This window comes from Panicum virgatum, chromosome 9K, assembly GCF_016808335.1.
Source record: "Panicum virgatum strain AP13 chromosome 9K, P.virgatum_v5, whole genome shotgun sequence".
In the NCBI taxonomy this organism is placed as follows: Eukaryota; Viridiplantae; Streptophyta; class Magnoliopsida; order Poales; family Poaceae; genus Panicum; species Panicum virgatum.
Genome location: NC_053144.1, coordinates 32023296 through 32092459, shown reverse-complemented (window position 1 = coordinate 32092459; position 69164 = coordinate 32023296). Strand labels below are relative to the sequence as shown.

At 46.7% G+C, this 69164-nt stretch overlaps 5 protein-coding genes and 1 long non-coding RNA gene across 29 annotated transcripts; 4 read left to right on the top strand and 2 right to left on the bottom strand.

Annotated features, from left to right (window-relative positions):
* The first annotated feature begins 19035 nt into the window (after positions 1–19035).
* On the top strand, positions 19036–19644 carry LOC120648674. Its single transcript, XR_005665032.1, has 2 exons — positions 19036–19223; positions 19301–19644. It is a non-coding gene; the product is annotated as an uncharacterized LOC120648674 (long non-coding RNA).
* Positions 19645–37609: 17965 nt separating this feature from the next.
* LOC120651263 lies at positions 37610–41335 on the bottom strand. Its single transcript, XM_039928717.1, has 2 exons — positions 41052–41335; positions 37610–40949 (listed from the first exon to the last, which is right to left on the bottom strand). Exons 1-2 carry the CDS (start codon positions 41147–41149, stop codon positions 40115–40117), a joined length of 933 nt encoding a protein of 310 aa, XP_039784651.1. The 5' UTR covers positions 41150–41335; the 3' UTR covers positions 37610–40114.
* Positions 41336–41789: 454 nt separating this feature from the next.
* Positions 41790–47029, top strand: LOC120651262 (mitochondrial outer membrane protein porin 5-like). 3 transcript variants are annotated; one of them, XM_039928716.1, is made up of 7 exons: positions 41790–41983; positions 42131–42198; positions 45421–45545; positions 45671–45755; positions 45842–45925; positions 45990–46198; positions 46300–46936. In XM_039928716.1, exons 1-7 carry the CDS (start codon positions 41869–41871, stop codon positions 46601–46603), a joined length of 990 nt encoding a protein of 329 aa, XP_039784650.1. In that variant the 5' UTR covers positions 41790–41868; the 3' UTR covers positions 46604–46936. The 3 variants fall into 3 exon arrangements, 1 of the variants encoding a protein (XP_039784650.1); XR_005666014.1 differs by lacking the exon at positions 42131–42198 and having other exon boundaries at positions 41794–41983; positions 45421–45755; positions 46300–47029; XR_005666015.1 differs by lacking the exons at positions 41790–41983; positions 42131–42198 and adding an exon at positions 42210–44779 and having other exon boundaries at positions 45421–45755.
* Positions 47030–47113: 84 nt separating this feature from the next.
* Positions 47114–49487, bottom strand: LOC120651260. 11 transcript variants are annotated; one of them, XR_005666013.1, is made up of 5 exons: positions 48992–49485; positions 48258–48351; positions 48112–48139; positions 47959–48042; positions 47114–47574 (listed from the first exon to the last, which is right to left on the bottom strand). XR_005666013.1 is itself a non-coding variant. In XM_039928709.1 (4 exons), the coding sequence occupies exons 1-3, from the start codon at positions 49382–49384 to the stop codon at positions 47960–47962; spliced, it is 570 nt and encodes a 189-aa protein (XP_039784643.1). In that variant the 5' UTR covers positions 49385–49487; the 3' UTR covers positions 47114–47574; position 47959. The 11 variants fall into 11 exon arrangements, 7 of the variants coding, with proteins under 7 accessions (XP_039784643.1, XP_039784646.1, XP_039784645.1 ...); XR_005666011.1 differs by having other exon boundaries at positions 48112–48351; positions 48992–49473; XM_039928709.1 differs by lacking the exon at positions 48112–48139 and having other exon boundaries at positions 48992–49487.
* A 1659-nt stretch (positions 49488–51146) lies between these two features.
* Positions 51147–56483, top strand: LOC120651257 (glutamic acid-rich protein-like). 12 transcript variants are annotated; one of them, XM_039928700.1, is made up of 13 exons: positions 51150–51768; positions 52704–52829; positions 52950–53045; positions 53118–53318; positions 53488–53595; positions 53749–53856; positions 54147–54287; positions 54399–54476; positions 54550–54612; positions 54854–55678; positions 55776–55847; positions 55948–56010; positions 56098–56483. In XM_039928700.1, the coding sequence occupies exons 3-10, from the start codon at positions 53021–53023 to the stop codon at positions 55249–55251; spliced, it is 1122 nt and encodes a 373-aa protein (XP_039784634.1). In that variant the 5' UTR covers positions 51150–51768; positions 52704–52829; positions 52950–53020; the 3' UTR covers positions 55252–55678; positions 55776–55847; positions 55948–56010; positions 56098–56483. The 12 variants fall into 12 exon arrangements, with proteins under 12 accessions (XP_039784642.1, XP_039784641.1, XP_039784640.1 ...); XM_039928703.1 differs by lacking the exon at positions 52704–52829 and adding an exon at positions 52600–52662; XM_039928699.1 differs by having other exon boundaries at positions 51150–52649; positions 52736–52829.
* Positions 56484–58840: 2357 nt separating this feature from the next.
* On the top strand, positions 58841–60684 carry LOC120647951 (ATP-dependent DNA helicase PIF1-like). Its single transcript, XM_039924747.1, has 3 exons — positions 58841–60099; positions 60262–60550; positions 60670–60684. Exons 1-3 carry the CDS (start codon positions 58841–58843, stop codon positions 60682–60684), a joined length of 1563 nt encoding a protein of 520 aa, XP_039780681.1.
* The last annotated feature ends 8480 nt before the right edge of the window (positions 60685–69164 follow it).

Below are 69164 nucleotides of genomic sequence, written 5' to 3'. Positions count from 1 at the left end.
TTGACGATGAAGAACGATGTTGGCACAGTCTTGCGACCCACTTTCAGCTCCACGTTTAGGACCCCCATCGCCTCTGATGGCTATCCATTGAAGTCATTAAGCATCACATTGGTCTTGATCAGATTGGCAGAAGAACGACTCAATCGGCGCAGCACAGAGTGGCATCAGGTTGACTGCGGCACCAGTGTCGACCAACATCATGTTCACAGGCTTGCCATTGATGAAGCCCTTGAGATACAATCCCTTCAGGTGATTGTAGCTCTTCTCCTTGGGCTTCTCGAAGATGATCGGCTGCGGACCCAAATCCAGCTGTGCGATGGTCGATTCTTTCGGTTGGGGTGCCCGAAACTCCGATGGGAGCACGAATACCATGTTCACATCAGCCGATGGCCTCTCATCGGCTTTTGTCTGCTTGGGGCGCCACTCTTTTCTGGGAGGGCGCCTTTCCTCTCTTCGCGGTCACTTGACTTGCTCCGCGAGATCCGGACGCGCCTTCCTTAGCACGTCGAGGTACTTTGCTTCTGCCTCTTCCAGATTACGCAAGCACTGCACTCTGCGCTTCTGTGACCGATTAAGCCCGTCAGGACACCACCGTGGGCGATGGTACCTGTCTTCTTCTTCTTCTTGCTCGGAATCGCCCCTGGTTGGCCTCTTCATACGGTCATCATGACGTGTTCCGGGCCCTAGGCGCCGGAACACAGATGTCTTGTCCTGCTGGTGTCCTCGAGGCCTGCACTCCAAGCAATCATCTATAGTAGACAATCGGCTCATGCCGGAATTCCAACAGTACCTGAAGAACGGGCAATGCCAGTGGTCGCGTACAGCCTGGCGTCTCCCCAGTGTCCTTCCTGAGCAGTGCTCATATTCGTCTTCTTCCGATTCATATCGGCGCCGCAACTTGTACTGGTACTGGTACTTTTCCAGAAGCCGATTAGAAGCTGGAAGCTGATTACGGATGTGACGCACTTGTTCTTCAGTGACATGTTGCTGCCCTGGCTTGTCTTCATCCTGCGGCCACTTGCCAGAAGCGGCCTCTCTCTTCTGCTGGTCATGGCGGCGCACGGGTCCCACCATGTTGATCTGGAACGCCAAATCCTGGCCCTTGGATCCGAAATCTGACAGCTCAACCACGTTAGCTTGCGGGAAGGGCTTGGTGTCAACCTTCATCGTGTGTTGAGCTAGGATTAATCGGCCTTGCTTGATAGCCGATTGTATCTGACGACGTAGCTCCTTGCACTCACCCGTGGAATGAGTGAATGAGTGGTGCCATTTGCAGTACAGTCTTCCCTGCAGCTCTTGGGCCGTCGGCAACTTGTGATTCTCTGGGAGCTTCAGCTGTTTTTCTTTGAGGAGCAGATCAAATATCTGCTCTGCCTTGGTCAAGTCGAAGTCGAAGCCCTTCAGAAGCCCCTGCTGTTTGACCCACTTGCACGGGACAGGGTTTGCCCACCGAGTCCACTCTGCCATGACTACTTCTTGCTCCTCGCTAGAGTCATCAGATTCTTCCGCCTGTGCCATGTTTACATGGCGCTTGAACTTGTCCTGGTACAGCTCAGGATGATAATGCTCGTATGCTGTAAGCTTCTGCACCAGGTGCGCCAGAGATGTGAACTCCAATTGAAAAGCCGCATCCTTGATCGGCTTAGCGAGTCCAAGGACAGCCAGATCGACTGCCTCCTTCTCTGTGATGCGCGACGAGTAGCATCGATTCTTGACCTCCCTGAAGCGCTGTATGTATTCTAACACAGTCTCTCGCTTCTGCCTGACTTGGCCGAGGTCGGCAATTCCAGCTTCAGCAGCCTCCGAATGGTACTGGGTATGGAATTGATCTTCAAGCTGCCTCCAAGTTCGAATTGAATCCGGAGCCAGCGATGCATACCATCCAAAAGCTGGGCCTGTAAGGGATTGGCCGAAGAACCGGACCCTCAACGGATCTGATACTGAGATCATCCCAAGCTGCGTTAAGTATCGGCTCACGTGCTCTATGGAGCTGGCTCCTTCTGACCCGTTGAATTTGGTGAACTCAGGGAGCCGATACTTGGGTGGCAGTGGGATCAAGTCATAGTCGCTGGGATACGGCTTGGAATAGCCGATCGCTTTCCTCTTGGGCAGGATGCCAAACTGGTCTCTCAGTATTGCGATGACCTGCTCCACACTAAGGACTCCTGGGGCCGATGGCTCAGCACTCGGCCCAGTAGCGTACTTTGCTAGCCACGCTTGTTTCTCTATGTCTGCTCCAGAAGCTCCTGGGTTTACCATCTGCACCGAGCATGCTGGATTGACGTTGTCAGGGATGTAGGTGCACGTGTAGCCGTGCGGAATCTCCTTGGGTGGCTCAGTGAGGAACTGGCCTTCTCCAGGATCACTGCCGATCTTGTGGACGACGTAGATCGGCAAGCTCTGTGGTCTGGGAGCCGCAAATGAGAATGGCAGTTGCGGCCTAGAATGTAGTGCAGCTTCCTCTGTGTGACTCCCTAGGGTTGGCCCCGATGGAGAATACTGGTTCTTGATTATCTCCTGAATGACGCGATGCGCCATGCGCTCGAGTTCGTTCATCAGGCTCTGAGAGTGCCGATGAAGCGCATGGGCCACCATGTAGTTCATCTCCTGACGCAGGGCTCTGGTGCGCTCTTCTGATGGTACAGACAGATCTACATTGTCAAGAGCGCCTTCTGGTGAGAACCCCTTCCACCTGATGCCATGGTTGCGGGTCTTCTCAAAAGAGCCGATGAGATCGATCGGCTTCTAGCAGAGCTTTGATCTCATCATACTTCTTCTTGTGTTCAGGAGGAAGCTCTTCATACGTGACGGGCTTGGGAGCGGGTTCTTGATCTTGAGTTCCAGTCATCATTGCAGTGGACGTTGTTGCCGAGAAGTGTCCCACCGGGCGTGCCAGAATGTGTTGTCGGTCGAAACCCATCGGCGAGTAGCGACGGGCAACACGAAGAGCCGGGAGGTCGCCGGGGCGCTGGCAGGCACTGCTCCCTCGTCGACGGCCCGCAATTCAGTCACGCGCCCGGAGAATGTATGGAAAGCCGGGCGTGCCACCTGACCTATACCCGATCAGGAGGGTGCGAACGTGCTCCAAACAGTTTCCTGCATACAAAGACACATGTAAATGTAAGTCCGAGACGTGGTCAGCTCCCCGGGATGACTCTTGCATCGGCTTTAAAGAGCCAATCAAGTCCCAGTGTCAGATTGGATCTGTGTCTATCCGGATATTGATGAATAAAGCAAATAACTATAAAAACTACTTCAATTAAATCTAATTGATCTAATCCACGATGGTAACAGCTTCACTGCTAGATCGGAACATCCTACACGTGACTAGGCCTAATGAACATAACAGACAACTAAACCATAACCCAAAACAGAGGCCTAAGAACTAGCAAGAGCCGATTCCCGGAACAATCCCTATCAAGGCTAAGATAAAGCATCTATTACACCACCGGATCATCCAATCCGTTTGCAAGGCCTAACCTAGCAGATATTACGCCAACTCTTAAGATAAGAGCAAACCATAACAGATTAGATCTACTAGACATAAAAGAAGCAGGGTGTTGCCTCTATGCAACTAATTCTATGCGACAAGAACTAGCATGAGATTGAAACGTGACTGCACAGAGACAACATGATATTCGTAGATGATAAGCAACGAAGCACAACAGATCTACTAAAAGCCATGCTAAGAACATCAGGATAACTAGTACTACTCGCCATAAAAAACGCTTCAGTACGAGTAATACCAAGGTAAAAGCAAGAACAATACTGCCCAAATCGCAAGAAGCGATCAGGGCAGCATGGCACTTACTTGGATGAAACCCTAGGATTAGGGGTGGCGATGCGCTGAGAGTTGTTGTTTGCGAGACGTGATGATGCTCTCCTTTACGAATAAGAAAGGATACATATTTATAGTCCGGAGACTTGGGAAACAATCTAAACTAATCTTGTCCCGATCGGACTCTATCTCTAATCCTAAACTAAATCTAAGGATACATGGCCCATGTGGCCCAGATGCTCACGCAGGAGCCGATTTACAAGTCTTCTTAGTCTTCTGCTTTAAGCCCATCTTGCTTTCGGCCCATAAATTAATCCTGTTAATTTATGGCGATAACAGAACCCTAGAGCGATCTATCTAGTTTTTGGACTAACCCCAATTTTATTATTGCATATATCCTGTGTTTCTTGTTTGTGTCCATGAATGTAGGTGAAACCCTAGACACAAAGTGATTGAGAAGTTCTCAACATCTGTACTTTGACAAGTCCAATCTCACTCAAGCAAGTTGATGGCTACGTGAAGACCCGCTCTTTAGTGGTAGGCGCTAACTTTTGTTAGTGGCCCAGCATCCGCTATCGAGTCCCCACTCCCCAAAGCAAAAGATGATAAATAAGGTACGCCGCCATGTCAATTGATTTTAAAGACTAATGTTTTTGGAAAAAAATTATTTGTTCAAGCAATAGGTATGAAGCATGCCCACGAAGAAAATCGTGCGATCGGATCATCATCATCTCCAAAGTGTTACTGTTGTAATGAGTTTTTCGTCCAAGATCAGAGAAGTACCATGAGCAAATAATAGATTATTTTGAAGCTCCATCAAGTCTACTTTCCAACGCATCAAGAATCATGAATTTTGGAGATCGGTGTGAAGAGTTATGGTAAAATCTTTCAACGCTGCGCGTTCTGAAATGCCTCGGGACAGAACGTAGTGCCGGAGTAAAACGACCATAACTTCTTCATCCGGAGTCCGTTTGGGATCAATGACCACTCGTTGAAAAGGTAATTTCATAAGGGTTTCCATGAAGTAGAATTTTGGTACATGTTCTGTGCAGGATGATCAAGGAATTCAACGAAGAAGAGGAAGCAACAAACAATGGAGAAAGTGATGACGATGTCGCAAGATGTTTGGAGAACCTTGTGCACAAAAGTTGATGATTTGAAGTTGACCAACGCTATAGGCAACAAGATTAGAGGAACCATGATGCCACCCATCTTCTCCATGGGATGCTCAAGAAGCTTCTAGTCGAGTGCAATCAAAGAAAGAGACCGCTCTGATCATGGACACAAAGCATGGGAGCCTCCTTCGATCCCGACACCTTAGGCAAAGCAAAAACCATGGAGACAGACCATTGGAGCCATGCTACTCTCTGGTGAATCAATGGTAATGACCTTGAAGCCAAGGATGCACAACAAGACGCTCCGAAGACCACAAGATCAAGATCAATCTCATCTTCGGATCGATTCGTAAGAAGTCATTGTTATCATCAATATTCTGCTCAACCTCAGAAGCAAATAGAAGAATATTTTTGGATATTCAAAAGCTCCACGAAGTTTCCGTCCCAACAAATCAAGAACCAAGTCAATCGGAGATTCCTACAAGCGGGTATGGCCAAAACATTGAAGGTTGTGCACTCTGAAAATTTCTGGACAGCACGCAGCGCCAAGAGTGAAACGGTCATAACTCTCTCGTTTGGACTCCGTTTAAAGCGAATGACCACTCGTTGGAAAGGTAATTTCATAAACTTTTCAATAGAGCTATATTTTGGTATATGTTCTGTTGAGTATACAGGAGAGATTCCACGAAGAAAAGGCAGGAGCAACGCGATGAGAACAAGATAGAAAAGATGACGATGACAACAATGAAGAGGAGCTTGGGCGATGTTTTCATCAAGCGTACATGATAAAATTCAGAAGCTTGGAGCAGAGGAAGAACCCCAATGACATTGGAAAAAGAAGGCACAAGTGGTCGACCTTCGACAAACGAGGATGTTGCAAACAAACCACGACGGATTACAAGAGCGCAACATTCAACACATGGAGACGTGAGAAGCAAATCACGATGGACCACGAGGAGTGCATCAAGATGACATCTCGCACAAAGCACCATGACTCCAATGAGTATGAAAAAGCTCCGAGGCTTAGGTATACAGTGAATTCTCAAGCTTCTATTGGTTTTGTTGATAATCGTTAAAAAATCTCATGCTCGAACCAATAGTCGGAATGAAAGTTTAAATTCTATGCCTTGTTCTTTTCGTGATGATAGGCTAGAGTTTCTTGAGAAGGTTGATTTCATGCTTAAAGAACCTCTGCCTAATAATGAGCTCTGTGCTATGCAAGAAACACATGCTGCATTTAATTACACCATGCCTCGTGGATGAAATTTAATTGAGGATGTGATTATGTTGCATATGTTTACAAATAATTGCAAATCTCGATCTTGCTTTGCGCTTGGTCAAGCTCATGACCCTAAAAGAGCACATGTCGGGAGAAGCCCCGAATTTCACTAACCATGCAGGACATGAAACTCAAATGATGAGGAGGGAAACTGTGCCCAAAATTTTGAACACCATCATCAACATCTTCATGTTTCAAGAACGGATGTCGCTAAGCCTCATCAATTTTGTGCACAAGTCCAGAAATTTACAATGCAAGAAAGTTGAATATTCAGGATCTCCATCAAGCCCTCGGTTCAACGCATCCATGATCGATACAATTGAAGACTCACGGGAGGAGCTATGTCTCAAACATTAGACATGCACGTGCTGAAATCAGCACGGGGCAGATTGCAGTGATGGGAAAAAGGAGCATAACTCTCTCAATTGGAATGTGTTTTGGGCAAATGAAGACTTGTTGGAAAGAAGATTTCGTGCACCTTGCATTGAATCAGTTGTTTGGAGCAATTCCCTATCTAGACAGAGAGGAAAATCCGTGAAAAGAAAGGTAGCGACGAAGGACAACAAAGAAGGAGGTGACCATGATGTGAGAGACGATTGGGCAAGTTTTCCATTAAGCGTGATTGATCATGTCCAACATGGGAAGTGAAATAAGAGCTGCATGGAACACCTTCACCTCTTACATGAAGGACCATGGCTTCGCATCAATGAGAAGGTATGTAAGAAAGTCGAGCTCTATGACTCTAAATGAAGCGCTTTGCGGGAGACAACCCGATCTTTTATTTTATATATATATTAATATGACCGTCTACATTGCACTCTTTAATCGGAATATCAAGTAACATTGTACCATTGCTATAACAAAAACCACAACTTTATGTTGTTCATTCTAAATGTTATTGAGGGAGCACTTTGTTATTTGATCTTGGGAAACTTGTAGACCTTTTTGTGTGCCTATTAGTGTTTAGAGTCTTTTTCTTTGTGTCCTTTTAGAGGGAATTATGAAGTGTTGCACCACCCTTTGATTCTAAACTTGTGGCTAGTTAACTTAGACTAACTTTTTGTTTTGTTTTAGACCACCTCATCATGTCATATCATTTTATTCACGCACCCCGTGTTGCATTGCATACCATGTTGTTCGTCTCACCCTTGCATTGCATTGCATGTTGCATTTTAAAATAAACTTTTCTAAAAACATTGACTAGCCTCGCTTTTGAGATCCTAAAACCCTTAGGAAAACCACTCATAGAGCAATCCCAAAACCATAGGGTATGTTTTTCATTCAAAAAAAAAATCTAACTTTTGTTTCTCTCTAGTTTTTTTAAAACGAAACCACCTTAGATAGAATTTCTATACCCAACACTCTCTCTTCAAATTTTTTGTTTTAAGCCAAAAATATAGGAAACCCACAAACCTACTTCTAAAACCTTGTTAGCTCGGTCGCTTGGTCCTTTTTCGATAAATAACCTTTTCATTGACAAAAGCCTCACTTCTTATGAAGTGTCGCGAAGGCTTTTTGTCACTCTTAGCAATTGTTTTTGAATAAACTAGTTGTGGAACAACATCGAAAGTTCCCTTTAACCTTGCTAACACTTGTTTTTGCTAACTTTGCATTTGCACTTTGCATCCATTCCATTGTTCATGCACTCATTTTGCTAGCTTGGTCTCAACTTTATTGATGAAAGCTTTCATATCCATGTTAATGCTTCACGTGAGCATTTTCCTTTTTGCAATCTTGTGTAAACATGGTATTTAGACATGATTGAAGACCATCATCATTCAGTTTTATAAACCAAGCTATGAGGTTGCATTTGGTTGGTTTATAAGCTTTGCAATGCGCTTTATTTTTTTCTTGTGCTATGAAGGCCTATTGATCTTGGGATAGACATGGTGTTTTGACCTTGGTTAAATAAGTCTTTGTGGCTATGGAGAAGTTCGGCAACCTAGTTGTAAACAAGGTGTTTAGAACTAGGTGTAAACATTGTCTTTGTTTATATACCTTCCTCTCATTTGCATTTACACTAGCACACACGTACACTCACTAGGTTTTTATTTTTTTTCCGCTAAGCTAGCTATGCCACAAATTGAGATCTTAGGAATGGTAGGTTTGTTGGCAATTGTCTCTACTCCCGACTGTCACCTTGGGGGTAGATTGTGCACTTGAAATGTTTTGCAGGCATGAAGAAGCGTTCCCATGAATTCGTGATCAAAGAAGAAATCAAATTCGTCAACATCCCCAAAGTTCGAGAGCATGCCCCGCTGTTTTCATCAAATTTTGCACATGGACAGAGATGTACAAGGAAGAAAAAGTTGATATTCAGAAGCTCCATGAAATTCCCGTTCCAACGTATCCAAGATCAATGAATTTGAAGACCCGTACAAGGAGATATGGCAAAAACTTTGGACGCTGCGCGTTCTGAAATTCGGAACAGATTGCAGCGCTCGGATAAAATGGACACAACTCTCTTCTTCGGAATCAATTTTGTGCGAATAAGAACTCGTTGGAAAGGAAAATTCGTGCACTTCGCAATGGAGCAATGTTTCAGTACATGTTCTGTTCTGGAAATTGAAAGAAAAAAATTCATGAAGATGAGGCAGCAATGAGACAACGAGGAATTGAAGGAGGCGACGACGATGTGAAGCAATGATTGGGACCATGACTTAGTACAAGAAGAAGTTGAAGGAAAATTGAGGCAACAAAGGTGAAGACACATTGAAAATGATATTGATACACATGAGGGAAGGACTTCAAGAATTGCAAGATGATCCATCTTCTCCTTCCACGCCTAGCATCATGCTAAGCATGGGGGAGGATTTCGTGGACAAGGAAGAAAGATCTCATGGAGTAAGATAATCACAGTTGCCACAAGATGCTCATGATTTTTCTTCCATGCTTAGCTCAACGCTTAAGTATGGGGAGGCCGCGCTACACTTCATTACGAGCATCGAGAAGAACGGTAATTCTTCCTCAACTCTCTCTTTTTCTAAATGCTTGTACATATATGCCTTCAACCATAGATGCAACCTTTGTATATATCTCTCAACCTATCACATGGCTTCTAGGAGGACAACCTAGTTTTGTTTTAGTTTTCAATAAGTGTAGGATCACCATCACTTTGTGCTCACCACATTGATACATTTTGGCAATGCCTTATGCTTATGGAAAAATGATGAAAGTTGCTGCTTTGTTTTACCTACGCTATGTTGTATATGACTTGACCATTTGCTCTCAATTAAATGGAATTAAAATGATTAAATACCGGCTCTTTTATTTGTGGAGGTTAAATGACTAAATTCTAAACCCACGTATTCTATGTTGCTCTTTGATTTAAGTCTACCGATGACCTTACACTTTGTGTTGTTTAATTTGAAAACTTAATTCTTATGCAATCTACATTTGTGAATCTCTTGCAAAGTTCTACCTACCAAAGCCTATAGAAACATATTCTTTCATGATGAACCCTTTAGATTGCAAACTTATATTTTGATGAATTGAATTAAGATTGATTTCTTTGGTACGAGACTAAGAAGCTGGTCATTCCGTTTTTTTTTATAACCTTCTTTTTGCTAGCCTATTTATCCATGCATTGTGAGTTTCTACTTCGGGAATTTTGCAAACCTCGCTAGATATCCACCCTAAACCAAAAATATCTTTTTGTGATTACCTCCTTGACCACAACTCAATTTGAGTATGGATTATCATTTCGACGGAATCAAAAGAATCAAGGGCACCATATAAAGAAAAGTTTTGGGAGACAAGGCTCTCCGGAGATTCAAGAGGTTCTATGAAGAAGAAGGTGAATTTGAGATACTTACCCTAGCTAGTTGGTTCTCCCACTATTCATACTCGAGGACGAGCATTCGTTCAAGCTTGGGGGGATGGCTGGGTAATTATTCTATGTTATCAAAAGTTCTATGGAGCAATAAGAAAGAAAAAAAGAGAAAGAAAGAGGAAAATAGAAAAATGATATAAAAAGAAAAAAAAAAGAGAAGAATAAAATGCTCCTTAGCTCTTTTTGTCTTCATTAATTTTCCAAGTTACTTTGAAGAACTATTCCATAGTCAAATCTTCCAACCATGTGCAATCCGATAACGAGAACTTCATTTGTGTCTCGGGATCATCCATTTGCCACTTGCACATGTCCACCTATCTAAATGTGTGTGTTTCATCTTTCCCCCTCTCCAACATTATTTTCCAATGGCCTTTTTGACTAGTCTCGGTAATTCCATTAGATCTCTCTCTTAGTTTGATAATATTTCAAGTATAATGTTTTGCTAGGATTGTTTTTACCTACCAAGCTCCACATAAGCCTTCCACTTTTATATATGAGTAGAATAGGTTGAAGACAATCTAATGTAGGCTTGAGAGATTTGATGAGATGAGTATTTCCATGATCTTTTGCAAGAGAACCTCACTTATGTTTGATATGCATTCTTTTGAAAACTCTTCACGATGAAACAAGGTAAAGGTTTGAAGTTCACTTAAGTTTGAGAGCATTGCATTTATTTATTATTGTGGCTTGTTCTTTAATTGGTAGTCTATCTTCCATAATGAAAAAGTAGCCGGTCACAACATGAACTTAAATGCTAAATACTTGAGAGAGCAATATATCTTGTTATGTATGACTAAGTGCAGAGAGGACATTGAGGGGCAACACTGATTTCTTTATAAGCAAAGCTCCTGGACTTACTCGAGGACGAGCAAGGTTTAAGCATGTGGGGAATGTTGGCGCTCCTTAAGTACCCTTTTTATCCCTTGTTTATCCTTGATAATGGCATGAATTTAATATCAAAATCACTAACCGTCCTAACCCCGGCCTAATTATTGGTCATTTTCACGTTTGCACATATATTTTGGAGGAACTTCGTTTTTGCAGGTTTTTGGCCTATTTTGGAGCATGAAATGACGAGGCCCGTGATCGAGCGCTAACACGGAGAAAGACAAAGGCCAAAGCCCAAAGGGAGGACCAAAGCCCATGTTGATTCGAAGCCCATTCACGCACATCCATCCTCCAAGAGAGGCCAAAGGACCGAGCCCACGAAGATGAGATCAAGATACTTCGGGATTAAGCAAAGCAAATGAAGATTTAAGGAAGGATTCCCTATCCTATCCTTTCCTCGAAGATATCTCCAAGATAACAACGTCCAAAGGGGTGCAATCGTGAAGGACAGAAACTCTAGAAGATGCGAGGAGCCTACACACAAAAGATGAGACCGAGGCGAGCCCAAAAAGGGGTAGGCCGGCCGGCCCAGCCCTTTTCTGAGGCGGTTCGGCCTCCCCTTCGACCGGTGGCTTCCTCGGCTTATAAATAGCTCGCACCTTATTCAACTCGAGGCATCCATCCACCCAAAACTCGACGAAAACCTAGGGTCAAGACCGGAGGGAGACGACGGCCGCCGCAAGTCTTCGAAGTTGTCTAGGAGATGGCTTAGGCCGACCCTAGCCGCCGTGGCCTCCCTGCGTGGTTGTGCCATGGCGGAGTTCAAGAGCTAGTTGGATTCATCGATGGTGTGCACATGGCGGTGATGATCCAAACGAATCTATTATGTGAGTAATGATAATCATGTCTTCCGAATCTATTAGCGATCATGTTCTCATCTTTCGATTTCGTTCTTCTCTTTGGGTTTGCTTCATCTTAGATCTATTATCGAGATAGATCGCTTAGCGTGATCTTGTAGTCATGGTGGCTAGAGGTTCATGGTGGAACTACCAAAGGAGGTTCGACTTGCTTCAGGGTATCCCGTTGAAAGGGGTGGCGTCGTGACAGGCCGTTGCCACTTAGTAGGTTGGGTATCGAGGGATCGGATTGGAGATTTTGAGTTTAAAGATGGTTTTGATTGAGATGCATGATTTATCCGCTCGTTAGCTTGAACTACAACTAGATGACGATAGGCCTAGTCATATCTTTGGTTTTGCTATGATTAAGCCTATATTCATGGATGAGATCAACCTTTATATATCACTCATATCTATCAAAGGTTTACCCTTTATATGCAATCAATGCTTCATGTTAGGATAGATCCGTTAGATTAGATGGAAAACGTTAGGTGGTTCTTTGTCGATCCACGGATTGATAAACCTTGGGGGAATACTCTAAGGGAAAAGCTACACGAACCGTGCGCTTGCGGTATATAAATCGGGGCGCTAAGGAGCGTCAACAAGCTTTTCTGGCGCCGTTGCCGGGGATCGGCAACACGAACCTGTTGTCGGTCGAAACCCACCGGCGAGCAGCGACGGGCAACACGAAGAGCCGGGAGGTCGCCGGGGCGCTGGCAGGCACTGCTCCCTCGTCGACAGCCCGCAATTCCGTCATGCGCCCGGAGAATGTATGGAAAGCCGGGCGTGCCACCTGACCTATACCCGATCAGGAGGGTGCGAACGTGCTCCAAACAGTTTCCTGCATACAAAGACACGTGTAAATGTAAGTCCGAGCCGTGGTCGGCTCCCCGGGACGACTCTTGCATCGGCTTTAAAGAGCCGATCAAGTCCCGGTGTTAGATTGGATCTGTGTCTATCCGGATATTGATGAATAAAGCAAATAACTATAAAAACTGCTTCAATTAAATCTAATTGATCTAATCCACGATGGTAACAGCTTCACTGCTAGATCGGAACATCTTACACGTGACTAGGCCTAATGAACATAACAGACAACTAAACCATAACCCAAAACAGAGGCCTAAGAATTAGCAAGAGCCGATTCCCGGAACAATCCCTATCAAGGCTAAGATAAAGCATCTATTACACCACCGGATCGTCCAATCCGTTTGCAAGGCCTAACCTAGCAAATATTACGCCAACTCTTAAGATAAGAGCAAACCATAACACATTAGATCTACTAGACATAAAAGAAGCAGGGTGTTGCCCCGCAGGTAAGTTACTCCAAACCAAAAAGACCTAATTAGTAAGCCAAGACTGTCCCATTCCAGTCTTGTAGTAGCGCTGTTGTCCCAGGTTGTCGCTCTATGAACCGGTCCTTATGGAGAGTGGCCAACCAAGCACTAAGCACCGTGCTGGGCACCTAAACCATGTTTCTAGAAAAACCCATTTTAACGAGACGTGAGCCACTCAAGTACACCGCACAGAGGGCCACTCTCAGAATTAAGTTGCATATACCATTAATCAAATTAATTAAAAAGGACCAAGTGTGTTATAGCGCGGCACCTAGCACAACTAACCAAAATGCAACCCAAAGGATATATATAAAGGATATAAAGTGGCTAGGAAAGTCCTTATAGGCATACAGTATTAAAATGCAGTATGAAATTGTATTTAAAAGGGATAGGAATGTTCATGTTATACTTGCCTTCCTCAAACTGCTCCTGCTTCTCAAACTGCTCTGAAGACGGTGGCTTCTCCGGGTACTGGTACTCCTCCGAAGGATCAACATCTACTCACGATCGCAACGCCAAAACAAGGTCCAGCACATACACATGCATGCCAACAAAGGAAAATACTAAGAAACAGTACAACAATACATAAAAACAGCAAACAAAACTAAGCTAGAACTATTCTATGCGTTACAACGATAGCATGAGCGTGAAAACCACCTAAAACGGATTTAAAACGACAAAGATAAGGCTAAAACAAGGTTGCAGGGACCTATCTGCAAGAAAACTGAAGTTGTAGGGGCTCAGGAACAAATACCAGGGACCTATACATGATTAAACTATAGATCTAGGGTTTAGGCTGCAAAACCACACGTCCAGGGACGGCGGGGACGATTTTACAGAAGCTCAGGGTCTAAAACATAAAGAAAAGGGCATAACTGTAAATACTTTTGAACTAACGTGGACTGCGGGTTGATTTCAAAGAAACGCAGGGACTCTTTAGAAAAACGGCCAGGCCAAAGGGGTATCTTCTAATCTGGGCCATCGGATCTGGATCCAAGGGCTGGGATTGGATTAGCCCGAGATCTAATCGTGGCTACTGATTTCGGATCGGGCGGCCGGGGTCAATTGGACGCGCGGGGCAACGGCGCAGAATGCCGGCGACCTTGCTCCGCGGCGGAGCACGGCAGGAGTTCTTCGAACTCGGCGTTCTGGGGCTCAAAACAACTTGGGTTTGGGTCAGGCATGATCAGCGTGGCGTGCGTAACCCACCTAGGGTTACAGCAGGGGCCGGCAAAGCTCAGGGCGGCGCGGGCACAAGTGGCGGCGGATCTACGACGGCAAACTTGATGGCGAGCTCGCGTTCGCTCAGTTCTGGGCACTGGAACGGGGGCATTCGGGTGCGCACGCGTGCGCGAGGCTAAGGCAAGAATAAACCAGGGTCACGCGCGGCTGTGCTGTGCAGAGGGGGGTTCACCACGATAGAGCAGCGGCGGCCGAACACCGGCGACAGTGTTCTGGCCTTGGGGTTGGCCTAGGTGCCACAACAGCTAGTGAAAAAGGACCAGGGCAACGAGCTGGAGCTTACCGAGGTCTCGGGTTAGGCTGGAACGGAGTGCAGGGTCGACGGCGACTCTGACCGGCGGCGAGAGTGACGCGGAGCTCGGGGAGGAGGCTGCTGCAGGGGTCCTCCAGGCCTCTGGATTCCGTGGTTCGACTCGTGGAGCTCCTGCGGAAGTGTTACGGGGGTCAGGGAGGTCCGGGGATCGCCGGCGGCGACCAATTGCTCGGGAACGGGTTTACCTGCTATGACGGGTTCGAGTGAAATTCCTGGCACTCAAGCGGGGCTCCTGCGTCGATTCTCGGTGGACGTGGTGCAGCAGAGTGGCGGGGGCACGGCGGCGCAGAGGCTCTGCGTGGCGGGGCGAGCGGGCGGTGGTGCTGGGGGTTCAGTGACAGCTGCAGCGTGGCGGTAGGACACAGGGAGGGGTCACAGGGGTCAATTAAAGGGGAGGCTGGTGATTTGGGCGTGTGCACCTGGTGTGGGCACGGCGGAGATCGCGGCCGTGATCTGCGCGGGCAAATTGGATCGTGCAACGGCCTTGCGTGCAGCTGGCTCTGGGGGCGAAGCTTCTAGAAGAAGGGAGATGCTCAGGAGGCTGGCCAGTGGCCCTGTGGAAGCGGGGTGGCCCACTGGGCAGCGGGGAACTGGAGCTCGTGGAGTGGACGGAGCAGTTCTGATGCGAGGAAGAAGAAAGGAAGGAGGAAGAAAGGACACCGACACGTGGGACCGGGCGGGAAAATAGGGCGCGGGGCCGCAGGCTAAGGCGGGGGTGAGCGGGCGAACGGGCTGGCGCGGGCGCTAGCGCGTGGCGGGAGCTGGGCCTGGGCCGGCCTGGGTTTGGTTTTCTTCTTTTTTTCCTTTCCCTTTTCTTTTCTTTTTCAGACTCCATTCAAACTATTTGAATTCAAACTCCTATGCACTCAACCAAGTAAAATTATGCACCAGCATGAATGCACAAACATGTTAACCTAAAATAAATTTTAATTCCTTGTGAAATAAATTACAATTAAATGCAAGGCTAAGCAAATTTAAAACCTTAGAAACTTTATTAAAGCCAATTAAATTTATTATTAAATACTGAAATTTAAATTAGGGTGTTACACCGCAGGACCAGTGATTATACTGGTTGAGGTGCTTTTAGCTGTTAAGTGCACTCGAACTGGTGTAATTCAAACTGATTCTTCCACATTCATAAAGCAAAGCTAGAGGGACAAGTATTTCTAGATGTTAGTCAACTCTTACAAAAAGCTCTGGCTAATGAAAGTCGAGCTAAAGAAGCTAGAGATTCACAAAAGTCCAATGAAAAGCCTAATCGTCCTGTTTATGTACTTGGGTGTGATTCCAATTATTCGGACGATGAAGGTAAAGATGTATATACTGCTGAATTTGTTTGGCCCTCAAATGATAAACCTTGCGTTTGTGGTTCTCTTAAGCCGATTCACAAAGATCAGCAAGAAAGATTTACTTTTGATGTATCCAAATGCGAGATGGATATTTGATGAGTTATATAAGAAAGATTTGCGCTTGGGCTGCCGTCTCCTCGGTTTTACTACTGGAACTGTTCCTTTTCACCGCCTATATAAGCGGAGGGGGGGGTGAAACATGTGCCCTCTCGAGCTTTGCTTTCCTTCATCGCTTTTTGCTATAAAGCGCTTTGTCCGAAGGTTCTGGTTTCGTGCGCGGTGAAGCTGCTTGTTTTCTTCTGTGTAAGTAACTTTGCGGCTCATGGCTCGCACTAAACAGACAGCGAGGTTGATCGAAGGTTCGTTTGATCCTTTGTTTCTAATTTGACTTTGTTTTTTATTTATTTTTGTAGTTATGGCATTCATTAAGAGGGCGGTTCTCCGTACAGACTCTGACTCTGGTCCGGCTCCCGAAGGAGAGGCGGGTGGTTCGCAGCCTTCTCAGTAGCAGCAGTCCAGCGAGAGCCTTTCTGCTGTGTCTGCGGACGTGTCGGAACTGATGGCTCCGGAGAAACATAAGACTCTGCTTTTCGAGCTATCTGTCGTATTTCGCCGAGGGGGTTTGTCGCCCTCCGGGGGCAGAATTGATTCCTGTACCGGAGACCGGCGAGGTTGTGGTCTTGAAAGATTTTTTTACAGCGGGACTTAGACTTCCGATGGATCCAATTGTGCCGAAGCTTTTGGAGCCATTCAACGCGAAGCTACACCATTTCACTCCAAACGGGATTGTTACACTGGCCAAATTTCTGCGGGTAGTGCGGAGCTTCGGAGGGGAAGTGTCTGTGGATGCGTTTTGTAGGATTTTCAGCTGCACTGCCAGCCTCGTAAGGTCTATGTAGATGATGATGCCGAGCTTAGCGAGGTTCAGAACGGCTGCTGCACCTTCGTTCCTCGTAAGCCGAACAAAAGGATTGGCCTGTTGAAGGTTATGCTCTCGACAGCTTACAAGAACAAGTGGGAGGGGAACTGGTTAGGATACTGGTTTTACGCGAAGATTGGCTTCCCCGATCCCGAAGGTTCTAGCGAGGAGAAGTATCTTCTTGCTTCGTACATTGAGATGTTTGATCACATTTATCAGCCTGCCTTCAGCAAACGAGGGCCAGGTTTCAAGTCGTGTCTGGAAGCTTTCATGACAACTTGCCAAGTTTGTGGTGGCCGGGATGCTGTCGTGGAATTTCTGGCTGCCAAGGTTTGGCCACTGGCTGCTGGCTGGTCTCCGTTGAGGTTCGAGTGCAAGTGCTTTGTTGGCTTGAAGTACGATGTGATTTCTCCGGTTTTTGGACTTCGGAGACCCGAAGGTGCCAGTGACGAAGTTATTGTTGATGAGCTAGAGTGTCGGGCTGCGGAGATACTGGGGCCATGGAACAAAAAGGAGTACCGTTCTTTGGTGGAGGTGTGCGGAGGGAACCTTCGGTTGAACCATTGCCTAGCTGAGATGGGCGTCGCTTATGAGCCTCGGCCGGTCCCGGCTAACGCCGTTCCAAGGATGACGCCGCCGGGGAACGTAGGTTCGGAGGTTCCTGAGGCGAAGTCCAGAGGGAAGGCTAAGGTGGAGGTGGCGGGGAGCTCCGGGGCTACCGGTACGCGGGGGCGCGGTCGCGATCGGAAACCCTCGAGCACGAAGGTTTCAGTTGCGCGGGCTGAGAGCGCCAAGAGAAAGGCGCAGGATGAGGAGGTTTCTTCGGGCGACAGCGGTACGCCCTCATTTATGGAAGAGCTCATGGGGACGGTGGGCGGGGAGATTGTAGTTCCCGAAGGGAGGCTTTTTAGATCCCGTTATGATCTTAGCGATGAGTACGGGACCATGCTTTTCGGTTCCGGCCGTCGGGTTGAGGTGGCAAAAGCGTTGATTAATCTTCATTGTTCATCCGAAGGTACGATGAAACGCCGGAGGATTCAGAGCCTCGTCAAGACAGATGCCAAGCCTGCGGACCTTCCGAAGCCGCCCGTGCCGAAGGGGGCTGCCTCGACGGCCGATGTTTTGAAGGACTCGGCTCCGGCGCAGAAGGACGTGCAGCCTGTTCTTGCTGTGAACATCGAGGAGGGGGAGATCTTGGTAGGTGAGACGCTGATGGCGCTCAGGGGTGGAGAGGCTCGTGGAAGTTCCTCTGCTCCACCTTCGGACAAAGAGGTGGAGGCTTTGGAGGGGATGACCTTCGACGAGTTTGGTAAGTTTCCCCTACTTGGCTTTTCCTGATTTCCTAGCTCGTTCGCCGCTTCCGAGGGGGTTTTTACTTATGTTATTTTCTATAGCTGTATCGGTATCAATGCAGCAGCTCTTGGCCGTGATGCATGGGCCTGGCGCGACTGGGATTCTCCCTCCCGAGAAAGGTTTGGGGTCTTGTTTTATTTTTGGCTCTTGATCAATTTTTTGTGTTCCCGAAGGTGATTTTGTTTTTGTTTTAGGGTTTAGTATGGCGGTGGCGGAAGCGTCTACCTCCGACGCTGCTTTCATTGTTGCTGAGCTGAGCAAGAAGCTTGCCCACGCCAGTCGTGCTTTGATGCAGAAGGCCAAGGCGGACGCGGACCTTCGGTTGGCGAGTGCCATCGAGAGACTGAGTTTGGCTGACAGGCTCCGGCGGGCTGAGGCGGAGATTCTCGTTTTGAAGGACGAGAACCAGCAACTGAAGGCCAGGTGTTCGAGGCTGGAATCTGCTGCTTCGGATAACGAGAAGGTTCTTGAGAGCCTTCGGAGGACCGTTGAGGGGGATGCGAACGAGAAGGCTGCCCTCAAGAACAGGATTATTGAGCTGGAGTGGGTTCAGGCGAAAGTGACTGAGCTTGAGCGGGTCTTACCCGAGGTCGCCAGACAGGCCGATGGGGTGTACCAAGAGTACAAGAAGGCTCTTGCTGCCCTTGTTGCAGAGCCTTTGCCTTTGCCTGAGCCGGTCAAAGGTCCCCAAGTTTTCTTCCTGCTTTCGGATTGGTTGCTGTCGGAGTTCGAGGGCCTCGGTGAAGTGATGAGTATTGCAAATGACAACGCAGCCTCCGTCTCCTTCGAGGGGCTTGTTGGAAATCTTCTTCGTGCCGGCGCAGTTGATCTTGCCCGACTCGATGATTTTCGGTATGTACCCTACGAAGGCTTGGCAGCGGAGGTGGGAAGAATTCAAGAGGTGAAGGCTGCGTTTTTTGAACGGTTCTGGGAATCTTCTGGCAAAGTTGCAGTTCGGACTCTGGCTGCCGCTGCTGCTGGGGTAGGGTCGGTTCCAGCAACCTTTTTTTTGTTTTTCCTTTTGTTTTGCTATTAATTGATTTCGTCTCTTTGGTGCAGGAGGCGACCCCTGATCGGCCTTCGGGGATCGACGGGACGCCCGAGGACAGCAGGACTCCTTCGGGACACGATGGGAACGTATCGCCGAGGGCTCAGGTCTAAAGATTAGCTTGTGGGGATTTGTTTTGAGGACTTGGATTTTTTTGTAAATATTCCCATACTGCAGGACGCAAACAGTGCTAGGGTATTGATGAGCTGGGAGGCTTTCAGCCTTGCTCATCCTGGATGCAGCGTTGCAGAGTACTTATGCTGGTCTGGTCGTGATTCATTGTAACTTTTGTTTTGTTGTCTGAATGCTACCTTCGCGAAGCTTTTCAAAGTGTATAATATTCTTTCTAGGCCTATTATTGCGCCTTTCGAGTTGCCTTTCTGTGCGTATCCTTCGATTTGTCCTTCTGGATGCAACCTTCGAGATGCTTTGTTCTCATCCTTCGAGGTGCTCTGAAATGCGCATCATTCGAGATGCTTTGATCTGTTCATCCTTCGAGGTGCTTTGATGTGTGCATCCTTCGAGATGCTTAGTTCGCATCCTTCGGGGTGTTCTGATATGTGCATTCTTCGAGGTGCTTTGATGTGTGCATCCTTCGAGATGCTTTGATGTGTGCATCCTTCGAGGTGCTTTGTTACACTTGGTAAAAATGCTTCCTGTATTCTTTGGCTTCGTTAGTGGTGTTAGGACCCGAGGAGTTAAGTGTGAGAGGAATTTTAAGAAAAACGTCTCCCCCCTTTCTCGCACTTGGTTCGTTGGTGTCCCTATTTCGAAGGTTGGGGGTTTGTGCTTTTGGTGCGTTAGTGCTTTGCTGGTCGTGATTCGTTCGGGTAACAAGTTGTTGCCATAAGAGGCAATGCGCGCAAATTTTGTTCTTGGAAAAACGTCTCCCCCCTTACCTGCGCGGCGTTGTCTCATTGGATTGTCGAATGATGGATGCCGAGGGTTCGGAAACAAAAACGTCTCCCCCCTTTCTGGCATCCGTCTTTCGATTCTTTCGAGTTGCTTTTTTGCCGTAGGTTTTTTGGTTCGGACCACTTGTAAGGTCGAAGCCCCTTGGCGTTTCTGTACTTATTGTGCGTTTGCTTTTTTGCCGAAGGTTTTTTGGTTCGGACCATTTGTAAGGTTGAAGCCCCTTGGCATTTCTGCACTTATTGTGCGTTTTCTTTTTTGCCGAAGGTTTTTTGGTTCGTACCATTTGTAAGGTCGAAGCCCCTTGGCGTTTCTGCACTTATTGTGCGTTTGCTTTTTTGCCGAAGGTTTTTTGGTTCGGACCATTTGTAAGGTCGAAGCCCCTTGGTGTTTCTGCACTTATTGTGCGTTTGCTTTTTTCCCGAAGGTTTTTTAGTTCGAACCATTTGTAAGGTCGAAGCCCCTTGGCGTTTCTGCACTTATTGTGCATTTGCTTTTTTGCCGAAGGTTTTTTGGTTCGTACCATTTGTAAGGTCGAAGCCCCTTGGCGTTTCTGCACTTATTGTGCGTTTGCTTTTTTGCCGAAGGTTTTTTGGTTTGTACCATTTGTAAGGTCGAAGCCCCTTGGCGTTTCTGCACTTATTGTACGTTTGCTTTTTTGCCGAAGGTTTTTTGGTTCGTACCATTTGTAAGGTCGAAGCCCCTTGGCATTTTTTTGCACTTGTTGTGCGTTTGTTTTGATAAGTATGCAAAGTTTGCGGATTCTGCATACTTTGCTAACTTACTGTTTTGTTTGGCATGCAGATGTTTGCCGAAGCTTGCCATTTTGGCTGCTTAGGCGAGAGTGACACTGTTTGGGGAAAATTCAGTGTATGGAGAGTTTACACTGGGTCCGCCTCATCAAAAACCTCACCTCCTGTGCGGAGTTTCCCCTTGTGAGGAAAAGAGTACGGCCCGTTTACATTGTATGAAATAACTGAAAATAAATGCGAAGGTCCGCGCTCGCTTATAGCTTCGCGATGCGTCCTTTTTACAAACTTAAATGTAGTATTTTTTAAGGCTGTCGGCATTCCACGGATGCTGCAGCTCATTGCCTTCGGCATCGGACAAGTGATATGACCCTGGCCTGTTGCTTTTGATTACGAGGAATGGTCCTTCCCACTTGGGTTGTAGTTTGCCGGAGGTTTCGGCATTTGGCTTCCTTTTTAGGACCCAGTCTCCGACTGCGATGTCCTTTTTCACTATTTTCTTGTCTCTCCACTTCGTTGTTTCTTGTTGGTACTTTTCTAGATTTTCCGAAGCTTGCAGGATGTCTAGCTCTATGAGGTCTTTCTCCTCAGAGGGTGTGCCCTCGACTTGATGGGTCACCCTTAGGCTTCGATTCTTAAGCTCTTCTGGTGTCATTGCTTCGGCACCATATAGTAGCTTGAATGGAGTGAACTTGGTGGTTCTTGATTCTGATGTGTTGTGGGACCAGATGACCTTCGGGAGTTCATCTACCCACTTGCCCTTTTTCTGATCGAACAAGCACTTCTTAATGCTGCCGAAGACGATGCCGTTGGCCCTTTCGACAGCTCTGTTGGATTGCGGGTGGTACACCGAGGCAAAGATTACCTTCGTGCCCACACTGTAACAGAATTCTTTGAAAAGCTGTGAATCAAACTGTTTGCCGTTATCAACGGTGATCTCTCTTGGGACCCCGAACCTGCAGATGATGTTCTGCCAAAAGAATTTTTTGATTGTTTCTGAAGTGATATTGATTAGTGGCTTGGCTTCAATCCACTTTGTAAAGTAGTCAACAGCAACTGCTGCGTACTTGTAATTGCCCTGAGCTGTGGGTAGGGGGCCCACTAGATCAATTCCCCATCTTTGAAGAGGCCAGGTGGGGGGTATCAGCTGAATTGGCTCCGAAGGATTTGTGGACTTCGGGCCCATCATTTGGCATGCTTGGCATGTTTTAACTATGTGTTGAGCATCCTTCAGGGCTGTTGGCCAGAAGAATCCTTGCCTGAAGGCTTTGGAGACAAGTTGTCTGAAGCCGATGTGAGATCCGCAAGACCCGGAGTGAATTTCCTTGAGGAGCTCGATTCCTTCGGTCGTTGAGATGCACTTTAACCATGGGCTGGTTACACCTGACTTGAATAATTCTCCTTCGGAGATGACGTAGCCCCTCGCTCTTTGGAACATTTTCTTTTCCTCTTTCTCATTTGGCAGCTCAATGTTTCCCCGAAGGTACTCTATTATAGGTGTTCTCCGATCTTCGGCTGAGATGACTGAGATTTGTTTTTCTTTCTTTGGCTTGACCGAAGGTTCTTTGATTTCTTCGAAAAATACATCTGGTGGTAACTGCTCTTTTCTTGATGCTGCCTTTGCCAGTTTGTTTGCTTCGTCGTTCATGTGCCTCGGGATATGAACGATGTCGAAGCCTTTGAAATATTTCTCCATGGATCTAACTGCATCAAGGTACTCGATAAGCTCGGTTTTTCTTGCCTCTGAGTCCTTTTCGATGTGATCTCTGACAACCTTCGAGTCTATTTTGACTATGAAGTTTTGGTGGCCAAGGGCTTTCATTTTGCGAAGTCCCAAGAGTAAGGCTTCGTACTCGGTTGTGTTGTTGGTTGATGATTCTAGTTTGCCGAAGGTAAGTCGTGCTGCGTATCTTGTTTTTGCTCCCGAAGGAGACTCTATGATTGCAGCAATGCCTGCTCCGTCGTTACACCAGGCCCCATCGCAGTGCACGATCCAAGTTTCAGTCGAAGGTTCTTCCTTGAGTGTTGGGGATGTCCAATCGGCAATGAAATCTACTAATACTTGTGATTTAATGGCTGTTCTTCTTTCGAAGTCTATATAGAACTCTGATAGCTCCGAAGCCCATTTTGCAATTCTGACTGAGGCCTCTCTGTTGCTGACCAAGTCATGCAAGGGTTGATCTGTTACCATGATAATCTTGTGAGCTTCGAAATAGTGCCGAAGCTTCCGGGCAGACATGACTACTGCATATGCGATTTTTTCTAGCTCTGAGTACAGGAGCTTCGAGCCTGCGAGAGCTTCGGATACGAAATAAACAGGTAGTTGCTTCTTTTTTCCTTCGCTCTCTCTCTCGAGCACGAGCGCTGCGCTGACGGCAGAGTAGGATGCTGCGATGTATAGGAGCAACACATCCTTCGGGTCAGGTGAGGTCATTTTGACCATGTTCTGTAGGTGGTTTTTGAGCGCCTTCAGGGCTTCGCTTTGCTCAGGGCCCCACTCAAATTTGTTTGCGTTGCGAAGGACTTTGAAGAATGGTAGGCTTCGGTCTGCAGAGCATTGGATGAATTTGTTTAGGGATGCAATCCACCCTGTAAGTTTCTGTACGTCCCTGATGGACTTTGGCTCCTCCATGTTCCAAAGAGCTTTTACTTTGTCAGGGTTTGCTTCGATGCCTTTGGTGGACACAAGGCATCCTAGCACCTTTCCTTTGTGAACTCCAAAAATGCACTTGTTGGGATTCAAGGACAGTCCTGCTTTTCTTAAGCTTGCGAAGGTTTCGGCCAGGTCTGCCACGTGGTTGCTTCTTATTGAACTGGTTACAACAATGTCATCAACGTAAGCCAGGACATTCCTTCTAAGTTGATGCTCTAAGACTACAGAAGACATTCTTGAAAAAGACTGTCCTGCATTCTTTAGTCCTTCGGGCATCCTCACGAAGCAGTAGGTGCCGAAGGGAGTTATGAAACTTGTTTTTTCTTCGTCCTCTTTTCTCATCCAGATCTGATGGTATCCGGAGAAACAGTCCAGTAGAGACATCAGTTGACTGTTTGCCGCATCATCGATGACTCTGTCGATTCTTGGCAATGGGAAATCATCCTTCGGACAGGCTTTATTGAGGTCAGTGAAGTCAATGCACATGCGCCATTTGCCATTCTTCTTTTTGATCGGCACAGTATTTGCCAACCATGTTGGGTACTTGACTTCTCTAATGACATTTGCATCTAGCAGTCTCTGGACTTCGGCCTTGACTGCTACGACTTTTTCATCTGCCATTTTGCGAAGCTTTTGCTTCTTCGGCTTGATGTTTGGGTTGGTGTCCAGGCGATGCTCAATGATGTCTCTACTGACTCCCCGAAGGTCGTTGGCGGACCATGCAAAAACATCTTGATTCTTGCGGAGAAACTCGAGAAGTTCTTTCTCCTCTTTAGGCTCTAGTGTTGCATTGATAGTCACCATTTTGTCTGGGAGGTGTTCATCGAGGGGGACCTTCTTGACTTCACAGTCTTCTTCGAAGGTTGCTTTCTCGCTGTCCCCTTGGTGCTTTTCGACTGTAACTGGCTTGGATTCAATCCGAAGATTGTGCACATTTTTCTGTCCTGGGGTGTATCCCCGTTCAATGTCCCGCGCAAGTTGCTGGTCCCCGCGAACGGTGATGACCCCTACGGGAGCTGGCATTTTCATGCACAAGTATAGTTGATGGACGATAGCTTCGAACTTGTTAATTGTTCCTCTTCCTAAGATTGCGCGGTATGGGTACGGCATTTCTACCACATCGAAGGTGATGTGCTTTGTTCTTGCGTTGGTCGTATCTCCGAAGGACACGGGGAGTGACAGTTTGCCGATTGCATTCACTCTCTTTCCTCCGAATCCCATTAAAGGGATTTCCGAAGGTTGAAGCAGGCTTCGGTCGATACCCATTTTATCGAAGGTATCGGAGAAGATGATGTCTGCAGAACTGCCGGTGTCAACTAGTATCTTGCCAATCCTCCAGCCCTGAATGTTTGCCTCGATGACAAGAGCGTCTGTGTGTGGGTAGCTGATGAGGTTGACATCTTCTTCAGAGAAGGTGATCGGAGAGTGTGACCACTGGGTTCTCTTGGTTGGACCTTCGGAGACGATGCAATGGACTTCCCTGAAGTAGTCCCTGCGTTGCCTCTTGTTTTCGAAGTCCAGGGTAGAACCACCGGAGATGGGCATGATCATGCCGAAGGATGGTAGTGCCGCGGGTTGGCTATTGTGGTTTGGTTTTCTTGTTTTGGTGGGTGAGCTGGGGGTGGCGGTAGCTGCTCCTGAGTGGGTTGAGCTTGGGCTGTGGGTTGGATGGTTTGTGTTGGAGGGTTTGGCTGCGGCTGCCAGCTGTGATTGTAGTTGTAGTTAAACATGGGTGGGCGGTATGCTTGTGTAAATGGTTGAGGTGGAACGAATGAAGGCTGTGTGTACTGTATTTGTTGAGGTTGTTGGGTCTGTGGCCATGTAGTGTGCCCAACTAGCTTGGCCTTTTTCTCGGCCTCCATTCTGTCAAGGGTCTTCTTCTCCGGGCACTGGTTTGTTCTGTGGTCGGAGTCAGATCCATGAAAGTGATAGAAGAATTTTTTGGGATCACGCGAAGGTCCACGACCTCGGCCCCTTCCTCTGCCGCGACCTCTGCCTCGTGCCCCGGACGAAGGCTGCTTGTCGTTTGAGCGTTGGGGCTCTGGCTCTGGTGGTGTCATGAAGGGATCGAAGGTTATCTGATCCTCATCTTCGTGCGAAGTTTCCAGAGGTAAGATGAGCTGGTGAGCTGGCTGCTTCTCGTGCGAAGTAGTCATAGAGAGGCTCGCGGTCATGCTGGGGGCACTTGAAATCTTTGACTGTGTTGGTAGTGAGCCTTCTGAAGCCCTGAAAGTCCTGGAGGAGCCTTCCTTTCAGCTGAAACCAGTTGTTGATTGATTGCGGAGGCAGGTACTAATACCAGTTAGCCACAGAACCTTCGCAAGCCATGAGGAAGGACTTGGCCATGGTGGAGTCGTCACGTCCGGCCGAAGCGATGGTTGCTTCGTAGGCCATGAGGAACTGAGTTGGATCTGTTGTGGCATTGTACTTGGGGAGTTGAGTTGGCTTGTAGCCGAGCGGCCATGAAGTTCGCTGCAGAGCGACTGAGAGTGGCGAGGTCGGGTCAAATGGGAGGTTGACCGGCGGTGGCATTTGGTTCTCATTATGAGCGAAGGCTGTCTGTAGGATGACGCGGTTTTCTTGCTGGGAGGAACCTTCGGGCATTTCTTGGTATGCCCTCTGTAAGCTCTCAACTTCTGCCTCCATCTCTGCTAGCCTGCGCCTGGCCTCGGCTAACTTGTTGGCTTGGTCCATTGCCCTCTTTTTGGTTGCAAGCTGGGCTTCGATGTTCTTTTTCTTCATTTTGAGGGCTTTGAGCTTGAGTGCTGCTTCTGTGAGTTGATAAGCTTTGGTGTTTTCAGTGTTATCAAACAGGTCTCCATGAGGGGCAGTTTCGTTGTTGATGTCTTCCATTTGTGGGTTGACTCCTTCGTGCTGCGGTTGGGGGGCGTCGAGGTTGCGGCCAGGCTCAGTGGAGGTGCTTGTGGTGCCGGCGATGGCTTTCTTGTTCGCTGGGGCCATCGAGGGTTGTCTTACGTGCTGGAACGGTGGGCGCCGCTGTTGGGATCTCTGCTTTGTTAATGGCCAAACAGGGAGCATGAATAGTAAGAAAGGTGGCAATGAAAGTAAGTGTCGAACTCTCCAATAATCATCAGAAAATTCAACCCTCTACACTGTGGAGAGAGGGGGCTATTTATACCCCTAGCCCTCGGCTAGGTTTTCCTAAATTGCCCCCTCCCAACTCATTTACAGCTCACTCTCAGTCGATTCCGGGGTAAAATTACAAGGTGAGAGGTTTACAAATCCGACCTTCTCACGTATTCGGGAGGTGTACAAATCCGACCTTCTCACATATTCATGTTTTATTCACATGTCTTCAGCCGCCGAAGGTTGCAATAACCTTCGGGTACCTCCGGGAGTTTGGGCCATGAAGGTTCCATCAACGATCGACCAGCCGTCATCCTCGTTCCCGGTCGTGGGCTCTTTTCCCGAAAGTCTTGATCTTTGAGTTTATGCTTCCGGGAGGCCGTTTGTCACCTTCGGCGCGGCGGAAGCGGTACCCTTCGGACCGAAGGCCTTGATGTTTGCGCTTGCGCTTCTGGGCAGGCATCTGTTACCTTCGGCCTTTAGAAGGTGACATCCTTCGGCCCGAAGGTCATGGTTTTTGAGCTTGCGCTTCTTAGTGTTCGTCCGATACCTTCGGGTATGCTTGGCTCCATTTCGTTGTGGCCCTGCAAACAGGTTAGGGAGCATTTTTGAGGGAGAGGGCTTGACCCGAAGGTCCAATCCCCAACAGGGCACAGGGAGGGGTCACAGGGGTCAATTAAAGGGGAGGCTGGTGATTTGGGCGTGTGCACCCGGCGTGGGCACGGCGGAGGTCGCGGCCGTGATCTGCGCGGGCAAATTGGATCGTGCAACGTCCTTGCGTGCAGCTGGCTCTGGGGGCGAAGCTTCTAGAAGGAGGGAGACGCTCGGGAGGCTGGCCAGTGGCCCTGCGGAAGCGGGGTGGCCCACTGGGCAGCGGGGAACCGGAGCTCGCGGAGTGGACGGAGCGGTTCTGATGCGAGGAAGAAGAAAGGAAGGAGGAAGAAAGGACACCGACACCTGGGACCGGGCGGGGAAATAGGGCGCGGGGCCGTAGGCTGAGGCGGGGGTGAGCGGGCGAACGGGCTGGCGCTGGCGCTAGCGCGTGGCGGGAGCTGGGCCTGGGCCGGCCTGGGTTTGGTTTTCTTCTTTTTTTCCTTTCCCTTTTCTTTTCTTTTTCAGACTCCATTCAAACTATTTGAATTCAAATGAAATTTGAATTCAAACTCCTATGCACTCAACCAAGTAAAATTATGCACCAGCATGAATGCACAAAGATGTTAACCTAAAATAAATTTTAATTCCTTGAGAAATAAATTACAATTAAATGCAAGGCTAAGCAAATTTAAAACCTTAGAAACTTTATTAAAGCCAATTAAATTTATTATTAAATACTGAAATTTAAATTAGGGTGTTACACCGAAGGACCAGTGATTATACCGGTTGAGGTGCTTTTAGCTGTTTAGTGCACTCGAACTGGTGTAATTCAAACTGATTCTGCCACATTCATAAAGCAAAGCTAGAGGGACAAGAATTTCTAGATGTTAGTCAACTCTTACAAAAAGCTCTGGCTAATGAAAGTCGAGCTAAAGAAGCTAGAGATTCACAAAAGTCCAATGAAAAGCCTAATCGTCCTGTTTATGTGCTTGGGTGTGATTCCAATTGTTCGTACGATGAAGGTAAAGATGTATATACTGCTGAATTTGTTTGGCCCTCAAATGATAAACCTTGCGTTTGTGGTTCTCTTAAGCCGATTCACAAAGATCGGCAAGAAAGATTTACTTTTGATGTATCCAAATGCGACAGGATATTTGATGAGTTATATAAGAATGAATACATCAAGATGTCTCATGTCATACCACCGCTTGAAGAACTAAAGCGGCGAGCTTATTGCAAATTTCATAATACTTTCTCTCATGCCACTAATGATTGTAATGTGCTTCGGAGACAAATTCAATCGGCCGTTAATGAAGGCCGAATAATTGTTCCACAAATGAAGGTGGATCAGAATCCTTTTCCTGCACATACACACATGCTTGAATTGAATAATCCCAAAGTGTTAATTCAGCCAAATCAAGCCTAATCGGCAAAAGGAAAAAATATAATTATTGGTGAAGAGGGATCTGAGCTTTCAAAATCATACCAGGAACCTCCAGCAAAACCAGGAAGCTCCAGCAAACCCAGGAAGCTCCAGCAAAAAAGGTCCCTGAAGATTCATTGAAGAATTCAACGCTCGAGGGGCAAGAAAAGAATAAAGGCACCAGGTCTGCTAAGACCAATCTAGAAACTGGTCTGACCGGTCACTCTGGGAATTCTAAAAAAATTCCAGAAATAAAAAAAGAAAGGCCGAGTTTCAAAGAGCTCTTCGCCAAATATGAGAAGAAAGGAGTCGTCCAGAAGCAGAGGAGACGGCCAAACAAAGTTAAGGATACAAAGCCATCATCGTCTCAAGAGCAATCGAGTTTGAGCCAAGGTAATTCAATTAATGGACCAATTGCTCAATGGTATTGCTGGTATCCTTGTTATATGCCTTTGGATTATAGTATGATGCACATGCAGTCATATTATATTATATCCAAGTTGTGCTTCACAAAGACTGATTAATTGTCATATTATATTATATCCAAGTTGTGCTTCACAAAGACTGATTAATGATAATCCAGTCAAGAAAGACATTAATTGCAGCAAAGAGTGTGAGAAGGACATAAAATAAGATTCAAAATATTTAAAGCCGAGGTGGTGCCCTTCAGGCTTGTCTCATACTCAAAAAAGAAGATTACAACATTTGCGCAACAAGGAGTCCATGGAATAGCAAGCGAAGGTTGTACCAGCAAGGTCGGCGACCATGAAGCAGGTATGGAGGCCTAAGCAAGTTGTTTCGTCATCAGCTTGAAGAAGAAGCAAGATACGGCCGATAAATTATTATCGCCCTTAGTACAAAAAATGGCCGATGTATTAGTAGTCATCGCCCTTAGACAAATTTAGTCTAGAAGAGTGTTCTTTGGCACGCAAGCTTTGCCAAAGAATAAGGGGGCATATGTTGACGACCAAAATTGGCAGCAGTCTAGACCAACCGGTCTGACCGGTTTGACCAAGCGGTCTGACCGGCCTAGGTGCTGTAGCTGGTCTGGCACGACCGACAGGTCTGACCGGTGGGTCCGACCGGTCAAAGCAGAGTCCGAGTACAACTAGGAATTTTCATAGATTTAGATCTTGTAATAGGATTTCTTGCGGGATAAGTCCACCCACCCTATAAATATAAAGGGCCACGGCCGATTGAGGTATCCAATCGGTCAAATAATACAACTTTTATCTTTTTACTTTTCTCTTTGCCCTAGCTTTTTCCCATCTACTATCCGCTATTCCTCCTTCGTCTCTACATCGATTGAGGGTGTTCTAGGTGGCCTGCCGACCCTAGAATAACCCTGCGTGCGCCTGCCCCGACGGGTCCTTCCCGGGCGACGTTCATTGGTTTCGCCGCCGGCCTGCCCGGTAACAACCGGTCTGACCGGTATACCCGACCGGTCTGACCGGTTTGAGCATCGGTGCTGCGTTGTGCCATCGCTCGCTGTGCGTTCTAGCGCTTTCGTGTGTTGGCCCTAGTTCTGCGCCAATAGTGGCGGACCTAGTTCGTGAGACGGACCAGGCGCGTGGTCGGTACTCGGCTGCTACAGTGAAAATCGGGCGCTTGCGAGGGAGCCTGAACGCCGTCGAGGTGGCCCTGGGTGCAACGGAGGAAGAGACGGTGGCGGCGCGCGGCGCGACCACAGATGCGCTGGCCGGGGTCGTCGGTGAGTTCCACGGCTATGTCCTGCTGGTAGTGGTTCTTGTTTTTGTAGTAGGTCGGTGCACCCTTATTGTTACCATTTGCAGGCTTGGAGGAGGAGCTAGGTGCTGCGCGCTACGAGGAAGATGAGCTACGCCGCTGCCTCAATGATGTGCAGGATCAGTGCAAGGCCCTCTTGATGGCGGCGCTCAGCGTCTTCCGCGTCGTGAGGGTGGAGGAGCCGCTGCTCACCGACCGCGTCCGGGCCCTGCCGGGCCGCATTCGGACAGCGGTGTCCCTAGGCGCTCGCCATGGCACAGTGACCGCGCTGGCCTCAGTCCAGCTCCGCTCCGGCCTGCACCTGGGGTAGTTTGAGCCGGGGTTCCCAGAAACTGCGAGCGCGACCACCCGGCGGGCGCTCATGCTCGACTTATCCGGTTCGCCGTGGTCGCCGCGACCGAGGTGGACGTCGACGAAGTGGGTGGGGTGGACTTCGCCAGCTGGTCCATGTGGTAGCGCGTGATTGGTTCACATGCATAAGAGGTCGTAAATTGTCCATTTTTTCATTTTAATCCAGACTTAGAACTTGTAACTAGTATTTCTCCATCATACGAACTCCGATTTTGATGATTCTTTTTCCTGATATTATCTAAAATCCCTATCTTCCATTTATCTGTGTTTGTTTCGAAATTTCCACACTATTGCATAGATCTTTTACATATCTCTTAGTCTGTTACACCTGAAAACAATAAATAATAAAAGATTTGGCATAAAAATTGCAAATATAACATCATATTCTATAATTGAAGGATGAATGTTATATTGTGTCCCAATTGGAGGTATATATATATATATTGCATCCGATCGATCCTCATGATGAGATGAAGCAAAAGCAACACGCTAAAGGAAGACCCAGTTCATACTAATTCTCAAACAAACTAATTTAACATTGCGGCGATCAAGCAAGATCAACACAAACAACTAGAATCCAAAACGCTCAAAGAGTAGATCGACTTCATGTTGAATCCTACAGTCCTCGTGGCAGAACTACCTCAATCCATCAAGGTCCCATTCATTGACAGGTCGGCTACATGGGAAGCCTATGCAGGGAAGGTCGCCGCACGGCACCGGCACCGCTGGGTGCTGCAGTTGTACCCACCGGCACCAGTGTGTTCCCATGACGCGGATGAAGGCAAGCTCGCGGCAGTGCAGACAGCCCTCATTGCTAAACATTGATCCAGTAGCACCGCCCGCCGCCCCCGCCGTCGCTTCTTCCTCGCCCTCGACTTGGTGCATGTATCGCCTCGCAGCTTGGTCATCGTCGGCGTCGGTATTGGCCCTGAAGAGGAGGATGGCAGCCACATAGGCCGCCACATTGTGCCCGCGTTCGGCGGCGCGAGCGAAATCGACGATGCATGGCCGGGCCTCTGGTGTGCCGTTGGAGAAGACCATGTTCATGCCAGTGATGTAGCAGGCCTCTGGGTTGCCGATATCGGTCAGGTGAGCAAGGAGGGCGGCGTAGGCAGCGCGGTCGTTCCATAACATGGTGGGGGAGAACCGACGTACATCGATGCGCTGGCTGATGGTGCGGTAGCTGGTGACGCCGCACAGGAAGTGGCACGTCGCTCGTAGACTGCGGAGGTTGTCCATGGGAGAGACCGACGTCGCCGCGAGGTGGCCCACGATCTGAACGGCCACCTCCGTCGGGAGGTCCTGCATCGACAGCGTGTGCCTCCGCGCTGCCATGCGAGTGCCGGCGTCGATGTAGGGCTTGTGGATTGTCTCGTCGCTTCAACTTTAGGCTTGTGGATTGCCGGTGTCGATGTAGGGCTAGTGGATTGTCTCGTCGCTTCAAGTTCAGGCGACGCCTCGTCTTGGGAAGGAACTGTCTTTGGTCTGTGGAAATTTGGAGAACAAGACCCTGTAACATACTCCTAGGTCACCGACACGTGGGTCCAGCTCCACGAGTTAGTCTACTGATGAATCCTATGGGGCAGTATAGTCGTTTGGAACCACCACCGTGGTGACCTCTGTGCGGCACCCTTTTGTCCATAGGCCGAAGCCCTGCAGGCTCTGCGGGGATGCAGCCACACTGTGCGGTGCAGTCAAAGTGGAGGAGGATGAGTTACTCTACACTGGAGCCACACTCCTGCTGGAAGATCTTTCCACAAGATCTTGATTGCTTGAAATACATTGAAATTTCTATCTTTTTTATGCTTTGGTTGCAAATATCAATGCTAGCAATAAATTACATATATGCCCCTATAAAATGTAATCACTGCACCTTGGGAAAGGAGAACTATAGGTACTCTAGTTTGTTCTATTCATTTATGGTCAATTTTTTTGTGACAAATTTTAAACTATAAAATAAGTCTAGGGATCATTTTATATGGAACACCAACTGTCGGGCAACTTCTACCTTTTTCACCAGTTGCGTGTCTTCTCGGTCGTTTATGGGCCCTATCTTGTCGGCCCCATATGTCAGTGCCTTTGGGCGAAACAAACGGACCTGCATGTCACATTGAAACCCAAATGGCGCACTGGTTCAATGAGCCGGCGGTTCCATGATTTATTGCAAGAGTCCCGCAGCGGAGATGATTGCGCTTCTTCTCGGCCTCCCTGTAACAAACGAAATCGAGGGCAAGAGGGCCGAGGTGGAAGTAAACCATGGACTCGTCGTGACGAAGAAGAAGCGAACGATGGATCATGCTGCTGCCAGAGGATCTGATCATCCTGATCCTCCTTCTCGACATTGACCATCAGTGCCGGATCGGGGCGCTACGTGGAGTCTGAGGCATGTTCCGACAGATCATGGACTTCCCTGAGGTGCTCCGCCGCCTACCGCTCCAGGTGGTTGCGCTTCGAGGACCACTTGCGCCTCGCCGGTAATTGCGAGGCTGTATGCTACGCTGGGATGGAGATGTTGATGACGCGGCGGGATCGCGCCGCCGGGCTGGCGCTCATCAACCAAGCCGTTGTCGCTGGGGACTCCGGCGCGGTGTACTTCTTGGTGATGTTGCGGTACCATTCGAACCCCGCAGACCACGAAGCGCTGGCGCTGCTCCATGGAATCAGCGGCGGCCCGTCGCTCTATGACGGCCGGTGGGAGAACCGCCGCCTGCCGGTGCAGCGATACTGGGTCCGGCGGGACCTCCATACCATTGCCTACTGGTTCCGGCTTCCGGACCTCGATGGCCCATCGGGGCTGCTCGTCGAGGATCCCCATGTCTGCACATGGGCGCAATGCCGGCGCTGGGGGGATGCGAGGAGCTGCATGATCCGGTACTGCAGCGCGGAGTGCCGCATCCATCATGAGTTCAACCTCTGGGCGCGGTACTTCAACGGCCCGATGAGTTACGCCTTCAGCAGGATGTGAGACGCGCCGCAGCATTGCCAGAGCGTAGAAACAAGCAAGTGATGATGCTTGGTGCAAGTTATATATATGTTGTGTGTCTGTGTTTGTTTAATTATATATCATGTTATGGTGATGTGTCGTATATCTAGCTAGCTATCTGGAATGTTTGAATTTGTATTATATTACATACATTGGAAAGTATATATCTAGCTATCTGGCATGATCAAACATGCATACATGGTCCACTGTGCATGCTGTGTCCTAGTCAACATGCATGCATGGTCCACCGTGCATGCAGTATCCTTGACCTCATCTCATGTGTGAGACCTCCATGTTAATCTCACAGAACAGAACGCACGCAAGGAAGGCGCCTCCTAGTTAGCGCGACAGGTCGTCGCTCCATCATGCGGTGCGGCTGGCTGGCTGGTGCCGATTTCGTGTGAGAGAACAACACTGCTGATTTGATGTGAGTGATGCAACTTGATGTAGTGATAGATAGCGTGCTCTCTCCGCCGACCACGCCTACTGATGTAGTGACATACACTCCAGTGATGAGAAATGGGGATTCTTGAAAATAACCCAAATTTTTTTTGAATGGGACAGGAAGTTCAGGAGGCGCCGCGTGTCAGGGGATGGCATTGGTCTCGGAGAAAGTTCATGAAGCAAAAGTCCGGCATGGCAAGGCCAAAAAAGTTTTTCTCCACCGGGGCCCAGGAAGTGATGGTCCACCCTTCCTTCATCGGGAAGCACCCGCAGGCCACGATCTCCTCGATGATGTCCCGTATCCCGAGGTGCTTCGAGACCTCATGAAGCACAGAAAGATACCCTTCGTTCGCAGGCACCCGACCCACATCTAACTTGGGCATCTCACCCAAGTTCCCAATCTTCTTCGTCACCAGGGGTGGCGCATCGTCGTCGGGTCCAGAGGGACCTTGTGGTAAAACTAATATGAAGCCCAGTCCCCAGGCCATTTGTTCTTCGCCATGGCCACGGGGCTGGGGGAGTTTTACTGGAAAGTGAAGGTGTAACACCCGTACTAGGGCTCCACATCAGTCGACTGGCCGTCGGGACCATGAAGAGAAATGGTCTTGGGCTGGTAATGGATGTGGCTCACGCGCGCGAAGTTCTCCACCGCAGGCGCAACTTGGCAAGTCTTCGTCAACCATAAAAACAGGTTGAGGTGGATCAAGGAGTTAGGGGTCCAGGGGGAAGCGAAGGCCAGTAGAGAAAAAGTCCTTGGAGACAACTACTTCGTTGTTGACGGTCCTTAAGTGCTAAAATCAACCGTCAACTCCTACAGCTTTTCATGATAAATAATCACCAATCTTAGATATAGGGCTTATAACTAATCAATTTCACGAGTTTTGGTGAATTGTCATCTGCAGGCACCCACATCTGCAAAGTAGGGAAAACACAGAAGAACACATGATGAAATGCACAAAATACTGCTACCCAGATATGCCACTTACAAGGAGGGCCCACAAATCAGAGGAAACGGGCGCGCCACGCAAGATGCACAGCTCAGGGCCCACCTATCAGTCACCCAGAGGAAGGTGGACCCGAGGCAGCACCATGTGGGGTCGGCCGACCCTCTGGTTCGGCCGAACCTGGACATGCATATGTTCCAGGTGCAGCTCAACGTGGAGTAGCCCCTACTCATCCTTATCCCGGGGAGATAAGGTTTCCATATTAGATGAGGATCAAGGGGGGAATATTCCTAGGATCTCCACTCCCCCAAGGCACCTCCACCACTATATAAGGGGCCCCTCTCCTCCCCCCTCTCTCATTCATTCATCCCTCACACCCATCAATTCCACCAATTCACCCACCAACCAAGACACACCATTTCATATGTGAAGGAGAAGAGTAGGGAGGCTCCACCTCTTTGTATTATTAGCCTAGGGAGTGTGTGAGGAAGGAGTTCGGAGAAGAGTTGGACTTGTCGGCGTCTCTTCGGCTTTATACCTCTATGGATACAGTACATTTGGAGTACATATCCGGGTTCTTCTATTCGGTGAGTTCCAGTTAAGTTATCCTTTTGTTCTCATTCATTTGCGGGTTCATCATCCGTTCTCGTAGTGGATACTCTAGAAGAGGGCCCCTGATAAAGACGGGATAACCCTGCGTGACTCTAGAGTAGTAGTCGAAGGCATAGGCATGGTGTATGGGCCTTAGATTACCTTTGTTTGCCTCGAGCTCAGCTGGCATTGTGGGGTAGACGGCAGGTGGTGACAGCCCTGTCCGTCCACTACGGAGACAGTCTGTGTGGTTAGTGTAAACCCCCCCCCCTGTCTGGGTTTGGCGTAGAGCTAGTAGCCGGAGGTCCTTGGCAGACCAAGGTCAGACCGGTGCCCGAAGTGAACGAGTGGCAACATAAGTTTATCTTCCCTTGAGCCCATCCTTAGATCAGAACCACACTACTCTAAGGTCTCTCTATCTCTTATCTTCTTCAGGGTAACCTAGTTAGAAGACAGTTACACACCCGTTCCTCGTGGAAAATACGATACCCTGAATACTCCCGGGTGAAGTGCTACAATGGTATTTCCGTGCGCTTGCGGGCTTCTCTGTGAGAGTTAAGAAATACCAACATTCGTCACCTTCGGGCTTCGCATAAACCTCCGTCTTGGACGGAATCTTCGCGCGCCCGGCGCAATCATCCCGCGACCCTCCATCTCCTTCAACATGGTCTGCGACATCTTTGTCGGGCCCAGAAACGAAGAGGGAGGAGCCTTGTCCTTCTTTGGAGCTATTGCAGAGTCAAAGGCAGCAGGGGCGGAGCTAGAGAGCAGCAGAGGGGGGTGCGACACTTCATAGCATATGTATGATATTCAAGCAAATATGGTAAAAATTTGAAAGTAATAAGGGATTGTAATCTTTTGCTGGGTGCGGCCGCACCCATAGCCCACAATGTGGCTCCGCCCCTGAAAGGCAGGCACCATCGAGTTCTCTGTCGAGGAAGCGAGGAACGAAGAGAGCGGATCGAAGGCTCAACTAGCATGAAGCAGTTGTGGGCGCAAAGAGCAAGGAACGATCATGGGAGAGTGGCTCCATCGTCTGCGCGCCCTCACCTTTATAGGCGGGGGAGAGTTGTGCAAAGACCTTTTTGCCCCTCTATTTTGTATACAGGATAAGGGCACATGGAAGGTTATTGGCAGCATTCAATAGCTGCACCATGTCACGCGAGTCGACGCCTCGATTGCCGCGCTAATAACAAAGTCAAAATCTTCATAACACATTCATGGTGTCTCAATCTGTGTACAACGCTGAACAGGCGAAGCGGCTACGCGTGTTTTGACCCTCGGCCAGACCGCGGAGCGATCGGATGAGGATCGAAGGGTGGCGCTTCGGGAAAAGAAGTCGAGGTCATCGCCCCTTCAAGAAGGGACGACGACCCGAGGGGCTACTATTGGGGACGCGACCTTCGGCCATCGACCGAAGGCCAGTGGACCCGGCGGATGCGCGAAAGGAGCAGAGCGGAAGCCATTGGCGACCGTGCCTTCGCCGTCGCAGTGAAGGGCGAGTGGCGTCTTCGCTTCAAGGGCGAAGGGAGGACGTGCGAAGATGGCTTCGGGAGCATGGCAAAGACCTCAAGATGCGAGGGATGAGGAGCTATGGAGCGGTGCCACCGACATGGCTTTGGCAGTGACAATGAAGACCACGCTGGAAGGTGATGACGCCTGCGACCGGGCCCATGAGGCTGAGCGCGAGTCTAGCTCTAACCCACTACATGATGTAAAAATACGGCTCTGTCCTAGGAATATCCTAAGAATCTTTCCGTGGAGGGGTATTACAGTGTAAATTAAGGAAGATGGAAGGAGAACCATCGCCTATAAGTACCTGTGTAATGAACATGGATGGGACATTGAATACAAAGAGAGAGAACACTGGTCGATTGTCCGAAGGCCATGTGTGCTATCACGAGTTGTCTACTCCTTCGTACTGCGCGTGTTTCCCACTATTGTTGTGTTCGTCCCTTCTAGAGTCACTCTTCACCAACAGAGCACCGAAGACCGGCGCCCCTCCTGAGTACCTCTACCCTCTCCCTATTCTAAAGACAAGTTTGAGAAGTGTTGATCACACTTGTTGGATGTTTCTCATTTGGAGCCCCCTTCTACTATTTATAGAAGGGAACCATGGGGTGCTCGCCTGAGAATTGGACCCTATGCCTCCTAGAACCATCTTCTACATCCAATGGAGAGCCGACACGTGAAAGATGGGCATCAGGGGCACCGACATATGGTCGGGCGGCCAACCAAAAAAGGCGGACAAACGGCCCCAAATTTTTTCTGGACACTACTTGGTGGACCCTATGTCAATTCCTGGTGAGCCCTTTTTAAGTCGCTTTGCTAGTTCAGGTGGGCCCATGGATCCTCATGAACGCGCCTGATTTGTCGAGAATGTGTTGTCTCGGATAGATCATGTGTCATCTTGCTCTTGAGGTGTGTTTTCTCCCTTAATTGAACTGCATACAAATATTTACCAACACTTGTGGAAATTGTTAGTAATAAACCCGACCACTAGGTTGATGCTCATCTTTTACGCATTTCTGCAAGATTTGACGGCCTAAAATTAGTACTTAAGCGCCGTCAACACCCACATCAAACTTCTTTAGCACATCCTTGGTATACTTACCTAGGTGGATGAATGTGCCCTCTTTGACTTGCTTGATTTGCAAGCCTAGGAAGAAAGTGAGCTCTCCCATCATGGACATCTTGAACTCCCTGCTCATGGTGTCTGCAAACTTGGCAACAAGTTCATGAGAAGAGCCACCAAAGATAATATCATCCATGTAAATCTGAACAATTAGGATATAATGCCCATGCCTGAGGAGAAAAAATGTCTTATCAACACTCCCCATCTCAAAACCGCTCTCAAGCAAAAAGGATTTTAGCCTGGCAAACCAAGCCTGTGGTGCCCGTTTCAATCCATACAAAGCTTTCCTAAGCTTGAACACTCAGTTTTGGAACTGGGAATGGGAACTCTCAAAGCCAGGGGGTTGCCTCACATACACTTTTTCCTCTATAAACACATTCAAGAAGGCACTCTTAACATCCATCTGAAATAGTTTAAACCCTCTTAAGGCTGCAAAAGCAAGAAGGATTCTAATGGCTTCAAGGCGAGCAACAGGGTTAAAGGTTTCCTCATAGTCTATCTCATCTTTCTAGCAAAAACCCTGTGCTACTAAATGAGCCTAGTTGAGAACAACAAGTCCGTCCTCCCCCTGCTTATTCTTAAACACACATTTGGTTCTTATAGGATGGCAATTTGGTGGAGGCTCAACTAGGGTCCAAACTTGATTTCTCTCAAAGTTTTCCAACTCCTCATGCATGGCATTAACCCAATTTGCATCAGATAAAGCATGTCCAATATTTCGGGGCTCAAAGGAGGCAACAAAAGAAGAATGTGCAAAGTGTGAGATCCTGGAGCTGTGCCTAGTGGTATGTTCATGAATGTTACTGATCCATCGTCTTCAGCTTGAACACCTGCATCAACAACAATGTCCGCCTCAAGTATGTTTAGTCCGAGCTCATCGTCACCTCCAAGCTCAAAGCCACTGTTTGCACAAGGTATGGACTCATCGAATGTCATCTCACACGTCTCTACTATCCGGTTAGTCTCAAGGTTGAGAGCACGATAAGCATGACTATGATTAGCATAACCAAGAAACAAACCATTCGAAGAATGAGACTCAAATTTGTCCAAGTTACCTTATTTCAAGATGAAGCAACAGCACCCGAAAGATCTCAAATGGCTTACCTTGGTTGCACGTCGGTGCATGAGCTGATAAGAAGTTTTCTTTATGAAAGCACGCAAGAAAATCCGATTTGAAATATAACAAGCAATATTTTTCGCCTCGGCCCAATACTTCCTAGGAATCCCATGCTCATTGAGCATCATCCTAGCCATCTCAACGAGGGTCCGGTTCTTGCACTCAACAACTCCATTATGATAGGGCACACATGGGGAGAAGAAAACTTATGTTCGAGACCATGATCACGACAGAAAGCCTCAAAACGAGCATTCTTGAAATCTATCCAATTGTCACTATGAATAGCTCTAATGGGGTCATATGGTGGTCACTCGTTCTTCAGCCTCAAAACCAGATCTCGAACCAATAAAAGACTTCATCCTTTGTCTCAAGAAAGTAGCCCAAAGAATAGCAAGAAAAATTGTCTATGATCACTAGAACGTACCATTTCCCACCAACTAAATGTACCCGAGCAGGACCAACATTGTCCATATGTAGAAGCTCAGCCGGATGGTCAGTCATCACCTGATTTATATGTGGGTGAGAGGCAGCAATCACTCCCCATGATGACATAGAGCACAAACCAAATCCTTCTCAAACTTTAGATTAAGAAGATCTCAAACAAGACCCAATGAACTCAGGCATGAAAGCAAATTAAAACTCAAGCGTTCTAGTCTCCTATTCCATTTCCAAAGCTCAGAAGAAGAACTGGCAACCAAGCACCGTGAAGGTCCAAAGGAAGTAGAAAAATCAGCACGAAAAATCTGACCCTCAGGGATGATCATGCACACAAGCTCACCCTGGGAATCAAGAATCCGTGAAGACCCATTCTTGAAACGCACCTCAAAGCCTTCATCAAGTAATTGCGAAACCGAAAGCAAATTGTAACCGAAAGCCTTCATCAAGCACCTTTGACAAACAGCTTGCTTATCTGTTAATCCCCACTTCTTTGGTATCCCTAATATTGATACCCGACACTCTATTTCATCATTCTCACCGCAAGGATCATTGGTATGAGAATCAGGATCATTAGTCACATTAGCAACAAAATCTGACTTCATTTCAGTACTACATATCAACAGCGGACTTGATTTCATATCAACAGCAGCAACTTCAATACATAAACTGCTAACATGACTTGGCTGGATAATGATTGAAACTACCACAGGAAGCCTTCTGATGTCCCAATACATATCAATTGCTGCAAGTAATGAGGAATCAAAATCAATGTCGCTATACTCACATGCAACCTTGTCCCAAAAGCTCACTGAAGAACTTTGGACACTGCCTTGCTTTATCTCATCATCTAAGTCAGCATACAAATCCATCCATGAAATTGTATCCTTATCACGAACCCAATTTTTATTGCAGGTGTCATGACACACATGTGTGCCATGCTCATAATAGCCAGCGATGCAGATGGCAAATCTATAGGCTATGTTGGGGTCCATCCTAAAGAATGAAAAAGGAAACACATAGCTTAACCCTAGATATCCCAAATTATTCATAAATGCTATAACCTCAATGAAAGCAACAAGGATGATCTTAGCTTACCCATCTGAAACCCATGACAAGTCCAACGCCTTCATCAGAGATCTCGTGCTGTGTTGCCCCACACCATGCTGAGGAATTGGGGATCCATTCAACGACATCAGGTCGGGGCGGCATGGTTGGGGGAGTGGACGAGGCAGCGGGGTCAGAGGAGTGGACGCACGCACGACGGGGCCAGCGCAGTTGTCGGCGACGGGCGCACGCACGTGCAGGACGACACGGGTCACAGGCTCCGCACGGCGAAACGACGCACACGCGGGCCTGGGCACGCAAGCGATGAGACGGCATTGTCGTCGACGTCTGACGTGCGCGCAGGGACGACAGACGCGCTCGTAGGACGAGCAGACACGCGTGGGGGTGCGGCCGTCGCCGTCTCGCACTCTCCTCCACCTGTGCCAATGGATAAGGGATAGGGATAAGATTGTGGTGGAGCGAACCGAGCCAAAGAATCCAGAGATATTTTAGTATCCCACGTTCTCTTACCTCCCAGGCTGCAAAAGAGTTGTTTATTGTGGGCAATATGCCACGCACAAAAGAAGCATTCATGGTGTGCTGGTGCAGCGCAAAAAAAAACAGATTTTCAGAGTGTTCTAGAGGGAAAAAGAAAACCAATGCGGCGGCTGCCAAGCGGTGTCATGGCCTCATGTTTTTTTTTTTTTTGAGAAAACGTGGGCTCATGGCTGACGATGGGGTGGTGGCCTGGTGGGTAATAGGGACGTGAGACGGCCGTTCGCTGGATAAACTGTGTGAAAGGGACAGCAAAACTGTCACGCTTGTGCCGGCGGCCGCCTGTGTCCTCTTCACTCTGCACTTCCTGCCGATGCCGGCGTCCACCCCGCTCCAACTCCCAAGCCGTCGACCTCTCCCCTCCCGGCCCCCGCCCACCGCCATGAGTAGCCCCGGCCTCTTCTCCGACATCGGCAAGAAGGCCAAGGGTACGCGCGCCTCTTCCGTTCCCCTTGCGGCCCAAATTGTGTTCTTGGTTCCTTCTATTCGCTGCTCTATTTCCGACGAGCCATCCATGACCCGTTTGATTCGCGCCTCCTCGGGGTTCGCTTGGGTGTATCGGTGATCCGCCGCAGACCTGCTGACCAAGGACTACACATGCGACCTGGAGGTCACCCTCTCCACCGTCACCGCCTCCGGGGTGGTAAGCGTGCCTCGCGCCCCTCTCCGCCATCTCCGATCACGTTCGTTGGGGTTTTCTCTTATCCCCGGGAACTTCGGTGCTGCGTCTATAACAATTCAGAAGCTTCAGGGGTTCTATATAAAGATGCTTTTTTTATTCTGCTACGGCTTCGACGTTGATGGTGGTCCGTGGGCTGTGGTTGCTCGTGCCCTGATTGACACACTTGCCGAACATAGTACATTCTTGATTTTTCTTTTAATTTTTCCCTTTTGAAAGCAAAGTCATGAGCTCTGCCCTTCATTTAAGAAGGGGACAACAAAAATAGAAGTATAACATTCTTGATTTTCTTTTGTGAACTAATTTGGTTGTGACTTGGATGTGGTAGCATATTGAAGGCATGCGTACTCTAGTTACATGTATTGTATTGTTGCACACATTTCATGTGTTTGGTTGTGAAGCACGATGGTTGAAGTACTCCGTGCTCGTTTCGTGTCTGCTTCTGATTTTGTTGTTCATGGTTTTGTGTGTAGTCTCTCAAGTCTCAACTTCCTGGACCACTTGTGACTATGCCTATTTGTTGGAGCTGTTGTAGTAGTTGCTGCATCCAAATGATAATATTCTTCTGCATAAATGGATTGCATGTTCGGTTAAAATTTATGGAATGCTTGTTTGATTCAGGGTTCTCTGTGCAGCTGCCTTTGAAATCACATTTAGTACCAAAATTGTCTAACAGTATATTATGGTCAGCATGTTAATCCTGATTTTATCTGATTTATCTGATAAGGGAATAAACAAAAATTGTTCTTGATGACCAGACTCTACATCCAGGATGCGCCATGCATCATGCTCTCATGAGCTAGAGCACCATGATTTACCTGAAAAAGATTAAGCTTCTTCTGTTGCCGTGGAATGTATAGTTAATTACAATAAACTGTCATGACAAATGCTTGACCAGAGTTCAAAACCCCAGCAGTATGCTTTATTTGTTGCAGTTTCACTCTAGTGGAATTCCCTAAATGGTAACCTTTCACTTTCTTAAAAAAATGAAGACTTTGCCTTATGGCTTGTATGTGATTGATTGCAAACAACTTATTTTTCTATAGCTATCCATGAATTAAACGGCTGCAAGCCTGTGCAGCTAGTACAAAATGAATGCTATAACTTTGCCTTATGGCTTGGTTCTAAATTGTATAATCACTCTAGGTGGGTGGCTAAATGATCACGGGTTAATATTTCTTGGCTAAATAGTTATTAGTTGAGTAGTAGGCTGATTTTATAAAAAGACGGTGTTAACTTTATATTAAGAAGAAAGAAGGGTATAGTACCCAGTCACCAGTACAAAAGTTTGTATCAATAGATATTGAAACGGGCTTTAAGATGATATTGATGTTGTAGCAATTGACAGTATACTCAAGATCAATTAAGAGTAAAAATCTATTGCAGAAGATTTCTCCTCTACCAGAATACGCTCCTTACATCCATGGACAGAGGGAGTATTGTGTTAGATCCAAAATTTGTGCAATTTAAGGTAGAATGTTTTGCACAGCTTAAATGGTAAGATCATTGCTTTCACACTAGAATTTTTCTTTTGTACTGAAATGTTTCCTAAATGTCCTCATGTGGATCTAATGATCTTACTTTAATACACTGTTAGATAGCAATTTGAACTGTTATAGTCCTTAAACCATTTAATAGTCAATGTGTGAGAGGGGGGCTGAGAGGATAGCCTTGCAGCATTTGCTGTTTGGAGTTGAAGACTTAGACTGGGAAGAATAACCTTAGGTTGATCAGATCGAGTGATTCTTGTTGTTTGCATGCTAATGAAGAAAAATGTTCTTATGTAGTGTTGGCTATGCATCCAAACAACAGTTTGGTACATGATAAGATACTGATCAATCTAACTAACTAATGATGCATTCTTATAGTGTTATGGTAAGCACCTCAGTGGAGGGAGACACCAACCAGGCTTCAAATCTTGGTGGCACAAAAATAATTCTCTCGCTAGTAGCCACCCAAAAAAGAGTGGCAGGGTTCCAGCCTGTGGCACCTGTGGTTGGTCTGGGCCCTCCTACCAAGGGTAGTTGAAGTAGTCGCCAACCTAGTGGGTCATGATTGGCCTATGTTAAGGTGCGGCCCTATAGGATGAAGCCAAGGTTCAAGGGTTTTCTCGACCGTTTTGGTTGAGGTTTCTTCTAAGTGGTAATACCATGGGGGTGAGGTTTCTTCTAAGTGGTCTTTCCACACCAGTCTGAGTTTTTTTTATACTGCATGCTGCCATGCCTAAGCCATCTATCTAACTAATGGGTGCAGCATGCTGCAGTGGTGGCCTAGGATGGTTCTGTAGCTATTGCTTCTTGCCACACAACACTAGTCTAATTGTAAAGGAAGTGAAGTTTCAACCACAAATGTGGCTACTAGTAGATATAATGTCGGTTAACTTCGTAGAAGTTGCCCGGTGTATCTCCCAACTTTCAGCTGGACATAAACTTCAGACATGGTTTCCTATTGCCTAAACCTCTAATTTTTGGGCCACTTAAGCCTAAAGCTTGTTTCGAAGGTCATTCTAGTCTTCTAGATGTGTGCTCACTTGACAGAGGTCCTGGTATGGTTCTCTGACCCACCGTAGTTCATCAAATAGTGGGACTGTTCATTTCTTTTTTTGTTGAGTTTACCTATTGTTTCTTATGTTTGATGAGATGTTACTGGATCAATAAAATACTAAAATTCGTAACTTACTGGTGCCCTTTATGGTTTGTTTGATTAAGGCAATGATGTTGCAAACTCTGGTTACTGAAACATGTTTTTGTTTACATAAGTCAACTATTTTTTTGAAAGTTGAGCTACCAATATCTTTTTAAACTACATATATTAGAAATGTCATAATAATGTGTATATTTGCTTTCATAAGTAGTTCTGTAATATTATTGTTGCATTCATTTTTATTAGTATATAATAGAAATTATGTGTCAACTTGGAGACCATGCTTGCAGTGTTCGATACCACTGAAAATTCTCATATGTGCCTTTTGCCTTTAGCATGGAGTATCTTCACAAGTTTAGGGGTGCGAACTTAAAGTAGTTTTTTAAGAGGAATAGTTGCTGCATTCCTATTTGCAGTTTTATTTTTCATGCCATCTTTGCTTTACAAGCGGAGCAAGTCCCTTGATATCTCTGCTTAGTGCTTAGGTAATAACAAATGAAGAATGGGTGTTTTAGTGATGATGTTTTTTCCTGAACTTTTCAGTGTCTCACCTCAACTGCTGTGAAGAAAGGAGGACTTTATTCTCTTGATATCAGCTCTGTGTACCAGTACAAAAACACCCTCATCGGTTTCAAAGTGGACGCAGAATCAAATGTTAGTTCTTTACAGTTCTCAGCTCACCCTTTCTCCTATACTGGCATGTTGCTAATCACAATACTGGCATGTGAAATGCCCTACCTTTGAGTGCGGTCGCCTTTGAGTGCGGTCGTTTGGAAACGAGCTTAGAAGGAAGAATTACTTCTTTTAATGTACTTGAAGTCCTGCCATCCACAAAGCTTGCGATTTCTGTTAAGCTGCTTGATTGCAATGCTAGAAAGGTGATCACTTTTTTCTTACACTTTTTCTTGATATTGCACTAATTGCTGAAGTTTGCTAATGGCAGTGTTTTTTATTAATTGTGTAGATCTCTACTGCCTTTATAATATCGGAAGTCCTGCCATACAGGAAGCTTGTGGTTTCTGTTAAGTTACCTGAAGACCCATTAAAGGTGACTACCTTATTCTTGAACCTTTTAATGCCAGTGACTTATGTATGCTGACATTTTTTGACAGTTGAAGCTGCAATACTTCCATGAAAATGCAACTTTTGCTACTGTGGTTCGCATGAAGCCCTCCCCTATGATTGAGTTTTCTGCTACAGTAGGCACGGAAGGTGTTGCCTTTGGTGCCGAATGTATATATGATGCAGCAAGAGGGAAATTTAGAAATTACAGAGCTGCTATTGGCATGACTAGTAAATACTATCATGCTGCACTCATTATGTAAGTTGTTTACTCTGGATGGCTGTGTCAATTCAAATTGCTACATATTCACAGAATTGCATGTTGGGCTAGCTTTGCTAAATGAACTCTGTTTCTTATAGGGCTGACAAAGGTGACACCATCAAAGTGTGTGGCCTGTACAATTTTGATAACAAGCAGGTCTCAGCTGTAGTAGAATTAACGCGGAAACTATCAAAGGAAAAGAATACGCTCACTGTTGGCGGTCTCTACACTGTTGATGCTCAGGCAACAGTAAAGGCAAGGCTCAATGACACTGGAAGTCTTGCAGCTCTTCTTCGGCTTCAGGTGAAACCAAAGTCGCATCTGATGATCTCAGGTGAATTCGACATGAAGGCCTTGGATAGACCTCCCAAGATTGGTTTAGCTCTCGCTCTCGTACCCTGATGAGATGCTCCATAGTAGAAATTAACAGAATATTGAGGTTTTTTTGGCGGTTTAGCCAAGTTGAAGGAAATAACTTGGTTTGAAGACAGGGAATGTTCGGTTTATATCCTGAAAGTGTGGGAAAAAATGAAGTAGCCCACAGCATTTGGGTACACTTTGGTCTTGATGGAATCAGATACCAAGTCACTCGCTGATAGATATACACTGCTTTCATTTCTTAAAAGAGGGTGTATGCTAATTGTGGATTTAACCACTGTCTATTACATACTGTCATACTCTATCCACGTGACGATTTAGCCAGTCTGGGTCTGGAATGCAGTTCCTTTTGCTCTACTGCTCTACCTGTTTCAGGACCTAGGTCCCTGCAACAGATATGACTTTCATGTTATGAAATTTCTTTGAAACATTTATGAATCCTTCCCTCAACTTGAATGTTTTAGGGTTAGCCTTCGAATATGAATTCAAGTGCCTTCACTAAGCATACAAGACAAGATCTGCGCGGCACGAGGGTAACAAAATAAGATCCTTATTTTACAGTAGCAATACTATGATGATGGTCAGAGCCCATAATCTAACATAAAAGGTATCGTGGGAATCAAACATCCTCGTGTCCATTGTTGGTTACGAGGCCAGGGATTACCTCAACTGTATCGAAAGAACATTGCGTCCACCTTAAACTTTACAACATAATATGATGCTTCTCTCTTATAGCGAGTTTTTGGATGAATCATGCGTCAGTGCTCACATACACTCCTTATTTTAAACTTTCATAGGACCTTTGAATGCTTCCATTCTATTCTCACCACAGAAGCTGCTCTTCGAAGTGATTGCAGAGCCTCCAACGAGCTTCATGGTACAAGTTACTGGGGGGCTGAGATCACCAGCATAATAGATTTGCTGCATTAAATAGTTTTGGCATATGATACAAATCCGTATGGAGTCCTAGCACTGAAACATAGCATCATCTTAGGCTGCAAGTTCCATCAGACAAAAAGAACAATTGCGTCAGTTTCGTACCTTCCGCAAAGAATTGGATATAAACAGTGAAATCAATGCAATCCAGAAGATGGAGCACACGGAAAGAACACTACCAAGATTGTTACAGCACATGTCACTACACCATTTCACCTTTTCAAACACACCTAATTGCAGGTATGAATTAGTAGGCCAACAAAATCCTATTTTATTAAGCCAGGAATTACTGTGATATAATGAGGACTTGAGCTTTAAATAAGACATCTAAAATCATTAATTGGATATCAAAATGATTGGAAATTAAGTCGTTCCTTTCATATATCACAAAATCTCAAATAAAGTAATAGCTACTGCCACAATTTAAGATTTAAGGTGCTAACCTTATGAATGAACATTTACTGCATTGAAAACTCTATCGTAAATACGACTTGATGTAGTAATGATTATTGAAGTGAAGTGAACAACTGCAACGCAGGAAGATCTTGAAGTGAAGTAAATACATGTCAGGACAGAAATTGAAGCAAGGTTTTTACCTCATCGTATTCAATCAAGATTTGTGCGCTGCAAAAAAAAAAACATGTCTCAACAAAACTAATCAGTCTTTAGTTTTGAGGTCTGAATCTTTTTCCCCACTGAATGAGAAGATCTTCGATATTAGCATCCATTCTTGTGCCCTTACCACCCCACACCAACATGTGAGTAAGATCAGTGATGGATGATCCATCCACCTCGTGAACCACTTTGAAGCCCATCCTTCTATAGAATCTAACGAGCTAACAACAAAGAAAGCAGTGTTTCAAATTTGCTGCTCAAACAAATGAAGGGGGAAAAGCATCCAACACTAGAAACATCATGTAAAATGTCACATATTGTGCCGAGATGAAGAATTACAAAAAATAGCATGCTCAAATTTATGGATCTGAAGTTATCTAAATATAGTACTTGCAAGTTGAAATTTTGACCTTTGCATTCAACTACTCACCAGCTTTGAGACAACAAGAATTATTTCTTGGTAGTTGGGACTTCTGTTAAAATATTTCTTTTCTTCTAATACTGTTTCTGTGGGGAGTTTGGTGTTTTGTTCCCTGCTTATAAGAAATTAAGAACTGGTGCTTTCTAATAATGGCAGGTCACCTTTTATCTACTATTTAAAAGAAAGAAGAAGTACAAGAAGAATACTAGAATTTACAACGAAAGGGCCTAACATTGAGCTATCAGAAAATTTGTGAGAGGAATTACTAAAAGAAACTGACATGATTTATTCTTACAATTATATTTGAAAAATTACTTCTAACTGAAAAAACGCTCCTTGCTTGGTTCAGTGCCACACTGCGATGCTGTTGGATGCATCGATCAAATTTAGTGTCAAGAGTTATTCATATAGGAGATTAGAATTGCGCCCCGTTGGGATACCTTGTCGTGGTAGAGCGGCGTGTCGTTGATGGCCAGCAGCTCGGCGCGCTTGCACCCAGCGTCGAAGCCATGTCGCACGGCCACGGCGCCCAGGAACATCCCCAGCCCGAACAGCGGCCGGTCAGAGACGCTCAGTGTGGCGCGCGTCATCCGCATGGAGTCGAGGTGCAGGACGGCGCCACCGGGCCACGGCCGGACGCCACCCTCGGCGCGGCCAAGCTCCACCGCATCCTCCCCCTCACCGTGGGTGGCCGTGACGCGGAACAAGGGGCCGACCGTGCGCAGGCGCACGTGCAGGCCCTGTGCGCGAGACGCCGCCATGATGTCCGCCATGGTCGGGAGGGGCACCTTCGGTCCCGCGACGGGGTTCGCCGGGGAGGTTGGCGCGGCCATTGGAGCAGTGGAGATGGGACTGTGGGAGCCTGGGACTGGGAGTGGTGGGAAGAGTGGGCGCGTATGCTGCTGTCACTTGGATATTCCCACGGATTTTTAAGCGAAAACTCTCGTGAGACTGAAACATGATCTGCGACATGGCGTCGATAGCTCGTGCGAAATTTGCCCGGGACTTTGACGGTGGGTGAGTACCGCCGGGAAATCCCCGTTCAGAGATTTGTCCAGGGGTGTAACATGTAGCGAGATTTTTCTACCGGAAAAAGGGTAAGACGGTGGTTTAGATAGGTTCAGGCCGCCATTGGAGGCGTAATACCCTACGTCCTGTGTTTTTGGTTCTTGGGGATTACTCTTCTTGCTCCTGTATATTCGTTATCTGGGATCAGGAGCCGATCCCTTTACATATCATAGGACCTTCCTATTTATAGAATACAACCGGTACTGGAAATATTCTTTCTTGGGTGTGAACGCTCCACCCGGGTGCGGGCGCCGCCCACCAACTTGCCCTACTTCTTGTCAGCCAGGAGACCAGTCTGTTGGGCCCAACTTGGGGGCGCCCGGGGTGCACCCCGGAGGTTCCGGGGCACGGCCCGAGGCGTCGCGGGGCGTCCCAGGGTGGTCTTCTTCTGACCCGTCGGGCCTGCCTTTCGCCCGGGGCGACCTGAGTCAACCTCGGGCAGGCAGCCGGGGTCGGGCAAAGAGTTACCGTGACGGGACATGCAGTAAATGAGGGCGGGCCCCAGCTACCGTCGAATTACCCCTGATGTGACGCGGCTCAGAAATAAGGCTATCCAGCTGGCTCACCGCTACACGACTCCTCCGTAATCATGATGTTTTTACATGGAAGTCGCGCCTTCCTTTGGGCCTTATGCACGCTACGGCGCGACGCAGTAATCCGGGGGAGGGGGGCGCCCGCACGATAAAGAGATTTTCTACCGGGCAGGCGTCTTCGTCGAGATGGAAAGAGACCTTCTCGGGCCGATGCGAACGGCCCGGGCCCGATCCAACCCGGATGAGTATGGGGTCCACCTGGAAGGCCCGTCTGGCCTGATCGCGCCCGTGGGGGCGGACGGGCGATTCACCTCCCTAAACACATCTGCCGCCATTAATGTCTCGGCCACTTCCCCACGTTGACATCATGGGGGATCTGCCGAATCTGCCGAAGGTGACAAGGCGCCGTCGTAGGTAGAGCCGTAAATCTGGGCCGTGCTTAATGGGCTGGCACGAGCACGGCCCGAAAACCTGGGCATGAAGTCCGGCCCAGCACGAAAACAACTGGGCCGTGCTAGCACGGCACGAAGGGCGGGCTGGGCCGTGCCTGAGATTTCGGCCCATCGTGCCGCCCGGCACGGCACGGTGTCCTGGGCCGTGCCTGGGCCGGCCCGGCAGCTGCAGATCTGGAGGATCACTAGTGTTAATTTCTTGTAATTTTTGCCATTGTGGAAAAAAAATCTTTCAAATGGTGGTATTCATGATCTATGGGCCGTGCTTGGGCTGGCACGGCCCGAAGGTGGCCCGACGTGCTTTTGGGCCGTGCTGGGCCGTGGTTTCAGGTCTTAGGCCCAGCACGGCACGGCCCGGTAAAATTCCGTGCTTTATCGGCCCGGCACGGTTCAGCCCGAAGCACGATGGGTCCGTGCCGTGCCGGCCCGGCACGGCCCAACTTTCAGCTCTAGTCGTAGGTGATCCACTTGTCGCTCCGCCTTCTTCCCTCCCCAATCTCTATCTGTACTAAAAAAAGCTAAGGGTGATGTTCGTCCTTCGTTCCGTCCGATGGGCCTTCATTCCGTCCGATGGGCCTTCTCGTTCCATCGTCTCGCCGCTGCCGCATGCTGCTTTCGAAAATCCGAAAAAGCCGGCGCTAAATCCTACAGCCAAATCCCTGCAACGCGTCCGCTCGCCGAAACTGCCGCCTACACATCACCCATCACCATCGATTGCTTCGGCTGTCTCCTGCCCCGCGCTCCAGACGGCGACAGCACGCCGCCGCCAGCGCCCCGTTTTCTACGACGCAGCTGCACCTCCGCTCCGTCCCGTCCCATCGCCGAAACTGCCGCCTACACAGCGCCCTGCTGTCCGTCGTCCTCCGTCCGCATCCGCCTCTGCCATCACCATCGCTTCGGCTGCCTCCTCCCCCACGCTCCAGCAGGTAACAGCACGACGCAGGACGATGCCGCCGGTGCTCCAGTAGCCTACATCCTCGGAGGCCCGAACTACCACCCCTCCCCTGCGCTCCAGCCGGCACGCCGCCGCCAGTGCTACGGTAGCCGGCGCTCCATCCCGTTCCGTCGCCGAAACTGCGGCCGATCCCCACAAGCCCCTCCCCGGACGCACATCCCTGCAGACCCCTCCCCCGACGCACGTCCTCGCGTACCGCACGCCGCCTGGTAAATAAGTCCATCCGTAACTCCAAATTGATGGAGATCTACACGAAATTGTCTTTGTCTGTATTTCTGAATTTAAATACCATATGTTGCATTAGCCCATGATCTGCTTGACAGAATGCACAGGAGAGACGTTAAGCCCGTTCATATTTTTGTGATTCTCCTCATTGTTTTTCATGGTGTGTTGCTTAAGCCTGTCAATGTTTCCATAATTTTCATCACAAGAATTTATGTCTGTTAAATGCCTGAATTCGTATTATTGAAAACATTGGTTTTTCCAAAGCTGCGGACACCATGTATAATATGGAAACTGCAGTTTGTACAGGCTTTTGTTTAGACCATTGACCTGGTAATCTCATTGGTAATCTCATTTGTTAAGTTGCAGTTGGAGACATCTGGGGAGGAAAGCCCCTAATTTTTCAGAGTAGTATTGGCATTTACAGCAGGTCAAAATCGAGTGATTCAGTTCACTGCGTGGCATCATTCAAAATTAGTTTCACATCTGTGCATCCTCATGAAGTGATGAGGACAAAAGGTCAATGGCACTGATAATAAAGTTTTGTTTTTCATTGTGCTTGAAAGAATCAAACAGCACCTTAAGATCGATAAAATCTGTGTCTTTTGCATATGAGTGAATAGAGCTATATATCTTCCAGGTTCAGTCTTCACGTCACCTTAATCCCTTTTTCACATTAGCGTTTGTTATTATTTGCACTTGTTACCTCTGCTTTTCTGGTTTATTGCAGATAAAGCTAAATGGTTGAATATTAGATCCAACTTTTTGTGATTCTATTTTGTTCCGACATGCATTGCCTACTAATCGCATGGGCATAGGGCGGTGCGCAGGGACGTGCGGCTCGGCAAATTGCAGTCAGACCTTGCAGGTTGTCGTCGTAGGTTATTCACTAATCCATATCACCCTTGTGCATGTGTTTTAGATTCACTCTTGCAAGGGGATCATCATGTGCAGGCTATCAACAATAAACAGGTCGTATTAGCACTGTACTTTTGTACACGTCACCGTCAGCATGCTACATAGTACGCTGTTGTAACCAATCAACGATGTATGTATTCGCACTTGTGTAATTGTGTTCTGATGGTGCCATGATCATGGCTAAATTCATCTGTATGGACTATTAGCTGAGTTCCCACATAAATGTTGATATACTTTTTACCTGTGCCAGGTCTCAAGTACTTCCATGTCAGCTGCTGATCTGACGACATGATTTTGGTTCTCTACAGCGTGTGAAATCAGATGGATCCTCTGAACATTACTAAAGGTAGTATTGTTTTCTCTCGATTCATTCCCGACGTTGATGGTTGGCTTCACGGTTTCTCTTCTTACCACACAGAACAGGAAAGAAGACCCCGTGCTACCCCAATGACAGATGACCAAAGGGAGGAGAAGAACAGGAAGAGGCGTGAGGTGTATCACCGTGAAAAAATCAGTGCTCCCTCGATGACAGATGAGCAAAGGGAGGAGAAGAACAGGAAACGGCGTGAGGCATATAAGAGGAAGAAGAGTCATGCACTCAACAAGGAAAATGATCCAGGTTTGCACATATTCGAGTTAATGGTTTGATTGTTAAACGGTTGGATTGTTAGTGCCCATCTAATATTGTCCACGCTCCTATTTTAAATTACTGTTCCATCTGCTATGTTATTTTCACGGGCCCATATGCAATTTTATTATGGCACAGAACCAACTGTTCGTGTCTGCAGGTTCGACTTTGCTCAAAGGAGAAAGTGATAAAAATTTGACTCCCTTGAAGCCAGTTGATACAAATATTGAAATAAACAAAAAGATGCATAACAAGAAAAATGATCCAGGTTTGCACATGTTCGAGATAAGGGTTGGATTGTTAGAGCCCATCTAATATTGCCCACACTTCTATTTCAAATTACTGTTCCATCTGATATGTTATTTTCTCGGGTCCATATGCAATTTTATCATGGCACAAACCCAACTGTTCGTCTTTGCAGTTTCGGCTTTGCTCAAAGGAGAAAGTGATAAAAATCAGACTCCCTTGAAGTCAGTTGATACAAACATTGAAAGAAACAAAAACAGGCAAAACAAGGAAAATGATCCAGGTTTGTACATGTTCGAGTTAACGGTTGAATTGTTAACGCCCATCTGATATTGTGCGCACTTATGTTTCAAATTACTATATTATCTAATGGACCCAGACTCTCATAAGTACCTGATTCGAGATCTTTAATATGCAGTGGTTTTTACCACAAGTAATCCTAAAACTAATGCTGATGACATGTGCATTGTTTCAGTCGTGGCTGAACATACAACTGGCATATATTCATATTTAATTCCCTCGAGTTCATTTGCAATTTTATCATGGCACAAAACCATTTGTCCGTTTCTGCAGGTTCGGATTTGTTCAAAGGAGAAAGTAATAAATTATTGACTCCCTTGAAGTCATTGGATTCAAATATTGAAAGAAATAAGAAGGGGTGTGAAGATTATCAGAAAAAGAATGATGAAACACGGAGCAAATCAATTTCTGCAGGTTTGTGTTAAAGTACATCCATATTCTCACTACTGTTTTGTTTTTGTAGGTTGTCTAATTAAACAGCCTGATATTTATTCAATTCTCTTTTTTTCATGTTGTGCTAATAAGAACCCCTTGCACCTATCATTTGCACTCCTATTGTCATCGAGCCTCCCACATGTCTACCTTTCAACGATGAAACAGTAGGTAAGAGTGTTTTCCCCATTACAAATTTTGTTTTATTAGAAAGAGACTTGTACTGAGGAACATTCTTAATCAGATGTAAACCTGGTCAACGTGGTGAAGCCTACTCTATCCGACACATGCACAGATGTCCCACCAGGTACGTGGTTGCTTAGATTTGAATCATATGTTTGTTATGTATGATGTGCATATACTTTTCCTTAGTTTTGTACCAAATTTTGTAGATATATTGTGTTACAAAATCTACTGGCTTGTTTGTGTTAGAAAATCATTGTTTTAGGATGAGTTTAATGCTAAATTGCGTGATGCATGTAAGTTTGTCAGATGATTTGAAACGTTTGATGATGTAATAGTAACTTTAAATCACTTTATATTTACAGTACTATGCTATCAACCCTCGACCGCATGTGTGGATACCCCTGGCGTCAGTGTTGGATCTTGTAAGACAAAGGTTTTAACCGATGAACAGCGAGCCCATAGAAATAAGCATCATCGTGAATTATATCATGAGAAAAAACAGTTGACGTCGCCATGTGATGTAGATCGAAGGGATAGCATAAAGCAACGGAGACGAGAAGCATATCATGCAAAGAAAGAGGCAATCCAGTTGTCAATAGATAAGTCAAAGTCTAAGAAGACTCGTGCTCAACTTAGTCGAGAGTACAAGAGAAGACAAAGAGAGTTTCACGAGAACAATCTACACCCAGATTCCATTGCATGGAAACTCCGCAATTTACACCTCAACTCATCTTGCCCTCTGAAGGTCAACCCACAGTAAGAGCCGAGGATTTGGTTTTTCCAGAGTCAAATTTAACACCGTTGTACATCCAAACTACATCAGATCAAGTTTCAGAAAACCCACCGCTTGAAAAAAGCATTGAGTTGCCTATCACGCAAAAATTCTGTCGACGCGGAGTTACTGCTGGGGAGAGACAAAACCTATTAGCGCGGTGTAATCTCCTATTTGAGTCGATGATAGGAAGAAATACCATGAGTTCTTCCGATGAAACTTCCAGTGTAGAGGGTGTTCCCACTCAATCTGCCGTCATCAATCGCGTTGAATACCACTTATTTCTTACCTAATATGCTCCCGTCAACACCAATGTTGCTGGTCACAAAAATAATTCATGCTTCTATAGGAAAATCATGCTGAAATTCAGCTCATCACACAACTCCGGGATCTCAACCATCCGTTGCTAATGCAGGTGATTTTTTAACCATCTTATAACTTTTTGTAACACGAAAAATTCTTGGTGATACTTTGTTTTAATTTTAATGTATTATTAAATTCACATTTGCAAGGGATGCAACATTCGAGTAATGTGAAATCACCTGACACCAACCCACATACGCATGCATCATTTGTTGAGGATGGTAAGTTATTCTGAGTTATATTTGATTAACACTCAGCAAACTATTCAATCTGACACGTACTAATTACAAAAAATATTTCGTAAATCTCTCAAAAACCCAGATGGTGATGAGGATGTTGTATTTGATGAGGAAGAGGACGAGGGTTACCTTTTTGCCGGACACGGTATTTGTCCTAGATATCTAATATGACCAACCAGTACCAATCTTTGATCATTTAATAATATGTTGTTATCTATTGTATTGAATATAGAAGAAGAAGACGAAGTCGACGTGGACATCAACCATGATGATGCAGATAACGGTGTGCCAGATGTGTTGGATCCTTATGACGTGGTCTTTGCTAATGTTCCATCTGAAACACATAAGTTAGAGGCTGTGGAGAATTGTGAGCACTGCAATGCTAAGAAGTTTGAGTATGAAACTCCAGGTTTTTGTTGTCGTAGTGGGCAGATACATTTATCCACACTCGACATACCGCCTGAACTTATGAGGCTATGGACGGCTTCAGATGTTGATGCAAGGCACTTTCGTTCTAACATTAGATTCTTCAACGGTCATTTCTCATTTACTTCGCTATATTGTCACCTTGATCGCATGACCACGAACATGCATAATGGAGGTGTGTATACGTTCTGTGCCCATGGTAAAATTTACCACAATGTACGTTCATTTGGTAAAGAGGAGTGTACTGAACCAAGACATCTTGAGTTGTATTTCCATGATGATGACCCTTCGCTTGAACATCGTTATCGAAGATGTCGAGAGGAATGCTTAAGGAAAGACAAGGAAGTCATCGATAGGTTGGTTGCGATCATGCAGGGCAACCCATACTCTGAGCATTTTAGGACTATGGGTGCAGTTGATGATCTTGAGGATTACCATGTGGAATTGAATCTTGACCAAAGGTTGGACCTGCGAACCTACAATGTACCTATCACATCAGAGGTTGTTGCAGTTTGGATAGAGGGTAGCGAGCGACATGGACAGTTCGAGCATAGTGTTGTACTCCAAGGGAAGGATAGATCTATTCACGACATTCGATCATACCATGGTTGTTATGATGCTCTATCATACCCACTATTCTTCCCTAGCGGTGAGCTTGGGTGGCACAATTGCATCCCAAAGGTGGGAGTCACAGCGGAGCAAGTAAATGCTGCTCGTGAAGTTCGAAAGGCACATGCAGGCGGCGAGGATCTAGGTACATTATCAAACACATATATTTAATGTTTATTTTAATAACTTTTTTCTATGATTTAGTAATTACAATTACAACTACATTCTCCATTCGTGTAGGGAGTGCTGGAAATTTATGTGTCTCAGTGCGTGACTACTACTGCTACAAATTTCAAATGTGTCCTGGTATTTTCAACCCAATATTTTTCGGCAAGCGGCTTTTTCAACAATTTGCTGTTGATACATATGTTAAGATTGAAAGCTCTCGATTAGATTACATTAGAAATAATCAGGATAGTCTCAGGGCCGACCTGTACCAGGGTCTTGTCGATAGTTTGGACGCTGGTGAGGGCCGAGCCGATGCTGTTGGAAGACGTACTGTTCTTTCTACAACATTCATCAGAGGTCCTCGTGATATGAGGCGTCGATATATGGATGCAATGGCCCTAGTACGCAAGTACGGTATACCAGATATCTTCCTAACAATGACCTGCAATCCTAACTGGGATGAGATCAAGAATGAACTGTATCCAGGCTAGTCAGCACAAGATCGACCAGATCTTGTATCCCGTGTGTTTAGGGCGAAGCTGGAGGCTATGAAAATAAAGTTGTTGAAGAATGATATACTTGGAATGGTTCGGGCGTACGTTTATGTTGTGGAGTTTTAGAAGAGGGGTCTACCACATGCTCACTTCTTGCTCATAATGAAAAGGAAATGGAAGCTCACATGTCCGGAGCAGTATGACCGACTTATATGTGCTAAGCTGCCAAACAAGAAGAAATATCCAGAGCTCTACATGATGGTTACGAAGCATATGATGCATGGGCCGTGCGGTGTGCTAAACCCAAATTGCCCGTGTACTAAGGGTCGTTCTTCATGCAAAAATCATTATCCGCGTCCCTTCGTGGAGTCGACCTCACAGGGTAAAGTTTCTTACCCTATATATCGTCGTCGTGACAATGGGTGTAAAGAGAAGGTTCGAGGTTATGAGCTTGACAATCGGTGGGTTGTCCCTTATAACCCGCACCTACTGCGTGTGTTCAATTGTCACATAAATGTTGAGGCATGTAGCAGCATTAAATCGGTAAAGTACTTATTCAAGTATGTATACAAAGGTCATGATCGGGCTTCAATAGCAGTTAGGGAGTCTGGTCAGGCGGATAAAGAAGGAAACATAGATGAGATCAAAGCATATAGAGACGCTCGATGGGTGACCCCTCCAGAGGCGTTGTGGAGGATATATGGTTTTGACCTTAGCAAGAATCATCCTCCCGTACAACAACTCCAGCTCCATCTTCCCGACATGCACATGGTGTCATTTCACAATCGTCGAAAGATTGAGCATGTTGTTAATAAAACAGAAGCCGATGAATCAATGTTGACTGCATATTTTAAAGCAAACGAGTTGCATGAGTTTGCTCGCAACATATTATATTGTGATTTCCCAGAATTTTTCACATGGCAGTCTGATGCTAAATTTTGGCGTCCAAGGGAACGAGCTAACACTGGGCAAGTTGGGAGGATCGTATCAGCTCATCCGGCTGAAGGTGAATGCTACTATCTCTGGATTCTCCTAAATCATGTGGCTGGAGCAACTTCTTATGAATATTTGAGAACTGTTGATGGCGTGATACAACCTTCTTTCCATGAAGCTGCCGAGAAAAGAGGGTTGATCGAGGAGAATAGTTCACTTGATGAGTGTCTTTCTGAAGCTGCCTTGTATCAGATGCCATCATCATTATGAAGGCTTTTTGCAACAATATTGTTATTTTGTGAACCGAGTGATGTATTCGCACTCTGGCAAAAATATTTGGACGCAATGTCTGAGGATTATCGTCGCAATGATCCATCAGATGCTATCGTTGAGCAGATGGTTCTAATTGATATTAGAAACATGCTGCAATCAAGGGGGAAGGATATAAAATCGTTCCCTCTCCCTGAGATTGATAACAATTACGATGATGCTTGTGGTGTTCCACGGGAGATATTTGAGGAATCAAATATAAAGAGCACCGAGGATGACGTGTACTTATCAGAGTCCCTTAACAATGAGCAGAGGGCTGCTTATGATGAGATCTTGTCATCTATTGATTCCAACAACGGCGGGTTGTTTTTTGTGGGGGCTGCTTATGATGAGATCTTGTCATCTATTGATTCCAACAATGGCGGGTTGTTTTTTGTGGATGGCCCTTGTGGCACCGGGAAAACATTCTTGTATAGGGCTTTGCTTGCTAAAGTCCATAGTCAGAACAAGATTGTTGTTGCGACTGCTACGTCTAGGGTTGCTGCATCCATAATGCCCGGTGGGAGAACTGCACATTCACGTTTCAAGATTCCACTTACCATAGATAGTGGTGGATACTGTAGTTTCACTAAACAAAGTGGTACAACGACTTTGCTACGCACTGCTTGTTTGATTGTTTGGGATGAGGTTTCTATGATCAAGAAACAAGCAGTGGAGGCGTTGGACAATAGCATGCGTGATATAATGGATAGGCCGGATTTGCCTTTTGGTGGGAAGACTATTGTGTTTGGGGGGGATTATAGGCAGGTCCTACTGGTTATCAGGAAGGGGTCAAGGGCTCAGATAGTGGATGATTTGTTATGCAGGTCATACCTTTGGGATTACATGCGTCACCTAAAGCTTGTGCGCAACATGAGAGCGCATAGTGACCCATGGTTTGCTGAATATCTTTTGCGCATTGGCAATGGAATAGTGGAGGCCAATGTTGATGGTGAAGTCCGTCTCCCAGATGAAATTTGCGTGCCTTATACTGGAGATGGTAATGAGAACATGGCAGACAAGGACTACATCACTTCTAGAGCTATTTTGTCCACACGCAGTGATTGGGTTGATAGGATTAATATGAAGATGATTGGATCTTTCCAAGGTGGGGAGGTGGAGTATCATAGTTTTGATTCTGTTGTAGATGATCCACACAACTATTATCCATCAGAGTTTCTTAACACCCTTGCACCCAATGGATTGCCTCCACATGTGTTAAAGCTAAAGGTAGGTTGTCCAATAATATTGCTTCGGAACATTGATCCTGCAAATGGTTTATGTAATGGTACAAGGTTGGTTGTCCATGATTTCCAAAGAAATACTATCGATGCTGAAATCATGTTGGGCCAGCATGCTGGAAAATGAGTCTTCCTCCCTCGGATACCCTTATGCCCCTCTGACGACGAGATGTTCCCATTTCAATTCAAAAGGAAACAGTTTCCTATCTGGCTCAGTTTTGTCATGACGGTCAACAAGTCACAAGGTCAGACTATTCCTAACTTTGGTGTTTACCTCCCTGACCCCGTGTTCTCACATGGGCAATTGTATGTTGCAATGTCAAGGGCAACTACTAGAACAAACATCAAGATTCTGGCACTTCCACCTAATGCCACTGAGCTGGAGGAAGAAGCTAAAAAGGAGAAGAAAAATGCTAAAAATAAGGGTAAGGAGACTGTCAATAACAAGAAAGAAAAGAAGAAAATCCCAGTGTATACATTTACGAAAAATATTGTATACAAGGAGGTCCTAACGGCATAGTACAGTGGTATTATGTAGTGCTAATTATTGCCTATAACTAATGTTGTTGTTTTCCAAGTTGAATCTTTATGCATCTAACACTTTTATGTGTTTCGTCACTGCAGATTTTTGTCAGCTAAAACAAAATGCAGACGTTCAGTTTCTGATGGATCGAGAAACCACTGCTTATCAACCACTATTTACCAATGTTCAGTGTTCGGTTGTATCGAGAAACAACGTGTGTTTTATAATATTATGGATACTGTGGTTTTGTCTGGATGAATTTTTAATTATTATGGATATTTTCATTTCATTGAATGTAATATTTTTCAGACGTGCAGAATACTGTTTTGGGTTTATTTTTGTTAACTAATAAAATTGCAACGGGCCTTTCGAGTTGAAATTAGCCCAAAAATAGCATGTTGCGATTGAGGGCAACGTCATGCTACCCATGCTGTATATTACCACTGTAGTTGAATATTGTAGAGGTTTTACAAAGTTAAATTAATTTTAGACATGAATTAATATAATTTTTGCTGCCCATTGCAACGCACGGGCATGAACCTAGTAAGTATATAAGCGAGGAGAGAGGCTCTTCCGGCCGGTACGCACCCTTGGCCTTCTTCTAGCTCTCGCACCCCTTCTTCCTCGCAGCTTTCTTCTCCTCCTGCTCTCGCCATGACTCGTAGTGGTCCGCAGGCGAGCGGCCCCCTTGTCCTTGACTTTGTCTCGTCCTCCGTCGGCGGCGAGGGCATGGAGGTGGCGCAGAAGGTGGTGCCGGCGGGCACCGTCGTCCGCCAAGGCGGGGATTTCCCCGCTCCCCGTAACGCCCGGGAAGTGGTGACCTTCCTCTCCTTCTTGATGGTGGGGATGGCGCTGCCATTTTCACTGTTCTTGACGGCGACCCTCGAGGAGTTCACCATCCACCTGGTGCACCTCACCCCTAACGCCGTCCTCATGTTGGCGCTGTTCACGCATGCATGCGAGATGTTCGTGGGAGTGCAGCCGCCGGTGGAGCTGTTTTACCACTTCTTCACCATCAGCTGGTCGTCGTCGCTTTCCCCCGACCCCGGCACAGCTCCTCAAGCCCGCACAGTCGGCGGGGTCTTCTTCCAGTGGCGCAGCACCAACTTCCTCCCACTTGCCCGGCGGGACAAGTGGGAGAACTGGAAGTGGCATTGGTTGTACGTCGAGGTGGACGACCCGTCGCCGCTCCTGCTTCTCCCCCTGGGGCCACCAGTTGACAACACCCGCTGGACCGAGGCACCGGTGCTTGGGGCGGCGTGGGCGTCGGTGCTGGGGCGAATCGAGACGCTCCGGCAGGCCGGCCTCACATCGACCATGGTGGCCGCCGACTTCTTCCGTCGTTGCTTGGCTCCCCTGCAGGTCCGCCCGCATCCTTCATGGTTCTACACCGGCGACGACAATGCAAGTCGCCTGGGGCGTGGCGCGGAGTTCTACCCTGATGACCATATGGTGGCCGAGTGGTTGGAGCTAACGATGGAGGAGAAGGACCCGGCCAACACCCTCCTCCCCGAGGGGGTTCACCCCTTGTGTGATGATCCGGACAGCGAGATGGTGCTCCGCCTCCATCCCATGATGAACGAACGAGGGCTGGCCCGCCTGCCGCCTGTGACACCTCAGGTGTCTAGCTATTAGAACATAAGGTTATGTGTGCATTTTGTGTGTTTATCCTTGTTTGATAGTCAAAATTTTTCAGTACAATTTAGGGGCATATGTGTAATTATGCAAAATTACTAGCCCCTTTTAGCAAAAAGTTTTAATTTAGGGGGTTGTTGGCGCTCCTTAAGTACCCATTTTATTATACAATTAGGAGAGGTTTTGGTAATTTCTTCGGGATGATTCATGTACTAACCCGCCACTTGGCACCCGAACTTGACCGTTTTCGATTTTGTCCTGGATTTTGGAGCATGTTGTGTTTTGGCAGGAAATTGGACATTTTCGGAGATGTTTTGACGCATGGTCACAACTGGGCTAAGATGAGGAATAAGGAGAAGAGGCCCTGCACACGAAAGATGGGATCGAAAGGGGCCAGAAAGGGCCTAGGCCAGCCGGCATGGGGCCCTCTGAGCCGGCCGGCCTAGCCCATTCCGGGGCCCAATCGGCCTCAATTTTCTTCAGCGCGAAGTATGCGTCAACCCTAATATGTGTTTTACTCAAACCACCAACTAGAACCGCCTATATATACCCCGAAGCCACCGTCAAAGAGAGAGAGGCAGAGATCGCAGAGAGGAAGCATCTAGAGACGAGTTTCAGAGATCCATTCGAGTTAGACACAAGAGAAAGGCGACACCAGAGGCCTCATCGTCCCTCGGCGCCGCTGCAAGTTGGAGGACAGCAAGGGATCCATCCCTTGCCGGAGATTTCATCACCATGATCGACTACGCTTCGCTTAGCTTCATGGGGTAAAGTCCTCGTTTGTTCATGGGGTTGTAAGGAGATCTTGAGTTGTAATTGCCGAATCCTTTATGAGATTGATCTATCACGATTCTTGTTGATGATGCTTTGATGCTTAATAGTTCACGACTTGGCTTTGAGTTTGCTTTGCTCTTGCATGGTTTACTTAGATTACATCAACTATCGTGTTCTTGTTGATTCGTTACCGGCTATCCTCGTGTAGTGACAGTATGCGGGAGGGAAAGGTTTTGATCTTGGAACACACCTTTGGTTGATTAGATCCGTTCTTCGTTGCTCGGCGATTACATCTCTAGTGATCCTAGACCCTATGGACAAATGCTCTTCATATCTTGTGCACACACCTATCATTGCTCACTAGTCTAGATTGGATTAGATTGGTTAGATTAGATCTATTTCACATTCAAACACTCAATATAGATCTTTTACCAACATCATTAGTGCTTAGTTAAGCATAGTAATACACTTGTTCCGTGGATTGATAAACCTTGGGGGAATACTATAAGGGAAAAGCTACACGATCCGTGCGCTTGGGGTACGTAAATTGGCGCTCTAAGGAACGTCAACAGGGGTATTTTCAAATTTGTGAAGGGCTTTCTTGCAAATATGCTAGTAATCATTACTTGGCAGCTTTATTGCATTTTAACCCAAATTTGGTGTGAATTTGCAATCAAAAAGTAGTTTTTCTCTTATTAAATAGTGTTCATTTGAACTTTTGAAAATATTTCAAAATCCTTTGATCTAGTGAAAATTTACACAACATGAAAGTTGTAGGTCTCAAAAAACTGAACAACTTTTATTTTGGGCACTTTTTCATTGGAGCCATAGATCAGTGGATAATTTTAGTTTATAGCTAGCCCCTTACACTTTTCACTATTTACAAAATGGTCCCTACCTACCTTCTTCTACCTCCCGCCGGCGTGGAAACTTGACAGTGCCGCTGCTGGATCTTCGCTGCGGTTTTCCCTGCCGCCGGTGGCTCCGCACCGCCTTTGGCTCACCACCCGCCGACTTTGGCTTCTCCCTGGCCCCACATCCCCTCCGCTGGCGCCCCTCTTCCCTTGCCACGCCGCGCCGCCAAGCCCTGCCCCTGTTTTCCCCTCGCCGGCGAGCGCATCGCAGCAGGAACTGCTCCGCCGCCCCGGTTTCCCCTCCATCGACTCCACATGTCGCGCCTGTAGCGCTGCCGCCACCAGAGCCGCCTTTGCTGGCGCCCCTTAACCTCGCCACGGCGCCCCGACGTCCCTCCCGAGGCCACCTCGCCTGCCGCCCGCGGGAATGCACCGCCGTTGCCAATTTCGTCCTTGTCTCAGTTGAACTCATCCCCCAGCCTTCCTCTCTTGCTTATCTCCTCACCTGTGGCCTATATAACGCCCAGTTGAGCCCCATTGCCGGCGTACACCGCCGCCCCTCCTCCATCCTCACCGGCAAACCCCCGCCACTACCGACCCGCCGCTGTAACGCCACCCGACCCCCACAACCCCCTAGCGAGCTTCGCCCCGAGCCCGTGAAGCCAACCTGCCATCTCTCGCTAGCCATCCTTCACTAGAGCTCGCCGTCGACGAGCGCCCTCGCCGCCGCGCTCTGCTCCATTGCTGACGAGTCGCTTCCGGCCAGCCCCAGGCCACCTTGACCCCACCCTTAGGTTCACCTTGAGCCCCTCTACCTCCCTGGCCCTTCAGACCTCGCCGCCGGCGACCAACACCGCCAGAATCGGCTGGTCAAGCCACCTCCTCCCCTTTGACTCTGACCAGGGACCTGATTGCAAGGATTGCAATCTTTCCCAAGGTCTTTACTGCAAAAAGATTTTTCCTTTTTATTTCTTTTTCAGTGAACTTCAAAAATTTCTAGGAAATTGTAGAAAAATAAAAAAAATGCCAAACCAATTTTATTGTTTTCCTTGTAATTAGTTCTACAACTTTGATGTTATGGGTTTGAGCTGATTTTGTGTGTTTTTAAATCTAAAAATAAAATTAGTTTATGGTCTTTTTAATTTGTATCCTTTGTTCTAAACCAATGCTAATGTTAATCTTTGAACCATATGTTCTTTAAAGTGTACCTAGATTCTTAAAAATTTTGCAAACCATTTTTCCAAACTTTAACTCGTACTTTTAAAATTTTTCTTGTATTTTGTGTGTACCTTCACAAAATTTAATTAAAACCTTTTTATGTATTGTTTAAACTCCAACTTTTTAGTGAAGGAAAGCTATACTCAAGTACTTCACTAATTTCCAATTATTGCATTTCATATAGAAGTCACCCCGCTAGCTGACGGAACCTACGAGATCATCCAGGAGCCAGACGGGGATTTTTCTTCTGAAGCCCAAGTCAACTCTACTGAATTAACTGAAATTCCGAACCTCGATTCGGAAGAACCCTAGTTTACTGACCCTATAGACACTACTACAGGCAAGCCCCGGTGCATAATCCCAATACTTTAAATTATGCAATTTATTTATTTGTGCATTTAAGTTATTGGAGTTACTTGAAAACCTTAGATGCATAATTCTAGATTCCTATTGATTGAACACTAGATTTGAGTCCGAGTTAGATGCTATGCTAATAGGACCGGTAAAAGTCGAGTGATTGCCTGTCACTCGCGAGCTTATAGGAATTGATTGTTTACCTTCTGCAATCACTATAAGGATCATGGACGGATTTGTTGGAGTCCGTCTACGTTAATGAACTTGATAAGGCCGCAGTGTATGGTAGCGGTGGCTAAGCGTTTGAAAGTACTAGCCACATACCGTAAATATGGACGCGGTAAGCCTAGTAACTCCTCGGCCCGGCAAATGGACATACCCCCCACTCTCTCTTAGTGATAGGAAGTTAAATTATAACTAAAGTTTATTTTATGTTGCACAACAAACCACCAGTGCAGAGAAGAGTGGTTCTCTGTAGTTGGGGAGATGGCGCTAATCCATGAACCGGAATTTGAAGCCAACAGTTGCTTGGGAGTGACTCGACGGTACTCCAAGCGTGTGTGTTAGGTTTACCCTTGCAAGGTTGGAAATTCGATTTAGAATCGTCCGTTTCTCGCGGAAATTGAGACTGCTTGATCCCTTTGCCACATAGAGTAAGAAGCGGAACATTTATGATACTTAATCTTGTTGGATGCAATTAAATCCTCTACCATGTTTGTATAGATAGGTGTTTACCTAGAATGGTTAATACAACTAGAATCTGGAAGCTAAAACATGAATTAAGGATCTACTCTTTGTTGCTTTTTAGCAAAAAAAAAAAAACTACAGAGCCTTCACAAACCTTTCATGTCTAGTTAAAGGGCTATGTTATACCCTTAGACGGGTCAGTCTTGCTGAGTATTAGTATACTCAGACTTGCTTTTGATAATGTTTTCCGGAATGCTTTCCGATGACCAAAACTCTAGCTCAACTTGGCCTAGTGGTTTACCTGCTGGCTGGACGATGGAATGGGAACCATCCACCAGCCATGGTTCTGACGAATGATGTCATGTTCAGGCTTATCATGACATCTATCCCACGATGGTTGTATATAATTGTGTTTTACCTTCCGCTGCAAGACTTCTTCCTTATAGTTTGTTTCTGTGAAACTTCTCTAGTTTCTTTCGGAATAAAACTATAAAAGCTAAAGCTTCGGCTTGCTAGCTTTGAAACTTTGATGTAATTATACTCCTTATCTATGTGATGTAAAATATTGTAGAATTGTTGTATCTCTGACTCGCCTTCGTGCGGGATGTATACTTGTGTTACGGTCCGATATCAAGTGGTTTCATCGGGATATTACCCGACAGACCAATGGTTATACCAGTTGAGGTGCGTTTAGATGTTTAGTGCACTAAAACTGGTATAATTCAAACTGGTTCTGCCACAGCTAGTATCAGAGCAGGCAAGTATACTTCGGATGGTACAACAAATCTTAGAAAGATTTTGAATAAAAGATGTGCTCAACAAAGTGTTTACAAAATTATGTTGAACTCGTTAAGGATTGTGCTTAGACCGTAAAGCCCTAGGGTGACGCTTTATGGGTATTACAAGGTGGCTCTTAACTATGTGTTTTCTGCAGGTACGCTAACCATGATCGATAGGTTATGAACAATTAGGATCTATCGACTATATATTATAAAGAGAGACATATCTGTGCCACCGAAATTAACCATGTAAGACCAAAGATATTTGGCTGTTATTTTTGGTTGTGAGGGCGATAGAACGTGCATGCATAGTTTGAAACTTAAATGTTTTGCTTCTTAAGAACTTTTAGAATGTTTGTTTTAATAAAATGGTTAGTAGGAATGGTGAGAGCCTTATTCTAAAACCTAGTTAACTCTAGGAGAGGTAAACTACTTGAGTTTAGATCGATTTTGGATCCTTGATCTTTTGTTCAAGGAATTTTCTAAATGATCAACTAGTTTTGTTATTAGTTTGATCATTTGTGATTCTTTTGAAACTTTATGTTTCAATGAATCATTTTTTACCGCTTTTGTGTCCCTTTTTGGCGACATCTTACCATTTGAATTTTTGTTTCAGATGGCTGATGTTCCGGACATTACTTTGGATGGTGCGGGTCATGCCCACACCAATGGACTTCACTGGGAGGGGTTTCCCCGTCTTCTGTGGGAATCTCTCCAGCTCCTTTGTTACATGGAGCCGCCGCTGTACGACTGCTACAACTACACAGCAGAAGGAGTTACTCGATGCACTGTGAAGATGACCATACCACAGCACCCATTCCGAGCTCATTGGCAGCCTATAGAGATTGAGGCGTTTGGGTACCGCTTCGCCGATACTATCAAAGCCGCCGCTCTAGAAGCCATCACTACCTTCTGTGAGCAGCATCCCAATGAAGTGGCAGAGTACCCTATCGGCCTTTTCCCTGCTATAGATTACCATGACCCTGAGTGGACATTTAGAGTGGTGCACTGTGCACACTTACTTGGAGATTCAGCTGGAGATACGGTGCGTATGATGGTCAGGTTCATGAATGCCCAACTTCGCCTTCAAGAGCTTCAGCGTCGCGGCATTATCCACTTGGCTAGTGAGGCACAAGTCACTCATAACAAGTTGGATAGGCATATTGCTCAAGTAGATGAGCTCCAGGCAGCAGTTACTGCCCGAGACGAGGGGATAACCCAGCACGAGGAGACGATAGGCCACCGGGAAGATCATATTACCGAGAATGATGCTCTTCTCAGTCAGCGCAATATAGTGATAGAGTATCTTTAGGAGCAAGTCCAGGACCTCACTTTGGAGCTTGATGATGCTAACGCTTACATTGAGTTTCTCCAAGTGCCACCAGTACCACCTGAAATCCCAGAACCACCTGCAGGAAATGAAGAAGAAGATCCCGAGGAGATTGAAGGAGTTTCTGACCTTGACTCTGAGCATGAAGGTCTAGAGCCCGAAGCTCAGAACAGTGACCCATCTCTCGGCAGCGAGTTTTCAGTCGGCAACCTTGACGATTTCTAGATCGTCAAAGCTTCTAGACTTTGACTTCTCTTAGAAGTAAAACCATGTACATAGAGAGTGATGTAAGATAGTCTGGAGGGAAGCCAACTTGTTGTAACATATCCATCGCCATGACTATAACATGAAGTTTGGAATAAATGGCTTGGTTCATGTGAAAATCTTGCCATTCTTGCTTTTTGAGCTAAATTAGTTGAATAGAATGTGAGATGTCCATTGTGCCATTTAATGATGGAAGCAAATGTAAATCATAATCTAATGGATATCTTCCATGATACAGATGGTGGGTTCAATGCGTGGTACCACGGAAGGATTTAGCCATGGCCAGGCTAGTGGATCTCAGCAACCGCCACCACCACCTCCTAGTTTGGCGGAAGTCATGGCCCTGCAAACTGAGCTGATTCGCCAACTAGTGCAGGGACAGCAGAACCAGCCACGCTCTCAGCAGCGAGGATGAGATGATCATGCTCCTTCGGCACCTGGATACCAGGATTTCTTTGGTACCCAACCCCCACTGTTCCACAAGACGGATGAACACCTGGACGCAGCTGCATGGCTTCGGACTATAGAGTCCAAGTTTGCTTTACTACCAGTACCATGCTCTGAAGCAAATAAGACTCTTTTCGCCGCACAACAATTATGTGGCACCGCCCATATCTGGTGGGACAATTATCGTGCCACGCTACCTGCTGATCATGTCATCAACTGGGAAGAATTCAGGACCGCCTTCAGGGCGCATCATA

Bases quoted from the DNA above. Each gene is read 5' to 3' on its own strand.
- LOC120651263 (XM_039928717.1), bottom strand. From the start codon at position 41,149: ATGTCGTTGAATGGATCCCCAATTCCTCAGCATGGTGTGGGGCAACAC. The intron at 40,950-41,051 runs GTAAGCTAAGAT...TTCATTCTTTAG, and splicing joins TTGTCATGGGTTTCAGATGG to GATGGACCCCAACATAGCCT.
- LOC120651262 (XM_039928716.1), top strand. From the start codon at position 41,869: ATGCCGGCGTCCACCCCGCTCCAACTCCCAAGCCGTCGACCTCTCCCC. The intron at 42,199-45,420 runs GTAAGCGTGCCT...TGAACTTTTCAG, and splicing joins CCGTCACCGCCTCCGGGGTG to TGTCTCACCTCAACTGCTGT. The intron at 45,546-45,670 runs GTTCTCAGCTCA...CTTAGAAGGAAG, and splicing joins TCAAATGTTAGTTCTTTACA to AATTACTTCTTTTAATGTAC.
- LOC120651260 (XM_039928709.1), bottom strand. From the start codon at position 49,384: ATGGCCGCGCCAACCTCCCCGGCGAACCCCGTCGCGGGACCGAAGGTG. The intron at 48,352-48,991 runs GTATCCCAACGG...CTTTGTTGTTAG, and splicing joins CGCCGCTCTACCACGACAAG to CTCGTTAGATTCTATAGAAG. The intron at 48,043-48,257 runs GTAAGGGCACAA...CCTGCGTTGCAG, and splicing joins TCACATGTTGGTGTGGGGTG to TTGTTCACTTCACTTCAATA.
- LOC120651257 (XM_039928702.1), top strand. From the start codon at position 53,021: ATGGATCCTCTGAACATTACTAAAG. The intron at 54,477-54,549 runs GTAAGAGTGTTT...ATTCTTAATCAG, and splicing joins TTTCAACGATGAAACAGTAG to ATGTAAACCTGGTCAACGTG. The intron at 54,613-54,853 runs GTACGTGGTTGC...TTATATTTACAG, and splicing joins ATGCACAGATGTCCCACCAG to TACTATGCTATCAACCCTCG.
- LOC120647951 (XM_039924747.1), top strand. From the start codon at position 58,841: ATGTCTGAGGATTATCGTCGCAATGATCCATCAGATGCTATCGTTGAG. The intron at 60,100-60,261 runs GTTGGTTGTCCA...TATCTGGCTCAG, and splicing joins GGTTTATGTAATGGTACAAG to TTTTGTCATGACGGTCAACA.